The sequence below is a fragment of the Bubalus kerabau genome, chromosome 17 (genome assembly GCF_029407905.1).
Source record: "Bubalus kerabau isolate K-KA32 ecotype Philippines breed swamp buffalo chromosome 17, PCC_UOA_SB_1v2, whole genome shotgun sequence".
NCBI lineage: Eukaryota > Metazoa > Chordata > Mammalia > Artiodactyla > Bovidae > Bubalus > Bubalus kerabau.
The window spans coordinates 53,382,761-53,453,699 of NC_073640.1; the positions used below are offsets into that span (position 1 = coordinate 53,382,761).

The 70,939-nt window shown below is 42.2% G+C and overlaps 2 protein-coding genes and 1 pseudogene across 2 annotated transcripts; 1 reads left to right on the plus strand and 2 right to left on the minus strand.

The window, feature by feature from the left end:
- The first annotated feature begins 7,374 nt into the window (after window positions 1–7,374).
- Window positions 7,375–8,643, plus strand: LOC129630924 (cyclic AMP-dependent transcription factor ATF-4). The gene has a single exon (XM_055551530.1). It carries the CDS (start codon window positions 7,491–7,493, stop codon window positions 8,541–8,543), a length of 1,053 nt encoding a protein of 350 aa, XP_055407505.1. The 5' UTR covers window positions 7,375–7,490; the 3' UTR covers window positions 8,544–8,643.
- A 359-nt stretch (window positions 8,644–9,002) lies between these two features.
- On the minus strand, window positions 9,003–12,979 carry LOC129630657 (cytochrome P450 2B6-like; annotated as a pseudogene).
- Window positions 12,980–27,811: 14,832 nt separating this feature from the next.
- LOC129630658 (cytochrome P450 2B4-like) lies at window positions 27,812–60,456 on the minus strand. Its single transcript, XM_055551161.1, has 9 exons — window positions 60,292–60,456; window positions 42,794–42,956; window positions 42,555–42,704; window positions 41,700–41,860; window positions 41,094–41,270; window positions 39,736–39,877; window positions 38,374–38,561; window positions 32,620–32,761; window positions 27,812–28,020 (listed from the first exon to the last, which is right to left on the minus strand). The coding sequence occupies exons 1-9, from the start codon at window positions 60,454–60,456 to the stop codon at window positions 27,812–27,814; spliced, it is 1,497 nt and encodes a 498-aa protein (XP_055407136.1).
- Between the last annotated feature and the right edge of the window lie 10,483 nt (window positions 60,457–70,939).

Here is a 70,939-nt window from a genome sequence, read left to right on the forward strand (position 1 = left end):
GCTGCACTCAATATGGCAGCAAATTTGGAAAACTCAGCAGTGGCCTCAAGACTGGAAAAGGTCTGTTTTCATTCCAATCCCAAAGAAAGATAACGTCAAAGAATGCTCAAACTACCGCACAATTGCACTCATCTCACACGCTAGTAAAGTAATGCTTAAAATTCTCCAAGTCAGGCTTCAGCAATACATGAACCATGAACTTCCAGATGTTCAAGCTGGTTTTCGAAAAGGCAGAGGAACCAGAGATCAAATTGCCAACATCTGCTGGATCATTGAAAAAGCAAGAGAGTTCCAGAAAAACATCTATTTCTGCTTTCTTGACTATGCCAAAGCCTTTGACTGTGTGGATCACAATAAACTGGAAAATTCTTCAAGAGATAGGAATACCAGACCACCTGACCAGCCTCTTGAGAAACCTGTATGCAGCTCAGGAAGCAACAGTTAGAACTGGACATGGAACAACAGACTGGTTCCAAACAGGAAAAGGAGTACGTCAAGGCTGTATATTGTTACCCTGTTTATTTAACTTATATGCAGAGTACATCATGAGAAACGCTGGGCTGGAGGAAGCAGAAGCTGGAATCAAGATTGCCGGGAGAAATATCAATAACCTCAGATATGCAGATGACACCACCCTTATGGCAGAAAATGAAGAAGAACTAAAGAGCCTCTTGATAAAAGTGAAAGAGGAGAGTGAAAAAGTTGGCTCAAAGCTCAACATTCAGAAAACTAAGATCATGGTATCCAGTCCCATCACTTCATGGCAAATAGATGGGGAAACAGTGGCTGACTTTATTTTTCTGGGCTCCAAAATCACTGCAGATGGTGATTGCAGCCATGAAATTAAAAGACACTTGCTCCTTGGAAGGAAAGCTATGACCAACCTAGATAGCATATTCAAAAGCAGAGACATTCCTTTGCCAACAAATGTCTGTCTAGTCAAGGCTATGGTTTTTCCAGTGGTCATATATGGATTTGAGAGTTGGACTATAAAGAAAGCTGAGCTTCAAGGAATTGATGGTTTTGAACTGTGGTGTTGGAGAAGACTCTTGACAGTCCCTTGGACAGCAAGGAGATCCAACCAGTCCATCCTAAAGGAGATCAGTCCTGGGTGTTCATTGGAGGTACTGATGTTGAAGCTGAAACTCCAATATTTTGGCCACCTGATGTGAAGAGCTGACTCATTTGAAAAGACCCTGATGCTGGGAAAGATCGAGGGCAGGAGGAGAAGGGGACGACAGAAGATGAGATGGTTGGATGGCATCACTGACACAATGGACATGAGTTTGGGTGGACTCCGGGAGTTGGTGATGGACAGGGAGGCCTGGTGTGCTGTGGTTCATGGGGTTGCAAAGAGTCAGACACAACTGAGCGACTGAACTGAACTGAACTGAACTGATGGTGTTGCAGGACTCTTGAGACTCCCTTGGACAGCAAAGAGATCAAACCAGTCAATCCTAGGACATTCTGGGAGACCGCTGTAAGTAAATGATAGCCTCAAGAAAGCTTCCTAAGTGGCACAGGGTAAAGAATCTGCCTGCTAGTGCAGACACAAAAATACAGACCCAAAAGATGCAGTTTCAATCCTTGGGTTGGGAAGATCCCCTGGAGTAGGAAATGGCAACCTGCTCCAGTATTCTTGCCTGGAAAATTCCACGGACAGAGGAGCTTGGAGGGATACAGTCCATGGGGTTGCAAAGAGTTGGACATGACTAAGCGACAAAGCACACACACACACTAGAAAGCTATCAGAATGTCATGGCACGAAGCAGGCTTGCTTAACTATAAAGCCATAAATAAAAGCATGAGCTATGTCCCAGGCCATTAGGTGAAAGAAAAATATCATCAGCCTTCTACTGATTTGAATAAGTGCTATGATCATCCTAGTTTGACCTTGGAGGGTCAGACACTCTCCTGCCCAACATGAAGAAGGAGCTAGTGATGTAAGCCTGATGTCAATTCAAAGAAGGCAGTCCTTTCCCCTCCCCACTTTCCTTTGACTTTAAATTGTAGCCCACTTAATCTTTGGGGTAGAGCCGCCTCACCTGCCTGCTTGCATCTCTTACAGGTGTCCTATATTAATAAATCTACTTCTTGCCTATTCCCTTGCTTCTAGCTGAATTCCTTCTGTGCTGAGACACAAAGAACCTGAGCTTCATTAAGTCCTGAAATCAAATGCATGGAAAACCAGGTTTTGGCCAGGTTTAAGTTATTGCTGTGGGTGTTCAAGTCCCAACTGGATTTTGGCCGGGTTCAAGTCCCAATCTGAGGTGACTGGTTTCACTTCTCTGGATGAGGTAAGTCTCAAAAAACCTCAGTGACAAGAAGCAGCCTTCCAAGAAGCCCTTAGAAAAGCTAGTGAGTTGGAACATTTGTAGTAAAGAGTCATTTCTGGTTCTTCCCTGGTGGTCCACTTGTTAAGACTCCACACTTCCACTTGATTCCTAGCTGGGGAACTAAGATCCTGCATGCTAGGTGGCACAGCCAAAAAAACAAAAAAAAGTTGACTCATTTCTATGCCACAGGCTAATTAAATGGACCAAAAGTCATGTCCCAAATACCACTACTTAATGAGCATGAATACCCACTTCTTAGTGAGCACATTAAGTGTCATGGAAATAAAAGTCCTACGTGGACATTCCTTGGATGTTTAATTCTAGCTCATTTTGGTAAGGAATCTGAATCCAAAGCTCCAAATTGGTCTTCTTTAAGACATTAGATGCCCACCTCATGTCTTAGTTCTCAGTCTTCTGATGTATGAAATGGACTGGATAACATCTCCCAGAGTCAAGACTAGTTTATGATACCTGCTCACCTCCCAAAGTTATTTTAAGAGCCAAGCACGATGACTGTGTCAGCAGAAAGGTTATACGTGTCCAGTTGCTTGGGAAAGGAGTTTTTCAGCTCTTGGTCACTGAAAAGCTTTGCTCCAAATGAACTTCCCCCACTTATTTACTTCCTATCCTAGCCATTTGGGCTTCTTGTCATAGCTCACATCAGTGGCTGCCAGCATCTTATTTATTTCTTTTCTCCCCCAGTTGGTGTCAGTTCCAGTGGGGCAGGGACACCTCCCTACTGGCTTGCCTAACCCCAGCCTCAGCACCATGCCTGTTTAAGTGTTTCAGAAATTTTTGCTGTCATCAAGTTGTGTGTGTTAGTCACTCAGTCATATCCGTCTCTTTGCGACCGCACAGACTGTAGCTTGCCAGGCTTCTCTTATCTACGGGATTCTCCAAGGGAGTGGATTGCCATTCCCTTCTCCAGAGGACCTTCCTGACCCAGGGATCAAACCCTGGTCTCCTGCATTGTAGGCAGATTCTTTACCGTTTGAGTGAAAGGGAAGTCCTATTTATCATCAAGTTACTGTTCTTTTTTTTTTTTTTTAAACTTTACATAATTGTATTAGTTTTGCCAAATATCAAAATGAATCCGCCACAGGTATACATGTGTTCCCCATCCTGAACCCTCCTCCCTCCTCCCTCCCCATTCCATCCCTCTGGGTCATCTCAGTGCACCAGCCCCAAGCATCCAGTATCATGCATCAAACCTGGACTGGCAACTCTTTTCATACATGATATTTTACATGTTTCAATGCCATTCTCCCAAATCTTCCCACCCTCTCCCTCTCTCACAGAGTCCATAAGACTGTTCTATACATCAGTGTCTCTTTTGCTGTCTCGTACACAGGGTTATTGTTACCATCTTTCTAAATTCCGTATATATGCGTTAGTATACTGTATTGGTGTTTTTCTTTCTGGCTTACTTCACTCTGTATAATAGGCTCCAGTTTCATCCACCTCATTCTGTGTTCATGTGTCTGTAGGTAGAAATGTAACTGAAAGTGGGGTCTGGCTGCTCGCTGCTCAAAAGCCAATAAAGAAGTAAAGTTGGTTGGAAGGCAAGTTGGCTTTATTTTGCATGCTGGCAACTGGGAATAGGGGAAGGCTAAACTCCTGTCCCCTTCCCCCTCAACAATCTGCAGGCAAGAGCTTTTATAGATTGAAAGAGGGGGCTGCATGCAGAAAAACACAGTCAGCTCTGACAGTCTTTTTTTAAGGATTTTTAACACTACGTTTATTTATTTATTTTTGGTTGTGTGGGTCTCCATTGCTTTGCACGGGCTTTCTCTAGTTGCAGCGAGTGGGTGCTACTCTTCCTTGTGGTGGGCGGGCCCCTCCCTGGCGGCTTCTCTTAATTTGGAACACAGGGACTAGGCACACAGGCTCAGTAGTTGTGGCACACAGACTTGCTTGCTCCACAGCATGTGGGATCTTCAGCATTGGCAGGTGGATTCTTACCTACTGTACCACCAGAGAAGCCCTCTGATAGTCATCTTGAAATTGGTCATCAGTGATCAGACCAGCATCATCTTGATTCTTTCAAGAACAATTAATCTTCAGTTCCAGGGTCAGTTTGTTCCCATTTTCTTGAGGTCTGTTCTTGGAATCATGGCAGTTTAAGTCATGGCCACAGTCTGGTCATCGTGTAGTTAACTTCATCCACGTGGTGCGGGTTTTAATATATGTAAGACAGTTCACAGAATATGGCTTAGAATGTTATCTATAGCCCTTGAGTAGGAACTAAAAGTCCATGACTTTGCTTAATGACTAAACTATTATTGTTTTGTCCTGTTTGACTGCTTTTCTTTGCTTCTGCATTTTCTCACTTTCTGATTAAACTTATTCTTTGGTGAAAGTTTTTTTTCAGAGACAAAAGGCAGTCAGAGGACATCGTGGGGAATAACCATAGAGTCCCACTCCATTTCAGAAATAAAGCCCTTTGTGGATGGCAACTTCTTTGTGAGCAATACAAAAGAATTATTGACATATGTACTTCATAAAATGAAAAATCACTTTGCAGTAATGTACTCTGCTAGAGTATTTTGTAGACAGAAATATTGCTATGTTATGAAATACTTTGTAAACCACCCAGTGTTTGTCTATGCTGTATCCTATGTACAATCTTTATTATCCTATGTATAATCTTTGTAAATGTTAAAGTGCTTTGTAAGTTTAGAAGTACTTTAAAAAGTACAAAATGTTCTGTAAACAGCAAGAAGTTCTGTGTACTGCAATATACTCTGTAAACATTACATAGGTTTTCTAAAGGCAAATTTTTTTAAATGTGAAGTGATCCATACAAGTTGAATTGTTTTGTAATCATCAAGTGCTCTTAAAACTGTAAAATACTTTATAATTGGAAAGATGTAAATTGCTGTATGCTTTTGAATAATCAGATTATTTGTAAGAGGCAAAGTCTCTTGCATATTATAAAGTACTGAGCTCACTAAATAACAAAGTAATGTATAGACAGCAGTGTGTTTGTCAGTGATAACTGGTTTATTAATATAGGATTTGTTCTTTATAAAATAATTTGTGACTTCCCTGGCAGTCCAGTAGATAAAACTCTACACTTCCACTGCAGGGGGGCATGGGTTAAATTCCTGGTCAGGGAACAAATATCCCACTTGCCTCACAGGATGGCCAAAATTTTTTAAAAATTAAACAAATACTTAAAAAAATCAAATAATTTGAAATGGGATAGCTTTTGAAGGGCATGACCACCACAGAAATGGTCTTAACTACTTTGAAACATTTGACCCCAGGTGTCTAAAACATGCTTGGTATACACCAGAGGCTCAACAAGTGTTTCTGGGATGAATGAATATTTTGTAAACTTTAAAGTATTTTGCAAACACTAGAACGATTTTAAATATTACACCATAAATTACGTAGATTATAAAGTATGATGTTTCGATAATCAGCAAATTGATTGTAGATTGTAAAGCATTTGGTCATTTTTTAATGCAGTTGGATATCTACAAGGCAGTTCTTGTTGTTCGTTGTTCATTTTTCAGTTGATCAGTCGTGTCTGACTCTTTGTGACCCATGGTCTGTAGCATGCCAGGCTTCCCTGTCCTTCACCATCTCCCAGAGCTTGCTCAAACTCATGTCCATCGAGTTGGTGATGCCAGCCAACTATCTCATCCTCTGTCATCCCCTTCTCCTCTGCCTTCAATCTTTCCCAGCATCAGGGTCTTTTCCAATGAGTTGGCTGCTCTTTGCATTAGGTGGCCAAAGTATTGGAGCTTCAGCTTCAGCATCAGTCCTTCCAATGAATATTCAGGACTGATTTCCTATAAGATTGACTGGTTGGATCTCCTTGCTGTCCAAGGGACTCTCAAGAGTCTTCTCCAACACCACAGTTCAAAAGCATCAATTCTTAAGTGTTCAGCCTTCTTTATGGCCCAAGTCTCACATCCATACATGACTACTGGAGAAACCATAGCTTTGACTAGATGGACCTTTGCTGTAATGCTTGACATTTTAAGATACATGATATGCTGACATGTATTTGGAAAAGATAAACTTATTTTAATAATGCCTTCAAAATAATGAAGTATTTTGTACACGAAAAACTGTGATTTGAACTGCAAATTCCTGCATCCCTTTAAAGTATTTTTCATAATGTAATTAATTAATTATTTGGGGCTTCGATGGGTCTTCGTTGCTGCACGTGAGCTTTCTTTAGTTGCGGAGAGCTGGAGCTGCTCTCTAGATGTAGTTTCCGGGCTTCTCATTGTGGTGGCTTCTCTTGTTGTGGACAGGCTTTGGGCACTCGAACTTCAGTAGTTGTAGCACAGAGGCTCAGTAGTTGTGATGCACGGGCTTAGTTGCACCGAGGCATGTAGAAGTTTCCCAGACCAGGCATCAAACCCATGTCCCCTCTGTTGGCAGGCAGATTCTCATCCACTGTGCCATCAGGGAAGTCCTCTTATAAAGTATTTTATAACTGAACGTTTTGTAATACATGTGCAGTAGGATTCCATTTATAGGAAACTTCCAGAATAGACAAAAAAAAAAAAACATACCAGTGGCTAGAGGGAAGAAAGAGTGGTGAGTTACCTGATAAGGGGACGAAGTTTCCTTTTGGGGTGATTAAAATGTTTTGGAAGAAAAAGATGATGGTGCAGAGCATAGTGATTGTACTCAAGGCCATGGAACTGTTTAAAGTGGTTAAACATTAATTTTACAATACATGAATTTTACCTGAGAGAGAGAGAGCGAGCGAGCAAGGGAGCACAGATAGCCATTGGCCAGAAAGAACAGAACTTTATTTTGGTCTCACTGGTTTTGGAGGATAAAATCAGAGAGGGGGGGAAGATACACAGCATAGAAGTTGAGGGCTGGGCCATTTTTCCTTCCTCCCGTCCATAGATGTAGTTCCTCCGGGCAAGCTCAGTCTCTACTCCCGCTCCCCCAGGGTCCGCGGCCACCATGGCGCATTAGAGGCAGCAGTGCCTGCGGCAGCATCGGCCTTTGCAGCGGCGGCAGCAGCACCAGGCTCTGCAGCGGCAACCTCCCCCCCCCCCCCCCCAGCGGCTTAAGCCATGGCGCTTTTCACGGCATTCAGCAGCAGCCTTGCTGTAACCGACAAAGACATCTTCGAATTAAGCACATTCCTCGAATTAAGCACCAAAACCTCGCAACATGGCCGAGATGAGCTTTCTGAGCAGCGAGGTGTTAGGGGGGGACTTCGTGTCCCCCTTCGACCAGTTGGGTTTGGGGGCTGAAGAGAGCCTAGGTCTCCTAGATGACAACCTGGAGGTGGCCAAGCACTTCAAACATCATGGGTTCTCCTGCGACAAGGCTAAGACAGGCTCCTCCGAATGGCTGGCTGTGGATTGGTTGGTCTCAGACAACAGCAAGGAGGATGCTTTCTCCGGGACAGATTGGATGGTGGAGAAAATGGATTTGAAGGAGTTTGATTTTGATATCCTGTTCAGTAAAGAGGACCTGGAAACCATGCCAGATGAGCTCTTGGCCACGTTGGATGACACGTGTGATCTCTTTCAGCCCCTAGTCCAGGAGACTAACAAGGAGTCCCCCCAGATAGTAAACCCAATTGGCCATCTTCCAGAAAGTTTACCAACAATTGACCAGGGTGCCCCCTTCACTTTCTTTCAACCTCTTCCCCCTTCCCCAGGGGCCCTGTCTTCCACTCCAGATCATTCCTTTAGTTTAGAGCTATGCAGTGAAGTGGTTATCCCTGAAGGAGATAGCAAGCCGGACTCCACCACTTACAGTGCTGTGTTCCCTCAGTGCATAAAAGAGGAGGATGCCCCCTCAGATAATGATAGTGGCATCTGTATGAGCCCTGACTCCTCTCTGGGCTCTCCCCAGGATAGCCCCTCCACCTCCAGGGGCTCTCCAAATAGGAGCCTGCTATCTCCAGGTGCCCTCAGTGGCTCTTCCCGCCCCAAACCCTACGACCCTCCTGGAGAGAAGATGGTAGCAGCAAAAGTCAAGGGTGAGAAGCTAGACAAGAAGCTGAAGAAAATGGAGCAGAACAAGACAGCAGCTACTAGGTACCGCCAGAAGAAAAGGGCAGAACAGGAGGCCCTCACTGGCGAATGTAAAGAGCTAGAAAAAAAGAATGAGGCTCTGAAAGAGAAGGCAGATTCCTTGGCCAAGGAGATCCAGTATCTTAAAGATCTGCTAGAAGAGGTTCGCAAAGCAAGGGAGAAGAAAAGGGTCCCCTAGTTAGGGTAGTCAGGAGTATGTGCGCTTGTATATAGGAGGCTGAAGCTGTGTTTTAATAAATTATTTTGTAGTGAAAGTAAAAAAAAAAAAAAAAAAAGAAGTTGAGGGCTGAACTAGCCATGTCAATTCAAGGTAGGAGGAGGAGGGCAGGGGTGTGCGGAGCAGATGGAGACAAGGGTGGGAGGCAGGAGATCTGGTACTGATGCTGCTGTTCTGGGAAAGCTTGGGTCTAAATCTTTTTGTCCTCCTTTTGGGCCTCAGTTTTCCTAACTGTGCTGGGGGGTTTGGTGGTGACACTAAGATATTGCAGGTATTTCTTGACCCTGAAATATCCTCAGTTAACAGTGCAGGCCATCTGGGGATGAGGGTGACTACAGCAGGTTGGAGGTGATGGGGAGACCACAGAAGGGACTTTCCACAGGAGAGAGTGAGCAGGGAGGAGTCAGGAGCCTGCACGCCTTAATTCTGGACAGAGGGAGGGGCTGGAGGCAAAGACTCCAAGGGGATCTGAGCCTCTTCTTGCCTTCCTCCTCCCCTGCAGGGCAGAAAGTTGAGCTGGAACACAGTGGGTGGTCGCACTGCCCCTGTCTCTCTCAGCATGAGGTTGATGTCTTCCAGGCCTTGGGGGACCCCAAGGAGAAGTTCTGCAGCAGAGAGGTCAAGAAGAGGAAGAGCTCTGAGCGGGCCAAGCTCTCACCTAGACAGAGGCGTTTTCCTGCGGGTGTAAGGGAAAGGGTGTCAATGGAGGGGGATCCCTGGAAAACATGTGGCTGCCCCACCTCCACAGTCCTGAAATCTGTGCATGCTCATTTACATAGATTTGCAGGCAAAGTACTTGCGATCCTATCCTTGTCCTCAGTACCAACACCAGAGTGTGTTGCGGCGGGGGGAGTGGGGGTGTATGTGCCAGTGCATGCAGGGGTGTGTGTCTGTAAGTTCTATTTCAGTTCTGCCTCTTCTCAGCCTATCCCATACAGCCCTCCTATGTCCCTCCTGGCACCTAGTCTTTTCCTATCTAGAAAGTTGTGTGCCTCTAAATATTAATTATAATCTCAACTAAGCCAATTTATGAGAAAATGGGAAAACAGTGGAGAAATCTCTGACAGCGTGCCTGGCTATGAGGTACAGGGGAACTGAAATCTCTGGCCTGTCCTGAAATGGGTGGGCACTTGGCTGTACAAATGGTGACCTACTTCTAATCAGTGGATTAACTGCCTTTGCTCTAAGCTTCTGAGTGTCCGCACTCTTCTGGTCACTTCGACCCTCCTCCCAGCCCCCTGGTCCTGCCCACCATCAGCAGGCAACAGAGTCAGCCTCCCAGACCCAGTCCCCACCCATGGAGCTTCTGACTGCTCATGCCCACATCATGCTTGATAAGTACCCTTGAATAGTGCCCTGCTCACCCTTGAGCCTCATTTTCTATCATAACACCCACTCGTGTCTTCCTGGAAGGGGAAGTCGACCATCACAAAAGTGCCCATGTAGGTGGAGCCCTGAATATCCACAACTGACTTCAGCACAGGCTGTGTCCACTGGAATAACCAAGAGAGGGACCAGTGTGTGCTTGGGCTGGGCCCCAGTTTGGACTGCATCCTGTTGACCCACAGTCTCAGTGGGAAGGAAAGGATCCCAGAGAGCTGCCTTGTGTGTGTGGCAAAGTTCATTACAGCTCATAAGTAGTCACAGCACATCTCTGGGTGCATAAACGTCTCTGGCACATTGAACTTGGATGGGAGTTGCTTTGTCCAATGACCTGAGAGCTAAACAGGTGCATGTTATTCTGTTTTCCTTGTTTCTATGTGTGTCTGGATAGAATTCCCACTAGCTCCATTTCTACATGATGACCTGGGATGGGGAGCATATTGCCTGAGCAGAAAAATAAACTTTTGACTTTTAGTTCTTGAGATATTAAGCATATTTATCATAGCTTAGCTGTGCCCTGACCTACATAGACCATGACTTCCTACTGGGTCTTCAGCAAGCCCTCTGCCCTCCTGGGCTTCTCTGTTCCAATTCTATGAGAGAGAAAGATTCAACACTCAGACACTGACTGTTTCTTTAAGAGGTCAAAGGAGAAAAACAATTTGATCACTTGACAGGAGCTGAAAAAATTATCGAGAATACTCAATGCGAGTATTAAATTAAAATTTTAAGAAGAACTTGTAAAATAGGGAGAAGAAAGATATTTCCTTTGGTAGAGTAGTCATAAAATATCTGGAATAGGCAATAGCCAGCATTGAGCTTCATAGAGAAAATAAAAATACTCTCAAAGTTAGGACTTGGACAAGATTGCTCACTATCAGTGCTATTATATTACATGATTCCAGAAGTGCTAGTCCCTGATATTAGGGAAAACATGACATGACATATGGCTTTAGCATAAGAAATAATTAAGTCATAATATTATCATTTACAGATGCTAATACCAGTTATTAGGAAAACCCAAGAGAATAAAGGAAACACTGTTTGTTATGAAAGTAATACAAAGAGTTTGTTCAGTTATGACAGAAATATACACCCCAAAAGCTCAGTGGATTTCTGATATACTTATTAAAACAATTAAAATGTTCTTAGAAGAGTGTTTCTGGACTGAAGTGTGTGCTCCCAAAATTTATTTGTTATAGTCCTAACACCCACAGTGATATTTTCTGAAGGGACCTTGGAAGATAATTAAGTTTAAGTGAGCTGGTTAGGGTGGGACCTTCTTGAGGGGAGAGGAGTCTTTAAGAAGAGGAAGTGATACCAGAGCCCTCACTCTGCCATGTGAGGCCACAGCAAGATGGCGGCCGTGTGGAAGCCAGGAAGACCAGAACCTGACCATGCTGGCACTCTGATTGCAGACTTGTGGCTTCCAGAACCATGAGAAAATAATTTTTTTGTTAAACCATCCAGTCTATGGCATTTTGTTACAGCAGCCCATAGCCCAACCTGACAAAGAGGCTCTACAAACAATAGCCACAATCTCCTCCCCTGTTTCCTAGCAATAAATTTAGCAAGAAATACACAAAACCTAGCTAAAAAGTTCAAGATGCCTCCAATGATATGAGAAGGACTAAATGGACACACTATCTTTTGTCTAGGATATATTCAACATGTAGACTTGTCAAAGCTATGTGAATCAAATTACAAGTTTAGGTTAACCCTAATAAAATCCCAGTGGAATTTTTTTTTGAGACTTTGACAAAATGATTCTAAAGTATGCTTGGAAAAAAATAAAACATGTTACAGGAACAAAGAAGAGCAATGGTACCTGTAAAATATTAAAACACATTGTACAGATAGAATAATTCAAATAATATTGTATAGCTGGAAAAGGCAGATTAGACAGGCAATGTGAATATGCATCATCATAAAAAACAAACAGAAATAGACCTAAAGAGATTAAACATTTTAAATATAAATTTCAAATAGTGGCTAAAAATTGAATCATTTGATAGATGATGGATTGCGGGTAACTGCAAAATTCTGGGAGTAAATATTCCTTAATTCCTCCTGGATCTCATTCTAAACTGGCTTGTATTTTAAATATGAAACTAGCTAACAAGAAGTAAATCAATGAATTTTTCTTCTTTCTTTTCCTTTCTGTCCCTTTCTTTCTTTTTACTGTTCTTTCAGCTACTTACCCATTATCTATCTATCCATATCACATACCTTGAAAGTGAAAGTGAAAGTCACTCAGTGGTGTCTGACTGTTTGCAACCTCATGGACTATATAGCCCATATAATTCTCCAGGCCAGAATACTGGGGTGGGTAGCCGTTCCCTTCTCCAGGGGATCTTCCCAATCCAGGGATCAAACCCAGATCACCTACCTTGCATATATGTAAATATTGAAAATATTTTTAAAGGACATCCTCTGTAGTATTAATAGGTCTGATTTAGCAGTGACTTAAAGGTTATTTTTAATTCCAACTTTTTACTTTACATCCTTATTTGTGTAAGTTAGAAGAAAAACGGCGATTTTAATTTTGAAAGAAAAACTGTAAACACTTTTCCTCATTGTTGGGACATAGCAGGTGCTTGATAATGGATCATTTATTTCTGTGTGTTCAAGTATGTGTCTGTGTCTCTCACTTTATCTCTATCACTGAGTCTCCATCTTTCTCCCTCATCATACCTCATCCCTTCCTTCCCCCGCCTCCTCACCGCCCCCACTATCCTTGTCTCTGTAGATGTCTTGCTTTCTCTGTCCTTCAAAATCTCATCTTTTGCTGAAACGTGTTTGGGCCTGAACTGAGTCAGAAAGTCACACACAGAGTGGGAGTGAACAGGCATTCCCTTGGGGGAGAAAAAGCATGGCTTACCCATGGAGAATGGAATGAAGACTTCTAACTTTCTGAAGTTGCCCTGCGTATCCAGGAAATGGCCAGGGTAGAAGGCATCTGGCTTCTCAAAGTGGTGTGGGTCATGGAGGGCAGAACTCAGGATGAGATACATGGTAATGCCCTAAAAGGATGTTAAAGACAAGTGGACCCAAATGACCATCAACAAAGAGTGACTGAATCCATTGTGGTGCCTCCACAGCTGATAATGAGCTTCACTCACTGTGTGGCTCTATAGTTGGTGGCAGGAATGTTGAAATGACTCTCCCCTATTTGGTTGCTAGTGTCCTATCCCTCCAGGTATCCTCACCAACCACCCTGATCCCTCATCCCCAGGACCCCTTGGTCTTCTTTATGATCCATCAACTAAAAGGCTCACATCTGACTCAACAGAGCCCTATAAGAAGCTGACTCCAGGACTAGGGCCAGAAAATAATCTGATGGGTGCTGGTATCAATCAACCACTGGGTGATCGACACTGTGAATATCACCCCTAGGTGCACCTATACTCAGCAACATAAGTACCATGAAAAAAATGTTAGAACCATAGGCATCAGCCTGAATAATATATCTATACGTTATGCTGCTATCTGTGCTCAGTCGTGTCTGACTCTTTGTAACCCATGGACTGTAGCCTGGCAGGCTCCTCTGTCCATAGGGATTCTCCAGGCAAGAATACTGGAGTTGGTTGCCATTTCTTTCTCCAGGGGATCTTCCCAACCCAGGGATTGAACCTGCAGCCCCGGCACCTCCTGCATTGGCAGGTGGATTCTTTACTACTGGGCCACCTGGGAAGTCACCAGGGAAGCCCCTATCTATACAGTGTACTGTTATATTAAAAAAGGAAAGCCATACTCATGCACACATACCAGACACACACCAACAAGTTGAAAATTGTACTGATATGGACTTAAAGACCAGAGGGGAAGGTGACATGCATACTGAACACAAGTTGCAGAGTGACAGACAAGGTACCAGTCAGTTGTTGTGTATGTGGAAAATCGCTGCAGACAGTAACTTCAACCAAGAAATTAAAAGATGCTCCTGGAAGGAAAGCTACGACAAACCTAGACAGGTAGGTTTTAAAAAGCAGAGACACCACTTTGCTGACAAAGGTCCATATATTCAAAGCGATGTTTTTTTCTAGTGTCAGTCAGTTCAGTCACTCAGTCGTGTCTGACTCTTTGTGACCCCATGAATTGCAGCACACCAGGCCTCCCTGTCCATCACCAACTCCTGGAGTTTACCCAAACTCACGTCCATCGAGTCGGTGATGCCATCCAGCCATCTCATCCTCTGTTGTCCCCTTCTCCTCCTGCCCTCAATCCCTCCCAGCATCAGGGTCTTTTCCAATGAGTCAACTCTTCGCATGAGGTGGCCAAAGTACTGGAGTTTCACCTTCAGCATCAGTCCTTCCAATGAACTCCCAGGACTGATCTCCTTTAGGATGGACTGGTTGGATCTCCTTGCAGTCCAAGGGACTCTCAAGAGTCTTCTCCAACATCACAGTTCAAAAGCATCAATTCTTCAGCGCTCAGCCTTCTTCACAGTCCAACTCTCACATCCATACATGACCACTGGAAAAACCATAGCCTTGACTAGACAGACTTTTGTTGGCAAAGTAATGTCTCTGCTTTTTAATATGCTATCTAGGTTGGTCATAACTTTCCTTCCAAGGAGTAAGCGCCTTTTAATTTCATGGCTGCAATCACCATCTGCAGTGATTTTGGAGCGCAGAAAAATAAAGTCAGCGACTGTTTCCACTGTTTTCCCATCCATTTCCCATGAAGTGATGGGACCAGACGCCATGAACTTAGTTTTCTGAATGTTGAGCTTTTAAGCCAACTTTTTCACTCTCCTCTTTCACTTTTATCAACAGGCTTTTTAGTTCTTCTTCACTTTCTGCCATAAGGGTGGTGTCATCTGCATATCTGAGGTTATTGATGTTTCTCCCAGCAATCTTGATTCCAGCTTGTGCTTCTTCCAGCCCAACGTTTCTCATGATGTACTCTGTATATAAGTTAAATAAGCAGGGTGATAATATACAATCTTGACATACCCCTTTCCCAATTTGGAACCAGTCCATTGTTCCATGTCCAGTTCTAATGTTGGTTCTTGACCTGCCTACAGATTTCTCAAGAGGCAGGTCAGGTGGTCTGGTATCCCCATCTCTTTCAGAATTTTCCACAGTTTGTTGTGATCCACACAGTCAAAGGCTGTGGTGTAACCAATAAAGCAGAAGTAGGTGTTTTTCTGCAACTCTCTTGTTTTTTTGATGATCCAATCCAATGGACATTGGTAGTTTGATTTCTGGTTCCTCTGCCTTTTCTAAATCCAACCTGAACATCAGGAAGTTCACAGTTCACATATTGCTGAAGCCTGGCTTGGAGAATTTTGAGCATTACTTTGCTAGCGTGTGAGATGAGTGCAATTGTGCGGTAGTTTGAACATTCTTTTGTACTGCCTTTCTTTGAGACTGGAATGAAAACTGACTTTTTACAGTCCTGTGGCCACTGCTGAGTTTTCCAAATTTGCTGGCATATTGAGTACAGAATTCTAACAGCATCATCTTTTAGGATTTAAAATAGCCCAGCTGGAATTCCATCACCTCCACTAGCTTTGTTCATAGTGATGCTTTCTAAGGCCCACTTGACTTTGCACTTCAGGATGTCTGCTCTAGGTGAGTTATCACACCATGGTCATTATCTGGGTCATGAAGATATTTTTTGTATAGTTTTCTGTGTATTCTTGCTACCTCTTCTTAATATCTTCTGCTTCTGTTAGGTCCATACTATTTCTGTCCTTTATTGAGCCCATCTTTGCATGAAATGTTCCCTTGGTATCTCTAATTTTCTTGAAGAGATCGCTTGTCTTTCCCATTCTATTGTTTTCCTCTATTTCTTTGCTTTGTTCTCATAAGAAGGCTTTCTCATCTTTCCTTTCTATTCTTTGGAACTCTGCATTCAAATGGGTATATCTTTCCTTTTCTCCTTTGCCTTTTGCCTCTCTTCTTTTCTCAGCTATATATAAGGCTTCCTCAGACAACCATTTTGCCTTTTTGCATTCTTTTTCTTGGGGATGGTTTTGATCACCAACTCCTGTACAATGTTACAAACCTCCATCCATATTTCTTCAGGCACTCTATCTATCAGATCTAATCCCTTGAATCTATTTGTCACTTCCACTGTATAATTGTAAGGAATTTGATTTAGGTCATACCTGAATGGCCTTTCCTTACTTTCTTCAATTTAAGTCTGAAAGTTGCAGTAAGGAGTTCATGATCTGAGCCACAGTCAGCTCCCGGTCTTGTTTTTGCTGACTGTAGTAGACTTTTTAATAACCATTCTGACTTGTGTGAGGTGATACCTCATTAGAGTTTTGATTTGTATGTTTCTAATACCTGTCAATGCTCAGGATCTTTTCATGTGCTTGTTCACCATCTGTATATCCTTTTGGAGAAGTGTTTACTCAAGTCTTCTGCCCAGTTTTTGATTTGGTTGTTTGCTTTTTGGTTATTGAGTTATATAAGCTGTTCATATACTTTGGAAATGAAGCCCTTGTTGGTCACATCATTTGTAAATATTTTCTCCTGGTCTGTAGGTTGTTTTTTTATTCTGTTTAAGGTTTCCTTTGCTGTGCCAAAGCTTACAAATTTGACTAGGTCTTGTTTGTTTACTTTTATTTTTATTTCTGTTGCCTTCGGAGACTGACCTAAGAAAACATTGGTACAATTTATGTCAGAGAATCTTTTGCCTATTTTATCTTCTAGGAAGTTTATGGTATCATGTGTTGTCTTTTAGGCCATTTTAAGGTATTTTTGTACAGGGTGTGAGGGAGTGTTCTAACTTCATTGATTTATCAACAGCTGCAAATGTTCAGCTTTCCCACCACCACCTGCTGAAGAGACTATCTTCTCTCCAATGTGGATTCTTGTCTCCTTTGTCAAAGATTAATTGACTGTAGGTGTGTGGGTTGGGCAAAGTGTTTTCTATTGTGCAAGTCACTGCTGGAGACCTTGCTATCTTTAGAGCCAATGGGAATAACTTTCACCTTTTCATTCACCCTATGTCCTGGCATGGTGCCACAACTAGAGATAAAGCCCACGTGCAGCAATGAAGATCCAAGTGCAGCCAAAAATAAATAAATATTAAAAAAAAAAGAAATACCTTCAATAACTTAGTGTTACAACCATCCCTAGAACAGTTAGGGAAACTGAGGCCCCAAAGGAGGGCAAGATTTAGATCCTGTTTCTCAATGACCCTGCCCACTGTGACATGTGAATGAGTATATAGGGAGAGTAACACTGATGGTCTCTGTGCCCACAAAAGGAGTGAAAAAAGAGTAGTCAGGAGGTTCTGATGCTGACACTTGTTTCTTGAGATCAGTTTCTAGAAACAGGGCAGAGTTTGTGCTACTCACATAGATTATTAACCAATATTTTGTTCTCTTTTCCCAAGAAATAGACAGAAAATGCATTTTCCTACTCACTTTGAAGTTAGACATAACCATGTGACTTGCCTTGAAAGTGGAATATGAGTTAATGTTATCATTATCATTATTACTGAAACAACACACTGTTGAAAAACTCTCTTCTCACTACTGAGAAAAACTCAGAATAAGATGGCCTCAAAGTTAGAGACAGAGACACAGATATTAACATTCAAGAGAAATAAAAATACAGAGAAACAATAATCAAAAATTATCTCAAGAATAGTGAGAGGGACAGACAGAGAAAAAGAGCAAAGTGAGATAAGAATTGAATCTCATCCAGTGGGGTAAGGGCTCACATAGATCCTATTTTCTTCTTTTACTGAATCACTTACAGCATTATTGTTTCAGTCAGTGTATGATTAAATATGCTGTTCAGTTCAGTTCAGTTCAGTTGCTCAGTTGTGTCCGACTCTTTGCGACCCCATGAACTGCAGCACACCAGGCCTCCCTGTCCATCACCAACTCCTGGAGTTCACTCAAACTCACATCCATCGAGTCGGTGATGCCATCCAGCCATCTCATCCTCTGTCGTCCCCTTCTCCTCCTGCCCCCAATCCCTCCCAGCATCAGAGTCTTTTCCAATGAGTCAACTCTTTGCATGAGGTGGCCAAAGTACTGGAGTTTCAGCTTTAGCATCATTCCCTCCAAAGAAATCCCAGGGCTGCTCTCCTTCAGAATGGACTGGTTGGATCTCCTTGCAGTCCAAGGGACTCTCAAGAGTCTTCTCCAACACCACATTTCAAAAGCATCAATTCTTCAGCGCTCAGCTTTCTTCACAGTCCAACTCTCACATCCATACATGACCACTGGAAAAACCATAGCCTTGACTAGACAGACCTTTGTTGGCAAAGTAATGTCTCTGCTTTTCAATATGCTATCTAGGTTGGTCATTACTTTCCTTCCAAAGAGTAAGCATCTTTTAATTTCATGGCTGCAGTCACCATCTGCAGTGATTTTGGAGCCCAAAAAAATAAAGTCTGACACTGTTTCCACTGTTTCCCCATCTATTTCCCATGAAGTGATGGGACCAAATGCCATGATCTTTGTTTTCTGAATGTTGAGCTTTAAGCCAACTTTTTCACTCTCCTCTTTCACTTTCATCAAGAGGCTTTTGAGTTCCTCTTCACTTTCTGCCATAAGGGTGGTGTCATCTGCATATCTGAAGTTATTGATATTTCTCCTGGCCTAATTATGCTGTAGTAACAAACAATCCCCTCGTCCAAGGTAAGGAGCAACAGCTGTGCTTTGCTGAAGCAGCCATGAAGAGATACCCCACATCCAAAGTAAGAGAAACCCAAGTAGGATGGTAGGTGTTGCGAGAGGGCATCAGAGGGCAGACACACTGACACCATAATCACAGAAAACTAGCCAATCTGATCACATGGACCACAGCCTGTCTAACTCAATGAAACTGAGCCATGTGGGGCCACCCAAGACAGACGGGTCATGGTGGAGAGGTCTGACAGAATGTGGTCCACTGGAGAAGGGAATGGCAAACCACTTCAGTATTCTTGCCTTGAGAACCCCATGAACAGTATGAAAAGGCAAAATGATAGGATACTGAAAGAGGAACTCCCCAGGTTGTAGGTGCCCAATATGCCACTGGAGATCAGTGGAGAAATAACTCCAGAAAGAATGAAGGGATGGAGCCAAAGCAAAAACAATACCCAGTTTTGGATGTGACTGGTGATAGAAACAAGGTCTGATGCTGCAATACAATATTATAAAGTAATTAGCCTCCAATTAAATACATTTAAATTAAAAAAAAAAAAAGAGCAGTATTGCATAAGAACCTGGAATGTTAGGTCCATGATTCAAGGCAAATTGGAAGTGGTCAACAGGAGATGGCAAGAGTGAACATCGACATTCTAGGAATTGGAGAACTAAGATGGACTGGAATGGGTGAATTTAATTCAGATGACCATTGTATCTACTACTGTGGGCAGGAATCCCTTGGAAAATGGAGTAGCCATCATGGTCAACAAAAGAGTCCAAAATGCAGTACTTGGATGCAATCTCAAAAACGACAGAATGATCTCTGTTCGTTTCCAAGGCAAACCATTCAATATCACAGTAATCCAAGCCTATGCTCCAACCAGTAACACTGAAGAAGCTGAACTGTTCTATGAAGACCTACAAGAGCTTTTAGAACTAACACCCAAAAAAGATGTCCTTTTCATTATCAGATCAGATCAGATCAGTCGCTCAGTCGTGTCCGACTCTTTGCGACCCCATGAATCTCAGCATGCCAGGCCTCCCTGTCCATCACCAACTCCCGGAGTTCACTCAGACTCACGTCCATCGAGTCAGTGATGCCATCCAGCCATCTCATCCTCTGTCGTCCCCTTCTCCTCCTGCCCCCAATCCCTCCCAGCATCAGATCTTTTCCAATGAGTCAACTCTTGGCATGAGGTGGCCAAAGTACTGGAGTTTCAGCTTTAGCATAATTCCTTCCAAAGAAATCCCAGGGCTGATCTCCTTCAGAATGGACTGGATGGATGTCCTTGCCGTCCAAGCGACTCTCAAGAGTCTTCTCCAACACCACAGTTCAAAAGCATCAATTCTTCAGCGCTCAGCCTTCTTCACAGTCCAACTCTCACATCCATACATGACCACTGGAAAAACCATAGCCTTGACTAGACGAACCCTTGTTGGCAAAGTAATGTCTCTGCTTTTGAATATGCTATCTAGGTTGGTCATAACTTTCCTTCCAAGGAGTAAGCGTCTTTTAATTTCATGGCTGCAGTCACCATCTGCAGTGATTTTGGAGCCCAGAAAAATAAAGTCTGACACTGTTTCCACTGTTTCCCCATCTATTTCCCATGAAGTGATGGGACCGGATGCCATGATCTTCGTTTTCTGAATGTTGAGCTTTAAGCCAACTTTTTCACTCTCTACTTTCACTTTCATCAAGAGGCTTTTGAGTTCCTCTTCACTTTCTGCCATAAGGGTGGTGTCATCTGCATATCTGAGGTTATTGATATTTCTCCCGGAAATCTTGATTCCAGCTTGTGTTTCTTCCAGTCCAGCGTTTCTCATGATGTACTCTGCATATAAGTGAAATAAACAGGGTGACAATATACAGCCTTGACGCATACTCCTTTTCCTATTTGGAACCAGTCTGTTGTTCCATGTCCAGTTCTAACTGTTGCTTCCTGACCTGCATACAAATTTCTCAAGAGGCAGATCAGGTGGTCTGGTATTCCCATCTCTTTCAGAATTTTCCACAGTTTATTGTGATCCACACAGTCAAAGGACTGGGATGCAAAAGTAGGAAGTCAAGAAACACCTGGAGTGACAGGCAAATTTGGCCTTGGAATATGGAATGAAGCAGGGCAAAGGCTCATAGCATTTTGCCAAGAGAACGCACTGGTCATAGCAAACACCCTCTTCCAACAACACAAGAGAAGACTCTACACATGGACATCACCAGATGGTCAACACCAAAATCAGAGTGATTATAGTCTTTGCAGCCAAAGATGGAGAAGCTCTATACAGTCAACAAAAACAAGACCAGGAGCTGACTGTGGCTCAGATCATGAACTCCTTATTGCCAAATTCAGACTGAAATTGAAGAAAGTAGGGAAAACCACTAGACCATTCAGGTATGACTTAAATCAAATCCCTAATGATTACACAGTGGAAGTGAGAAATAGATTTAAGTGACTGGACCTGATAGACAGAGTGCCTGATGAACTATGGATGGAGGTTCGTGACATTGTACAGGAGACAGGGATCAAGACCATCCCCATGGAAAAGAAATGCAAAAAAGCAAAATGACTGTCTGGGGAGGCCTTACTAATAGCTGTGAAAAGAAGAGAAGTGAAAAGCAAAGGAGAAAAGGAAAGATATTCCCATTTGAATGCAGAGTTTCAAAGAATAGCAAGGACAGATAAGAAAGCCTTCCTCAGCAATCAATGCAAAGAAATAGAGGAAAACAATAGAATGGGAAAGACTAGAGATTTCTTCAAGAAAATCAGAGATACCAAGGGAATATTTCATGCAAAGATGGGCTCGATAAAGGACAGAAATGGTATGGACCTAACAGAAGCAGAAGATATTAAGAAGAGGTGGCAAGAATACACAGAAGAACTGTACAAAAAAGAGCTTCACGACCCAGATAATCACAATGGTGTGATCACTGACCTAGAGCCAGACATCCTGGAATGTGAAGTCAAGTGGGCCTTAGGAAGCATCACTACGAACAAAGCTAGTGGAGGTGATGGAATTCCAGCTAAGCTATTTCAAATCCTGAAAGATGATGCTATGAAAGTGCTGCACTCAATATGCCAGCAAATTTGGAAAACTCAGCAGTGGCCTCAGGACTGGAAAAGTCAGTTTTCATTCCAATCCCAAAGAATGCTCAAACTACTGCACAATTGCACTAATCTCACACACTAGTAAAGTCATGCTCAAAATTCCCCAAGCCAGGCTTCAGCAATACATGAACAGTGAACTTCCAGATGTTCAAGCTGGTTTTAGAAAAGGCAGAGGAATGAGAGATCAAATTGCCAACATCTGCTGGATCATTGGAAAAGCAAGAGAGTTCCAGAAAAATATCTATTTCTGCTTTGTTGACTATGCCAAAGCCTTTGACTGTGTGGATCACAATAAACTGTGGAAAATTCTAAAAGAGATGGGAATACCAGACCATCTGACCTGCCTCTTGAGAAACCTATATGCAGGTCAGGAAGCAACAGTTAGAACTGGACACAGAACAACAGACTGGTTCCAAATAGGAAAAGGAGTACATCAAGGCTGTATGTTGTCACCATGCTTATTTAACTTATACGCAGAGTACATCATGAGAAATGCTGGGCTGGAAGAAGCACAAGCTGGAATCAAGATTGCGGGGAGAAATATCAATAACCTCAGATATGCAGATGACACCACCCTTATGGCAGAAAGTGAAGAGGAGCTAAAGAGCCTCTTGATGAAAGTGAAAGAGGAGAGTGAAAAAGTTGGCTTAAAGCTCAACATTCAGAAAACCAAGATCATGGCATCTGGTCCCATCACTTCATGGGAAATTGTCGGGGTCCAGCCCTGGCTGATCCAGGGTATTCGAAGCGGGGATGGCGTCGGCAACCTATTTAATTATTTATTCATCAAAGATATAAAGAGTAATAGAATGAGGATAGCTCAGTAGGAAAATTCAGTGTAGAAAAGAGGCTGAGTAGCTTGGTTTACGCGAGGGACCAATAAAACTTCAAGACAAGAAGCTTGCACCACTTACGTAGGCCACAGGCGTCCTTCCGTTCTCCCGAAGGAGAGGAGACACTGAGGCCTCCCCGATCCGATCTTAGAAGCCCAGGCATAATTAGTAAGCATGGTGGGTTCCGCGCTCCAGATGGAGACTCAGCCAGAGTTTGAGAGAGAGAGAGAGAGACATGGGGAGACCAGTCTTTCGAGGAACTGATCCCAATTCTTTATTTTCCATGGTCTACTTTTATACACTGAGATGTTATGCAAAAGTCATGCGGGGTCAGCAGTCCTGACTTTTATCAAAGTCAGGTGCTTCATACAAATGTATACAGAGGTCTTAGGGGTGTGACATCATCTTCTGGCCAGGGGGCCTGCTGACGATTTATGACCCTCTCCTTGTGACACCGGTCAGTCAACCAGGACACTTATTTCTCCAGGGGTGATTATTCTTAAAACAGATGCCACCCAAATAAAGTTACATTCCTATAGGGTGAGGGTGTAGTGGGTTTTAGTTAAGGAAAGAATTTATTTAGCCTAAGGTCTAACGTGATTTATATCAAAGGTTAATACTTATTTCTTCTATATATTCATTAATGTGTGTAAGGGCAGGGGATATGGAGACTTAGCAACAAACATTGGCTCAACAAATGAAAAACCCTTCACCAATACAATTTCTAATCAGCCCACTATACTTATACTAATGGTTTTCTAACTTCTCTAAAGAACCTGTTTATAGAAGGTTTAAAGCATCTCGTGCCTCTCACAGTTGGGAGGCTGTGAGCAATCACATGTGGCCGGACAAGCCTGTCAGGCAGGCTAAAGAACCTTCAGAGGAGTTTGTAGGTTGAAACACTCCTATCACGCCCAGGAATTATTATTAACTGGAGCTCTAAGTTAACTCCTTCTCCGAAAGAGGTGGTGGGGGACAGCCCCCGTAAAGCCAGAGGTGTAGGTGAGAGCACAAAGTAGTAAAGTAGGCAGGCTCTGGTTATGGGGGTAGATGCTCGAGGATTTCCAGGGGGACTCCTGAGGCTCGATCCCGCCTTTGTGTATGTCGAGCCTCCTTCCTCATGACCTTTGCCATGGGCGGAGTGCCTCACGCCGGCCCCCAACAGGAAATGGATGTGGAAACAGTGGAAACAGTGGAAACAGTGTCAGACTTTATTTTTCTGGGCTCCAAAATCACTGCAGATGGTGACTGCAGTCATGAAATTAAAAGGCCCTTACTCCTTGGAAGGAAAGTTATGACCAACCTAGATAGCATATTCAAAAGCAGAGACATTACTTTGCCAACAAAAGTCTGTCTAGTCAAGGCTATGGTTTTTCCAGTGGTCATGTATGGATGTGAGAGTTAGACTATAAAGAAAGCTGAGTGCCAAAGAATTGATGCTTTTGAACTGTGGTGTTGGAGAAGACTCTTGAGAGTACTCTGGACTGCAAGGAGATCCAACCAGTCCATCCTAAAGGAGATCAGTCCTGGGTGTTCATTGAAAGGACTGATGCTAAAGCTGAAACTCCAATACTTTGGCCACCTCATGCGAAGAGTTGACTCATTGGAAAAGAACCTGATGCTGGGAGGGATTGGGGGCAGGAGGAGAAGGGGACAACAGAGGATGAAATGGCTGGATGGCATCACCGACTCTATGGACATGAGTCTGAGTGAACTCTGGGAGTTGGTGATGGACAGGGAGGCCAGGCATGCTGCAATTCATGGGGTCGCAAAGAGTTGGACACGACTGAGCAACTGAACTGACTGAACAAAGAATGCCAGAATCTCAATTGCTTACAAGAGCTAAGCATATTTCTTGGTCACATTTATTTTTATGGGAAGTCAACAAGAGATTCTACTGCACGTCTTCTTCATTTGGGGACTCAGCTGAAGAGACAGGCTCCATTGGGGATTTTGCTTGTCTAGCAACAGAGTTAAAAGAGGGATGATGGCAGACTATGCAATGGCTCTTACAGCTTTCACTGTGATAACACTCAACACTTCTCCTTGTATTCCATTGGCCAAAGTAAGTCATCTGTCCTAGCTGGACATCTGTAGCATGTGAAATATAGTCTATCTGTAGTGGGAGTAAGGGCAGCCTAGCCCTGGGGTCCAACACAGGGAAGGCAAGTCCCCTTAGCTGGTTTGAAAACCAGCAGGGCTCACCAGAGGGCTATAAGACTTTGCTCTTAAAGAGCGTGCTTGGTTGGATTGCTTACTCCTAATCACAGCACTAGGTGATATGGAAGAATGCAGAAGCTATCTGGAAGATAGAATAATGGAAAGCATCCAATCAGGACAGCAATAAGAAAAACAAAATTTTTTTAAAAGAGGATAGTTTAAGATAGCTCTGGGACATCAAGCATGCTAATATTCACATAATAGAGGTCCCATAAGGAGAAGAGAGAGAGAAAGGGGTAGAATGTCTTTGATAGCATTGTAGTGGAAAAATTCCAGAAGTTGAAGAAGGAAACAGATTTCCAAGTACAGGAAGCATGGAGAGTCCCAAAGAAGATGAACCCAAAGAGATCCACACCAAGATGTATCATAGTTAAAACGGCAAAATTAAAGAATTTTCAAGGCAGCAAGAGAAGAACAAAAAGTCACAAGAGACTTTAAGACTATCAGTTGATTTTTCTGCAGATTCTTTACAGGCCAGAAGGAAGTGACGTGATATGGTCAAAGTGCTGAAAGGGAAAACACTGCAACCTAGGATATTCTGCCCAGTAAGGTTATCATTCAGAGTTGAAGGAGAAATAAAGAGTGTTGCAGACAAGCAAAAAAGTAAGAGTTCATCAATACCAAACTGAACTTACAAGAAGTTTAAAGGGTCTTAAGTGAAAAAGAAAAGGTTACAACAGAGTAAATTTTTAAGTGACTTAGCAGCAGCAGCAGCAGAAGCAAGAATTTAAAAGGAAGGAAAAAATCTGACTAGTAAGAGCTGTGGATCAACCACTTAAGTAAGCTAGTATTATAAAAAGGTTAGAAGACAAAATCTGTAAAATTAACTCTAACTACAATAAACACTTAAGAGATAGATATCAAGATGTAAAAAATATGGCATGAAAAATGTAAAATGTGAAGGAAGGGAGTAAAAAAGGTAGATTTTTTTTTTAGACTGCAAAGGGACTTAAATGACTTAAATATAAATATATAAGTCATTTTTAAAATGTAAATATAAATAAACTTAATTATCAGTTTGAAATAAGTATATATAGATATAAGTCAACATATAGGAACTCCATGATAACAATATATTAAAAGTCTATATTACTACTACTACTAAATTGCTTCAGTCGTGTCCGACTCTGTGTGACCCGGGAGACGGCAGCCCACCAGGCTCCCCCTTCCCTGGGATTCTCCAGGCAAGAACACTGGAGTGGGTTGCCATTTCCTCCTCCAATGCATGAAAGTGAAAAGTGAAAGTGAAGTCACTCAGTCGTGTCCAACTCCTAGCGACCCCATGGACTGTAGCCTACCAGGGTCCTCTGTCCATGGGATTTTCCAGGCAAGAGTATTGGAGTGGGTTGCCATTGCCTTCTCCAAAAGTCTATATTAGATACAAAACAAAAAAAAAAACCCTAGAAAGAAAGGAATATAAGCACAACCCGAAAGAAAATCATTAAACCAAAAGGGAAGAGACTGAAAGGTGAAGAACACCTTCCTTCCATTACCCTGATAGAGAGTAAAACAAAAATAGGGCATCCCTGTTCTCGAATGTTCCTAGCAGCTCCATTCACAACATCCAAAAGGTGGAAGCAACCCACATGTCAATCAACGGATGAATGAATACACAAAATACACATTGTGTGGTATTTCCACACAATGGAATATTATTTGGCCATAAAACGAATGATGTACTGATACCTGCTACAATATGATTCAATCCTGATAGTTCAGTTCAGTTCAGTTCAGTCGCTCAGTCGTGTCCGACTCTTTGCGACCCCATGAATCGCAGCACGCCAGGCCTCCCTATCCATCACCAACTCCCGGAGTTCACCCAGACTCATGTCCATCGAGTCAGTGATGCCATCCAGCCGTCTCATCCTCTGTCATCCCCTTCTCCTCCCGCCCCCAATCCCTCCCAGCATCAGAGTCTTTTCCAATGAGTCAACTCTTCTCATGAAGTGGCAAGCTAAATGAAAGACCCAGAGAAAATCACTTACTGTATGATGCTATTTATATGAAATTTCCAGAATTGGTAAATTCACGTGAAAAAAAAGCACACTAATGGTTGTTGGGGGTCAGTGGGAGGAGAGAACTGGAGACTGACATATTTTAGCAGGATGGAGTTTTGTTATGGGATGATGAAAATGTTTTGAAATAGATGGAATTGATCCTTACACAACATTATGATTGGACTAAGTGCCATTGAAATGTACACCTTAAAATAGCTGTGGCTAATGTTACAATATGCAAATTTTACCTGAAAAGAGAGAGAGACATGGAGCACAGATAGCCATTGTCCAGAAAGAACAGAACTTTATTTTGGTTTCAATGATATTGGAGGATAAGATCAGAGAGGTAAAAGAGCTATTTTGGAGTCATGCAGCGCAGAAGTTGAGGGCTGAATGAGCCCTTTCAATTCAACGGAGGAGGGGGGCAGGGGTATGCAGAGTAGATGGAGACAAGGGGAGGCAGGCAGGAGATCTGGTGCTGATGCTGCTGTTCTGGGTAAGCTTGGCTCTAAATCTTGCCCTCCTCTGGGGCCTTAGTTACCCTAACTGTTCTAGGGATGGTGGTAACACTAAGTTATTGAAGGTAATTCTTTTTTTTTTTTTTTAATTTTTATTTATTTGTTTGTTTTTGGCTGCACTTGGATCTTTGTTGCAGCACGTGGGCTTTCTCTTTAGTTGTGGCAATTGGAGACTACTCTCTAATTGCGCTGCTCGAGTTTCTCATTGAGGTGGCCTCTCTTGTTGCGGAGCACAGGCTCTAGAGCAAGGGCTTCAGCAGTTGTGACACACAGACCCAGTTGCCTCGTGGCATGTGGAATCTTTCCAAATCAGGAACTGAATCTATGTCCTCTGCACTGCTAGGCTAATTCTTTACCAATGGACCACCAGGGAAGTCCAGCCCGTATTTCTTGACCCTGAAATATCCTCAGTCAACAGTACAGGCCATCTAGGAATAAGTAGTGATTACAGCAGGATGGATGGAGAGACCACAAAAGGGACTTTCCACAGGAGAAAGTGAGCAGGGTGGAGCCTGCACATGTTAATTCTGGACAGAGGCAGGGGCTGGATGCAAGGACTCAGAGGACATCTATGCTTCTTCTTGCCCTCCCCCTCCTCTGCGGGGCAGGAAGCGGACCTGGAAAAAAGGAGGTGGTCTCCCCAGCCCATTCTCCCTTGGCGTGAGGTCGATGTCTTCAGGGGCCTTGGGAGACCCCAAAGAGAAGTTCTGCAGCAGAGTGGTCAAGAAGAGGAAGAGCTCTGAGCGGGCCAAGCTCTCACCCAAACAGAGGCGTTTTCCTGCGGGTATAAGGGAGAGAGTATCATTGGAGGATAAGATCAGAGAGGTTAAGGAAACTATTTTGGAGTCACACATCATAGAAGTTGAGGGCTGAATTAGCTATTTCAACTTGAAGAAGGAGGAGGGCAGGGGTGTGCAGAGTAGATGGTGACAAGCAAAAAGTAAAAGTTTATCAACATGAAGCTGAACTTGAGAACATTTGGTTGCCCCATTCCCCAAAACCCCAGGATATTTGCATGTTCATTTACATAGATTTACATGCGAGGTGTTCTGATCCTATTCTTGTCCTCAGTACCAACACCACCAACAACGTTAGTAGGGGCTGAGAGTGGGGGCGGGCATAGGGTGAGCAGTGCTCATACATTTCTATCTCAGTTATATTTCAGTTCTGCCTCCTCTGGGATTATCCAGTACAGTGCCCTCCTCTGTCCCTCCTGGTACCAAGTCCTTTTGTGTCTCATTTTTTTGTGTGTCTCTGGTTAAGTATACTGTCAACTAAGCCAATTTATGAGAAAAAAAATGTGAAAATGCTGGAGAAATCTGTGGCAATATGCTCTAGGTATGAAGACCATGAGAGATGAGTTCAGGGGAGCTGAAACTTTTGGCCTACCCTGGAGTAGGCGGGCACCTGGCTGATCAAATATCGACCTACATCTGATCATTTGGTCTAAACTTCTCAGTGTCCCCACTCTTCTGGCCACCTTGACCTTCCTCTCAGCTCCTTGGTCCTACCCACAATCAGCAGCCAACAAAGTCAGCCTCCCAGACCCAATCCCCACACCCCAACCTGTGGAGGTTCTGACTGGCCATGCCCACTTCATGCTTATAAAGACTTGAATAGCACTCTGTTCACCTTTGCCCCCATTTTTCTGACTCTCATAACACCTACTCATGTCTCCCTGCACGATGAGTTTGACCACCACAAATTGTCCCATCGAGATGGAGCCCTAAGTATCCACTGACTTCAGCACAGGCTGTGTCCACTGGAATAACCAAGGGTGAGGTCAGCATGTCCCTGGGCTGGGCTAGAGTTTCCACTATATCCTGTTGACCCGCAGTCTCATGGGAAGGAAAGGAGCCCAGAGAGCTGCCTTGTGTGTGTGGCTAAGTTCACTATGCTTCATAAGTATTCATAGATCATCTCTGGGTGTATAACATCTCAGCCACATTGAACTTGGATGGGATTTTCTTAGTCCCATGAAGTGAAGGCTAAACTTATACATGTCACACTGTTTTCCCTGTGTCTTCATGTTTCAGGATAGAGCCTCTGTTAACTCCCTTTTCTACATGACTGTCATGGTTTGGGATGGGCATGTTGCATGATCAGGAAAACAATCTTTTGGCTCTCAGTTGCTGAGATATTCAGAGAGTTTATCACAGCTTAGCCCTGCCCTGACCTCCATAGATCATGACTTTCTACAGGGGCTTGGCCAAGTCCCCTGAACCCTGAGCCTCTCTTTTTCCAATTCTACAAGAGAGAGAATGAGTCAACACTCAGACGTCAAAGGAGCAAAGCAATTTGATCATCTTGACAGGAGCTGAAAAGATTACTACTCAATATAACATCCTGATCAAATTTTTCAAAAAATAAAATCTTGTTGTAAAATAGACATTAAAAAGATCTTTCCTTAATTTCATTTAGAGTTGAGAAAAATTGGGACCTTCTCTGGCAGTCCAGTGGTTAGTATTTTGCATTTTCACTGCAGGGGACACATGTTCAATTCCCAGTCAGAGATCTCAGAGCCCACAAAATGTGCACCGTGTCCAAAAAAAGAGAATAGAATTGAGAAAAATATATGGTAGGATCACTGACTCAATGGACATGAGTTTGAGCAAACTCTGGGAGATAGTGAAGGACAGGGAAGCCTGGCATGATGCAGTTCACGGGGTCACAAAAAGTCGGACATGACTTATTGACTGAACAACAAAATATGTTAGAATAGCCATAAAATATCTGGAATAGATCATAGCCATCATTAAGCTTAAGAGAGAAAAGAAAAATATTCTCCTTAAAATTAGAAGTCACTACTTTTACTGTCATTACTATTACTTCCCATGTTTCCAGAGGTGCTAGCTCATATTAGGGAAAACATATGACTTTAACAGAAGAAACAAAAAAGTCAAAATATCATCTTTTGCAGATGCAAACGCCAATTATTTGGAAAACCCAAGAGAATGAAAAATGGTTAGTTGTAAAAGTAATATAAGGAAATTGTCTGTTATGACAGAAATATACATTTCAAAATACCAGTGGATTTCTGATATACCTATTCTAAAAATTTTAAATACTACATCAAAAGATTGCTGTGAACTTAATCGTGTCCTTTCAGAATTTATATGTTGCAGCCCTACCTCCCAATGCAATGGTATTTGGAGAAAGGATCTTAGAAAGTAATTGGGTTGATCTTTTCTTTTTGGCCGCCCCTCATGGCATGTGAGATCTTAGCTCCCTGACCAGGGATGGAACCCATACCCACTGCAGTGGGAGTCCAGGGTCTTAACCACTCGACCACCAGCAAAGTCTGGTTATTAGGTTTGCATGCATGCTTGCTAAGTCACTTCAGTTGTGTTGGACTGTTTGCGACCTATGGACTGTAGCCTACCAGGCTCCTCTGTCCATTGGATTCACCAGGCAAGAATACTGGAGTGGGTTGCCATGCCCTCCTCCTAGGGATCTTCCCAACCCAAGGATTGAATCTATCTGTGTCTTTTACTTCTCCTGCATTGGCAGGCAAGTTCTTTACCACAAGCACCACCTGAGAAGCCCTTAAGGTTTAGATAAGCTCATTAGAAAAGCTCCTTAGGCCTCCATGAGGGAATAGTGTTCTTTTTTGTTTGTTTGTTTAAAAATTATACCGTTTTCTATTCTCTAAACTTTCAACAATACATTAGCTTTATAATCAGAAGAAAAAGCTACTAATAGCAACAATCTCTTCTCATGTTTCTTAGGAATAAATCTATCTAGAAGTATTCAAAACCTAGTTAAAAAAAATTCAACTGATATAGAGGTGATTCAAAGGAAATGCTATCTTCTTGACTGTGTGTGTGCTCAGTCCTGTCCAACTCTGTGCGAGCCCACAGACGGTAGCCTGCCAGGCTCTTCTGTCCATGGAGTTTCCCTGGCAAGAATACTGGAGTGGGTTACCATCTTTTCCTCCAGGGGATCTTCCCAACCAAGGAATCGAACTCATGTCTCCTGCATTGGAAGGCATATTCTTTACTACTGAGCCACCTGGGAAGCCCTTCTTCTAGACTGGGCTGTCAAAGTTATTTGAATTTGTAAAGCTGTCAAAGTTATTCAATGTAAACTACAAATTCAGGTTAATCTTAATAAAATTTCAGGGGGAGTTTTTGAGACTTTGACAAAATAATTCCAAAGTATACTTGGAAGGAAAACAAAATATGTTTAAAAAAAAGAAAACCCATAGAACTATCTATAGAAGAAGAGTAATACAGAGAGACTAGCAACTGTAAAATAATAAAACATATTTCTTGGGTAGAAATAGTCAAGCAGTATTATATAGCTAGAAAGACAGATGAGTAAATGAACCAGATTTAGATCTACTCAGATTGAAATTTTTTAAATATGATAAATTTCAAGTCAGTGACTAAAAGTTGAATTATTTTATAGATGGTTGAATTAGGTTGTTGTATAGTTGCTCAGTCGTGTCTGACTCTTTGGCGACCCCATGGCCTGTAGCCCACCAGGCTCCTCTGTCCTTGGGATTTCCCAGGCAAGAATACTGGAGTGAGTTGCCCTTTCCTTCTCCAGGGGATATTCCTGACCCAGGGATCTAATCTGTGTCTCCTGCATTGGCAGGTGGATTTCTTACCACTGAACCACATGGGAAATCTGATTGAATCAGGGCACACATGCAAATCCAAGAATGAATATTCCTTAAATCTCTGTTCTTTAAGTGCCTTCTGAACCTCACACTAGTCCATGGCTTGGATTAACAATTGACAAACAAGAAATAAATCACCGAATCTCCCTTCTTTTCTCTTCCTTCATTTTTACTATTCTTTCATTTTCTTACCTATTGTCTGTGTATCTATCTGTGTATCCATGTATGTAGCTATTTATCTACCTATCTATCCATCTATCCATCTAAACCTTTGTGTTCGTATACATACTAATAAAAGGACATCCTCTGTTATTAATAAGTGTGGTTGAGTGGTAAGTTACAGGTGATTTTCAAATTGAATTTTATTATTTCTTGCTTTGTATAAATTAGAAAAATAATGGTTATTTTCATTTTCAGAGAAAATGTGGAAAATGCCTTTCCTTGATTTCGGCACATAACAGGTGCTTGGTAATGGATCATTTATTTGTCTGTTATTTTGAGCGTGCATGTGTGTGTCTGTGCTGTCACTTTATCTCTATCACTGAGTCTCCATCTTCCTCCTCCATCGTACCTCATCCTTTCTTTTCCCCTTCACACTATCTTTGTCTCTGTAGATGTCTTTCTATATCCTTCAGAATTGTCATATTTTCCCAAAAACGTTCACCTAGTGTTTGGAGTTGGATCAAGAAAGAGAGTTACACACAGAGTGTGAGCAAGCAGGCATTTTCATGGGGAAGAAAGAGCATGACTTACCCATGGAGAATGGGATGAAGACTTCCGGCTTCCTGAAGTTGCCCTGCGCATCCAGGAAGTGGCCAGGATAGAAGGTATTTGGCTTCTCAAAGTGGCGTGGGTCTTGGAGGGCAGAGCTCAGGACGGGGTACACGGTAATGCCCTAAGAGATGTTAAAAACAAGTGGAACCATCAGTTCATCAGTTCAGTCGCTCTGTGGTGTCCGACTCTTTGCGACCCCATGGGCAATGGGGCCTCCTTGTGCATCACCAACTCCCAGAGTTTACTCAAACTCATCTCCACTGAGTTGGTGATGCTTTTCAACCATCTCATCTTCTGTCATCCCTTTCTCCTCCTGCCCTCACTCTTTCCCAGCATCATGGTCTTTTACAATGAGTCAGCTCTTCACATCAGGTGGCCAAATTATTGGAGTTTCAGCTTCAACATCAGTCCTTCCAATGAACACTCAGGACTGATTTCCGTTAGGATGGACTGGTTGAATCGCCTTGCAGTCCAAGTGACTCTCAAGAGTCTTCTCCAACACCACAGTTCAAAAGCATCATTCTTCGGCGCTCAGCTTTCTTTATAGTCCAACTCTCACAACCATACATGACTACTGCAAAAACTGTAGCTTTGACTAGACAGACCTTTGTTGACAAAGTAATGTCTCTGCTTTTTAATATGCTGTCTAGGTTGGTCATAGCTTTTCTTTCAAGGAGAAAGTGTCTTTTAATTTCATGGCTGCAATCACTATCTGCAGTAATTTTGGAGCCCAGAAAAATAAAGTCTGACACTGTTTCCACTGTTTCCCCATCTATTCGCCATGAAGTGATGGGACCGGATACCATGATCTTAGTTTTCTGAATGTTGAGCTTTAAGCCAACTTTTCCACTCTCCTCTTTCACTTTCATCAAGAAGCTTTTTAGTTCTTCTTCACTTTCTGCCATAAGGGTGGTGTCATCTGCATAACTGAAGTTATTGATATTTCTCCCAGCAATCTTGATTCCAGCTTGTGCTTCCTCCACCCCAGCATTTCTCATGATGTACTCTGCATATAAGTTAAATAAGCAGGGTGACAATATACAGCCTTGACATACTCCTTATCCTATTTGGAACCAGTCTGTTGTTCCATGTCCAGTTCTAACTGTTGCTTCCTAACCTGCATACGGATTTCTCAAAGAGGCAGGTCAGGTGGTCTGGTATTCCTATCTCTTGAAGAATTTTCCACAGTTTATTGTGATCCACACAGTCAAAGTCAATAAAGCAGAAATAGAAGTTTTTCTGGAACTCTCTTGCTTTTTTGATGATCCAATGGATGTTGGCAATTTGATCTCTGGTTCCTCTGCCTTTTCTAAAACCAGCTTGAACATCTGGAAGTTCACGGTTCACGTATTGCTGAAGCCTAGCTTGGAGAATTTTAAGCATTACTTTACTAGCATGTGAGATGAGTGCAATTGTGCAGTAGTTTGAGCCTTCTTTGGCATTGCCTTTCTTTAGGATTGGAATGAAAACTGACCTTTTCCAGTCCTGAGGCCACTGCTGAGTTTTCCAAATTTGCTGGCATATTGAGTGCAGCACTTTCACAACATCATCTTTCAGGATTTGAAATAGCTCAACTGGAATTCCATCACCTCCACTAGCTTTGTTCGTAGTGATGCTTTCTAAGGCCCACTTGACTTCACATTCCAGGATGTCTGGCTCTAGGTGAGTGATCACACCATCATGATTATCTGCATCGTGAAGATCTTTTTTGGACAGTTCTTCTGTGTATTCTTGCCACCTTTTCTTAATATCTTCTGCTTCTGTTAGGTCCATACCATTTCTGTCCTTTATTGAGCTCATATTTGCCTGAGTGTTCCCTTGGTATCTCTACTTTTCTTGAAGAGATCTCTAGTCTTTCCCATTCTGTTGTTTTCCTCTATTTCTTTGCACTGATCACTGAGGGAGGCTTTCTTATCTCTCCTTGCTATTCTTTGGAACTCTGCATTCAAATGGGAATATCTTTCCTTTTCTCCTTTGCTTTTCACTTCTCTTCTTTTCACAGCTATTTGTAAGGCCTCCTCAGACAGCCATTTTGCTTTTTTGCATTTCTTTTCCATGAGGTCTCCTGTACAATGTCACAAACCTCCATCCATAGTTCATCAGGCACTCTGTCTACCAGATCCAGTCACTTAAATCTATTTCTCACTTCCACTGTGTAATCATTAGGGACTTGATTTAGGTCATATCTGAATGTCTAGTGGTTTTCCCTACTTTCTTCAATTTCAGTCTGAATTTGGCAATAGAGTTCATGATCTGAGCTACAGTCAGCTCTCAGTTTTCTTTTTGCTGACTGTATAAAGCTTCTCCATCTTTGATGGCAAAGAATATAATCAATCTGATTTCAGTGTTGACAATCTGGCTATGTCCATGTATAGAGTCTTCTCTTGTGTTGTTGGAAGAAGGTATTTGCATTCTCTTGGCAAAACTCTATGAGCCTTTGCCCTGCTTCATTCTGTACTCCAAAGACAAATTTGCCTGTTACTCCAGGTGTTTCTTGATTTCCTGCTTTTGCATTCCAGTCCTCTATAATGAAAAGGACATCTTTTTTGGATGTTAGTTCTAGAAGGTCTTGTAGGTCTTCATAGAACCGTTCAACTTCCGCTTCTTCAGCATTGCTGGTTGGGGCATAGGCTTGGATTACTGTGATATTGAATGGTTTGCATTGGAAACGAACAGAGATCATTCTGTCTTTTTGAGACTGCATCCAAGTACTGCATTTCGGACCCTTTTGTTGACCATGATGGCTGCTCCATTTCTTCTAAAGGATTCTTGCCCACAGTAGTAGATATAATGGTCATCTGAGTCAAATTCACCAATTCCAGTCCATTTTAGTTTGCTGATTCCTAAAATGTCAACATTCACTCTTGCCATCTCCTGTTTGATCACTTGCAATTTGCCTTGATTCATGGACCTAACATTCCAGGTTCCTAGTGGAGGTGATGGAATTCCAGTTGAGCTATTTCAAATCCTGAAAGATGATGCTGTGAAAGCGTTGCACTCAATATGCCAGCAAATTTGGAAAACTCAGCAGTGGCCACAGGACTGGAAAAAGTCAGTTTTCATTCCAATCCTAAAGAAAGGCAATGCCAAAGAAGGCTCAAACTACCGCACAATTGCACTCATCTCACATGCTAGTAAAGTAATGCTTAAAATTCTCCAAGCCAGGCTTCAGCAATACGTGAACCATGAACTTCCAGATGTTCAAGCTGGTTTTAGAAAAGGCAGAGGAACTAGAGATCAAATTGCCAACATCTGCTGGATCATTCAAAAAGCAAGAGAGTTCCAGAAAAACTTCTATTTCTGCTTTATTGACTATGCCAAAGCCTTTGACTGTGTGGATCACAATAAACTGTGGAAAATTCTTCAAGAGATAGGAATACCAGACCACCTGACCTGCCTCTTGAGAAATCTGTATGCAGGTTAGGAAGCAACAGTTAGAACTGGACATGGAACAACAGACTGGTTCCAAACAGGAAAAGGAGTACGTCAAGGCTGTATATTGTCACCCTGCTTATTTAACTTATATGCAGAGTACATCATGAGAAATGCTGGGGTGGAGGAAGCACAAGCTGGAATCAAGATTGCTGGGAGAAATATCAATAACCTCAGATATGCAAATGACACCACCCTTATGGCAGAAAGTGAAGAAGAACTAAAAAGCTTCTTGATGAAAGTGAAAGAGGAGAGTGGAAAAGTTGGCTTAAAGCTCAACATTCAGAAAACTAAGATCATGGCATCCGGTCCCATCACTTCATGGCGAATAGATGGGGAAACAGTGGAAACAGTGTCAGACTTTATTTTTCTGGGCTCCAAAATTACTGCAGATGGTGATTGCAGCCATGAAATTAAAAGACACTTACTCCTTGGAAGGAAAGTTATGACCAACCTAGACAGCATATTAAAAAGCAGAGACATTACTTTGCCAACAAAGGTCTGTCTAGTCAAGGCTATGGTTTTTGCAGTAGTCATGTATGGATGTGAGAGTTGGACTATAAAGAAAGCTGAGTGCCAAAGAATTGATGCTTTTGAACTGTGGCGTTGGGAGAAGACTCTTGAGAGTCCCTTGGACTTCGAGGAGATCCAACCAGTCCATCCTAAAGAAGATCAGTCCTGGGAGTTCATTGGAAGGACTGATGCTGAAGGTGAAACTCCAATACTTTTGCCACCTGATGTGAAGAGCTGACTCATTGCAAAAGACCCTGATGCTGGCAAAGATTGAGAGCAGGAGTAGAAGGGGACAACAGAGGATGAGATGGTTGGATGGCATCACCGACTCAATGTACATGATTTGGGTGGACTCCAGGAGTTGGTGATGGACAGGGAGGCCTGGTGTGCTGCGGTTAATGGGGTCGCAAAGATTCGGACATGACTGAGCGAGTGTAGTGAACTGAACTTAACTGATGCAATATTGCTCTTTACAACATCGGACCTTGCTTCCATCACCAGTCACATCCACAACTGGTTGTTGTTTTTGCTTTGGTTCCGTCTCTTCATTCTTTTTGGGTTATTTCTCTACTGATCTTTAGTAGCATATTGGGCACCTATTGACCTGGGGAGTTCATCTTACAGTGTTCTATCTTTTTGCCTTTTCATACTGTTTATTGGGCTCTCAAGGCAAGAATAAGTGGTTTACCATTCCCTTCTCCAGTGGACTTCATTTTGTCAGAACTCTCCACCACGACCCATCCATCTAGTGTGGCCATAGATGGCATGGCTCATAGTTACATTGAGTTAGACAAGGCTGTGGTCCATGTGATTAGATTGGTTACTTTTCTGTGATTGTGGTTTCAGTCTGTCTGCCCTCTAATGCCCTTTCCCAGCACGTACCATCTTACTGGGGTTTCTCTGACCTTGGACCCAAATGACCATTAACAAAGAGTGGCTGAATCTATTAATGTGCCTCCGCAGCTGATAATGAGCTCTATAGTTGGTGGCAGGAATGTTTAAATGACTCTCCCCCATTTGGTTGCTAGTGTCCCATCCCTCCAGGTATCCTTACCAACCACCCTGATCCTTCATTCCCAAGACCCCTTGGTCTACTTTATGATCCATCAACTAAAAGGTTCATATCAGACAGCAGAGCCCTATAAAGAGCTGACTCCAAGACTGGAGCCAGAATATAACCTGATGGGTGCTGTTCATTGGGTGATTCAAAACTGTGGATATCACCTCTAGGTACACCTATGCTCAGCAAAGTAAGCTCCCACACACACAAAAATGAGTTATAACCATAGGCATTGACCTGAACAATATATCCACAGCAAACCGTTATATTAAAAAAAAGAAAGGCACACTCACATACACACACACACACACACACACACACACACACAAATTGCAAATTGTGCTAGATGCATAGGAAGACAAGGTCACTCAGTTGCAAAGTGACTGCCACAGTATGAGCCAATTGTTGTGTGTATGGATATATATAAACACATGGATTCATATAAACATTAAGAAGAAATTATTTTAAAAGATTTAAAAAAACCAACTCTACTGTATAACAAGCTTCAAAAGTATATTCTATTTTCTCCAGCAAACCTAATATCTTGTAAAGGTAATAAATATGACTGAACAAAAGAAAGAAGACTTCAGTATATTTGTAAAATCTCTTCTCTTCCATAGAAATCTGGAAATGAAAATTCTTATCATAGTCCAACAACCAGATAATGAGCCATAGGACTGGAGGCAAACAGCACCTACAGTCAAGATTTGTGACCCTGCTGGTCTCACCTTAGGGAGGTAACATCCTCGGAAGTGAGTGTCCTTGATGACAGAGTGGGGGACACCAACAGGGACTAGGTCACTGAATCTCTGAATCTCGTGGATGACGGCATCTGTATAAGGCATTTTTGCCCGATCTTCCAGAGCTGGGAGACGGTGTGCACCAATCACTCTGTCGATTTCTGCCTGGACTTTCTCTGAGAACAGTTCAGGTGGGAGGAGGGTATGTCAATAAATGCCCATAACAGTGGACTCAACCAAGTGACCTGAAAATGACCTGCAGACTGATGAGAGGGTCTTGTAAATTCTTTTCTAAGATATTGGGTTATCATTCCTCTCAATGAAAGCATCAAAAAAGAAAGTTAGAAACTTGTTTGTGAAGAAGTCTTACCTGTTATTTCTACTCTAGTTATGAATTATGACAGGGGGTAACTTGGGTAAGGATGGGTGGGTGGAAATTCATTCAACACTTAATGGTGTTTTTTGCTTTTCCAACTAAAAATGAGTTGTAGCTGAAACTGGTGTCATCTCCTTTTGTCACACTCATGCACTATGTGATTTTAGATAAGTCATTTCCTCAGGCTGGCCTTAAATTCATTCTTATGAAACAATGGAGTTTGATGAGGTGAGAGTTTCTCCAAGTCTGATCTGCAGACATCAACATGAGAACCAATGAAGGTGCTTTTTAATTAGTTGTAATTTGGCAATATATATTAAAAAGTCAAGTTCTTAGTCCACCTCAAAGAGTAGTTGGCAAGAATCCTGTACTTTAGTAGACAGCAAAATGCACTGTAAAAGGTAATGCTTTACGTCAGGAGCAGTCTTTGAAAACCAGAAGGCACCTTACCATCACTCAGGGCAGATTGCAAAACACTTCGTAAGTACAAACACCTTCTATACCAGACGGTGTTTGCCTGCATGAAAAATTCTTTGTAAAGTAAATCCTAAAGTGCTTTGTCAACTTTAAAGAGCTTTGTCTCTAGCAAACTTTTATTACAAGTTACAAATGCCTATGTGCTGTGCTTAGTTGCTCAGTCACGTATGACTCCTTGCAATCCCATGGACTATAGCCCACCAGACGCCTCTGTCCATGAGGATTCTCCAGGCAAGAATATTGGAGTGGGTTGCTATGTCCTCCTCCAGAGGATCTTCCCAACACAGGGATCCAACCCAGGTCTCCCCCATTGCAGGAGGATTCTTTACCAGCTGAGCTACCAGGGAAGCCCTTGGGGTGGTTTGTTCCCCCCCCCACCCCCATCCCCAGATCCTCAGGACAGAAGTTATCTGTCTTAGCCTATCAGCCTTCCAGCATGGCCTTACAGACAGACCCTCATTCCTCCCCTGCCCCCACCTCCCATAAGCCCAGCTCACCTAAGACATCAGGGTTCTTAAGAAGGAGTAGAAACCCAAAGCAGAGTGTGGAGCTGGAGGTCTCTGTACCAGCAAAGAACAGTGAGAGCACCGTGTGAACGAGATTCTTCTGGTGAAACTCACTCTCAGGATCTAAGCGCTCCTAGAGATGGAGATGGCTGATTCTTAACATTTCACCCTGCAGAAATTCCCAGTTTCTGAGTCTTATTATCTCCCTACCAACACCATGTTCCTCTGTGCCAGTTATTCTTTTTCTTGAAACTTTTTTTCTCTAATCAAGGCCAAAAAGGTACCAAAAGGGTGAGCTCCAGAGTGAAAGTGCCTGGACTTCAAATTCTGGCCCTAACATTTACCAGCTGTGTGTATTTGGGCAAGGAATATAACCTTTTGGTGCCTTAGCACATCCTTATGGAGTCACTTTGATAATGTATGATAAGCTCAATGAAAGTTAGAGGTTAATTTGTTGATGTCATTGCTGTTGTTGATTTTCTCTGTCCTTGGGTGTCATTGCACTCCCGATTGGCCTTTGCAGCTTACATTCCAGGGATATTGCTGAACATATTTAACAACTAGTAGGCACTTGCCAGAACAGACATTGGTCTCAATCAGTTAGAACAGATGTGGGCTTCTGACTAATCAGAACAGACTCAGTTCTGTGTCTCAGAATTGGGGGAACGAGTGAGATCCATCTCAGAGTAAGCTTACTGGGCCACATGTTAACTCCTTGGTCTTAATCTCTTTAAACGCATTCCAGAAGGAAGGCTTGGAGAGGATTAGGAAGGAATAGAGGGGAGGGATTGGACCATGGACTGCTTGCTAATCCTTAGGGAAGTATTTCAACATTTAAAGAACACATACCTCCCACACAAAGATACTAGCTCAATGTCAGTAGTGTGTCTATCACTCTCTTTCTGGCTCCCCCAGGGCAGACCTTGCCTTGTCCATATTTAACAACTGGTATGGCTCTTGCCAGACCAATCAGAACAGACATTGGCCTGCACCAATCAGAACAGACATTGGTCTTTATCAATCTGAATATACATGGAGCTTGACCAATCAGAACAGACTTGACTCTGTCACAGCTGGGGGAAGGCGTGAGCTGTGTCTCAGAGAAAGCTTACTGGACACATGTTAACTGCTTAGTTATCAGCTCTTTAAAGGCTGTTGGGAGGAAGGCTTGGAGAGGCATAGGGAAAAATGGTGGGGGATTATGGATCTTGGCTTTCTTGCTAATCCTTAGGGAACTACTTCAACGTTTAAAGAACACGTACATCGCACCCAAAGATATTAGTTCAATGTCAGTACAGTTTCCATCGCTCTGTTTCCCATCCCCAACGCATATCCTGCACAGGTCTTGCCTTGTCCATGCGAAGCAGGAAGGAATCAATGAAGTCCTTAGGGCCACTGGGATCCAGCATCTTCTGGTGCCTCTCCATGTTCTCAGTGATAAAATCTTTCACTTCTTCAATCATGCTGTACAAGCGGGTGTGTGTGCCAGAAAAGTGTTTCAAGATGCCCGGAAAGATTTCAAACACCTACAGGGCAGCAGACAAGGTGCAGAACCCATTGTATTCACTTGGCTGGTTCTGTGAGTGTTGATGCTCTGAGCTGCACATGTAGCAACATCTAAAGGGTATCGTTCACCCTGTGGACTTGGAGGGTGTGCCTCCCAACTGAATGTGCATGCACACACTCACACACACACACACACTCACACAAACACACACACAAACAGTGGTGCATGGACCTCTGCACCCAGCCCCAGTCACTCTCACATCTGCTGAGGTTCCTTCTCTCGAAGCCCGTCCTGTCCAAGGCCTGATTCAGACCCCCAAACTGACGGATGGTCTCACCTGGGAGGGCCACTAAACCTTCCATATTTAGTGTTCAGGACAGAAAGTATCTGATCTCTTCCTGGGGTCCACCACCCTAATTGCTGGCCCACTATGCAGTTGATGACTCACCTGGGTATAGAAGGAGCAGAGAATGATGAAGATTTCATTAAGTAAATGTAGCAGCTGTAATAGTCTAGGGTCCTGGTAATTAAAGCGCTCACCAAAGACAATGGAGCAGACTATGTTGGCGGTGATGGCGTTAAAGAGGAAATGAGGATCCAGGTAGGCCCCTGAGGAGAGAGGTCTGTCATGGGGGGAGGGGTCCCCTGCACAGTCCTTCTGGTTGGCTCTGACCTGACTGGTGCCATTTCATCCTAGCTTCTTTGATTAGTTTCTTTGTCTTTCTCTTGGCTGACTGGGTTTTCATTGGGTATCTAAGATTTTCTTTCTGAAAGTCTTCACCTCTGAGTCTCTTGTTGCTTTTCTTGTTCTATGTCTTGGGCTGACTTTCTCTGGTCTTTTCATTCACTCTTTCTTTCAGACTCACTCCTTCTCTGTTCTCTTGCCACATCTTTGTAGCCCCTCTCCTTAGCCTCATTGACATTCTGTGTTCCCCTGACTTTAATAACTCCCTACTCCCTTTACTTTTTGCTTTCACTTTTCCTTGCAGCTTCTGTTCCTAGATTTATTGTGTCACCTTCTCCATATCTCTCTGTCTTGCTTTTGCTGTGTTTCTCTCTGTCTGTGCTCTCTGTGCTTCTGTCTACTTTATCTGCCTCTCCCTCTCTCTTTGCTAGTCTCTGTCTCTCTCTGTTTTTCCTCATTCTCTTTCTCTTTTTCTGTCTCTATCTCCTTCTCCTCTCTTTATCTGAACCTGTTTCTGCCTCTCTCTGTCTTTGTCTCTGGATCTCTCTTTATCAGTCACATGCCCTCTCCCTCTCTCTCACCCCATCTCATCCCCACCTCCACCCAGCCTGCACTCACCCTGGGATTTCTGAAGCTCCTCCACCAGACACTGAGCCTCCTCCTTGATTCGTTCCTCAATACTCCGCTTCCCCATCCCAAAGTCCTTCATAGTGGTCACAGAGAATCGCTGTAGAACCTTCCATGACTTTCCGTTGGCAAAGACCACACCTGATGGTGGGGCGTGGAGGGAAGGTTGAGAAGACACATGGGATGTTCCCTCCTCCCCTCCCTAGTCCTCACCCTCATCCCCCACTCACCTGTTCCCTGGAAGACAGGGTCAATGATGGCGATGTGCCCTCGGCCAGAGAATGCCTCGGCCTGATCCACCAGAGCCTCCTTCATTGCTTCGTACCCCCACAGGATGACAGCAGGCCGAGACCCCAGATAGATGGTAAAGACATCCCCATATTTCTCCCGCAGCTGTGGGGGCAGAGTCCAGGTCTCACTCTCTGACTCAAGAGAAGGATCTCCACCTCACCCCTGGATCACACCTCCCAGTTAGTCTACCCTGCAGGCTGCAGCCCCATCAGGGAAGAGCAAAGACTGGAACTCTATGGTTTCCTTCCAACCTCACATATATCACCTGACCCCAAGCATCCACCTCTGTTGACTTTACCCTGAGCCCTCCCAGCTTTGCTTTTAAGAATTACAGAGGGCATGGTCCTAAGATGGTGGAGGAATAGGACAGGGAGACCACTTTCTCCCTGACAAATTCATTGAAAGAACATTTGAACGCTGAGAAAATTTCTGAACGCTGGCAGATGACATCAGGCACCCAGAAAGGCAGCCCATTGTCTTCAAAAGGAGGTAGGACAAAATATAAAAGATAAAAATAGAGGCAAAAGGGTTAGGGATGGAGACCTATCCCAGGAAGGGAGTCTTAAAAGAAGGGAAGTTTCCAAGCACCAGGAAACCCTCTCACCGGTGGGTCTGTGGGGAGTTTTGGAATCTCAGAGGGCAACATAACCAGGAGGAAAAATAAATAAATAAATAAAACCCACAGATTATTTGCCTAACGGCAACTCCCAGCAGAGAAGTAGCCCAGATGCTCGCATCCGCCATCAGCAAGCATGGGCTGAACAGGGAGGCACAGGCTGCAATTGCTTAGGGTAAGGACCAGGCCTGAATGTCCTGAGGGCAATCTGAGGGAGCTAATGTGAGATAGCAACCCAAATTGTGGGATAGCCAGAGAGAGAGTGAGGGAAAAAAGAGAGAGAGAGAACTATCCCACAAAAAAGCCCTAACATAAGGCACTGCAGGGCCCGCTCACAGAACAAAGGACTAAGCTAATACCAGAGAAGAGCTAGCCAGCTGTGGACCAGCCCATCCCCTGCCAGAGGCAGGGAGGCAGACAGGTGGCAGCCAGAGCCAGAAAGGGGCAATCTTGGCCCCAGAGATGGCATCCTCTACCAAACTGCAAGCAGGCTCCCAGTTGCTAACCAAGACTTCTGGGATTCTGGACAGTTGACATCCACTGGGAGGGTCACAGCCAGAGATCTGCCCCCCAGAAGAGACACACAGTACACCTGAGATGGCGTGCCTGCTGTGTACCCAGGAAACCGAGTGGCTGGGACAGGGGAGGCAATAAGACACACCCACTACCCGGGGAGAGTGTGCTCTCCAAGCACCTGGTCCCTGAGCTGCTCAGACCTGGGAAGTGCACACAACCCAGGGCCCACTTTAGACAGTTCCTCTGCAGAGCCTGAGCTCTTTAGCACTGTAGACTGGAGCCTGAGCAGTGTAGACTGGGAAAGCACACATGCCGTGAGCAGGGGCAAACACAGTGTGGCCGAGACACTGTGAGCACTCCCCACACACACCAGTGATATTTGTTTGCGGTGTTCCTCCCTCCCCACAGCACGATTGAACAAGTGAGCCTAAATAAGTGACCACCTTCACCCCCGTGTGTCAGGGCAGAAATTAGACACTGAAGAGACCTGCAAACAGAAGAAGCCAAAATAAACAGAGGGAACTGCTTTGGAAGTGACAGGTGCAACAGATTAAAGCCCTGTAGTTAGCACCGACTACATTGGAGGGGCCAATAGATCTTGAGAAGTATAAGCTGAAGCAAGAAACTATCTGAGACTGAACTTACCCCACACTGCCTGCAACAGCTCCAGAGAAATTCCTAGATATATTTTTACTATTATCATTTAAAAAAATTTTTTTAATTAAAAAAATTTAAAGTCCTCTATTACTCCTTTAATTTTCATTTTTATAACCTACTATTACCTTTAAAAAAAAGACCCTATTTTTGAAGCAAACTTCATATATATTTTTTATAATTTTTGTGATTTTTTTTTAATATTGTATTTTTGAGAGTCTAATCTCTACTCTGGATTTTTAATCTTTGCTTTTTGGTATTTGTTATCAATTTTGTACCTTTAAGAATCCAATCTTCAGCACCCATTTTTACTTAGGAATGTGATTAATGGCTTGATTACTCTCTTCCCCTTTTGACTCTCTTTTTTCTCCCCCAGGTTACCTCTATCTCCTCCCTCGCCCTTCTCTTCTCTACCCAACTCTGTGAATCTCTTTGTGTGTTCCGGGATGTGGAAAACACTTAGGGAACTGATTACTGCCTAGATCTGTCTCTCTCCTTTTGATTCCCCCTCTTCTCCTCCTGGCCACCTCTATCTCCTTCCTCCCTCTGCTCTTCTCTGTGTAACTCCGTGAACCTCTCTGAGGGTTCCAGACTGTGGAGAGCACATAGGAAATTGATTACTGGCTAGATTGCTCTCTCCCCTTTTGATTCCCCTCTTCTCCTCCTGGTCACCTCTATCTCCCTCCTCCCTCTTCTCTTCTCCATGTAAGTCTGTGAACCTCTCTGGGTGTTCCTCACTGTGGAGAATCTTTTCACCATTAACCTAGATGTTTTATCATCAGTGCTGTATGGATGGAGAAGTCTTGAGGCTACCGTAAGAATAAGACTGATACCAGAGGCAGGAGGCTTAAGCCTAAAACCCGAGAACACCAGAGAACTCCTGACTCAGGGAACATTAATCGGTAAGAGCTCATCCAAAAGCCTCCATACCTACACTGAACCAAGCACCACCTGAGAGCCAACAAGTTCCAGAGCAAGACATAACATGCAAATTCTACCACAATGCAGGAACATAGCCCTGAGTTTCAATATACAGGCTGCCCAAAGTCACACCAAACCCATAAACATCTCAAAACTCACTACTGGACACTTCATTGCACTCCAGAGAGAAGAAATCCATCTCCACCCACCACAACACTGACGCAAGCTTCCCTAACCAGGAAACCTTGACAAACCACTCGCCCAACCCCACCACAGGGAGGAATCTCCACAATAAAGAGGAACCACAAACTGCCAGAATACAGAAAGGCCACCCCAAACACAGCAATCTAAACAAGATGAAAAGGCAGAGAAATACTCAGCAGGTAAAGGAACAGGATAAATACCCACCAAACCAAACAAAAGAGTAGGAGAAAGGGAGTCTACCCGAAAAAGAATTCGGAATAATGATAGTAAAAATGATCCAAAATCTTGAAAACAAAATGGAGTTACAGATAAATAGCCTGGAGACAAGGATTGAGAAGATGCAAGAAATGTTTAACAAGGACCTAGAAGAAATAAAAGAGAGTCAATAATTAATGAATAATGCAATAAATGAGATAAAAAACACTCTGGAGGGAACCAACAGTAGAATAATGGAGGCAGAAGAGAAGATAAGTGAGGTAGAAGATACAATGGTAGAAATAAATGAAGCATAGAGGAAAAAAGGAAAAAAAGAATTAAAAGAAATGAGGACAACCTCAGGGACCTCTGGGACAATGTTAAATGCCCCAATATTCGAATCATAGGTGTCCCAGAAGAAGAAGACAAAAAGAAAGGTCATGAGAAAATACTTGAGGAGATAATAGTTGAAAACTTTCCTAAAATGGGAAAGGAAATAGTCACCCAAGCCCAAGAAACCCAGAGAGTCCGAAACAAGATAAACCCAAGGTGAACACCTCCAATACACATATTAATCAAATTAACAAAGATCAAACACAAAGAACAAATATTAAAGCAGCAAGGGAAAAACAACAAATAACACACAAGGGGATTCCCATAAGGATAACAGCTGATCTTTCAATAGAAACTCTTCAGACCAGAAGGGAATGGCAGGACATACTTAAAGTGATGAAAGAGAAAACCCTACAACCCAGATTACTGTACCCAGTAAAGATCTCATTCAAATATGAAGGAGAAATCAAAAGCATTACAGACAAGCAAAAGCTGAGAGAATTCTGCACCACCAAACCAGCTCTTCAACAAATGATAAAGGATCTTCTCTAGACAGGAAACACAGAAAGGGTGTATAAACTCAAACCCAAAACAACAAAGTAAATGGCAATGGGATCATACTTATCAAGAATTACCTTAAAAAAAAAAAAAAGAATTACCTTAAATGTAAATAGGTTGAATGCCCCAACCAAAAGACAAAGACTGGCTGAATGGATGCAAAAACAAGACCCCTATATATGCTGTCTACAAGAGACCTACCTCAAAACAAGGCACACATACAGGCTGAAAGTGAAGGGCTGGAAAAAGATATTTCACACAAATGGAGACCAAAAGAAAGCAGAAGTAGCAATACTCATATCAGATAAAATAGACTTTAAAATAAAGGCTGTGAAAAGAGACAAAGAAGGACACTACATAATGATAAAAGGATCAATCCAAGAAGAAGATATAACAATTGTAATATATAGGCACCCAACATAAGAGCACTGCAATATGTAAGGCAAATGCTAAGAAGTATGAAAGGGGACTAATTAAGAAAGTCACAGGGAGGAGCCAAGATGGCGGAGGAGTAGGACGGGGAGAACACTTTCTCCCCCACAAATTCATCAAAAGAGCATTTAAACATCGAGTAAATTCCACAAAACAACTTCTGAATGCCAGCAGAGGACATCAGGCACCCAGAAAAGCAGCCCAACTCTTCGAAAGGAGGTAGGAAAAAATATAAAAGACAAAAAAAGAGACAAAAGAGGGAGGGACAGAGTTCCGTCCCGGGAAGGGAGTCTTAAAAAGAGAGAAGTTTCCAAACACCAGGAAACCCTCTCACTGCCGAATCTGTGCCGAGCTTTGGAAGCACAGAGGGCAACATAAAAGAGAGGGGAAAAAAAAATAAACAATTAAAAATCGCGGATTGTGAGCCCTACGGTAACTCCCCCAGCGGAGAAGCAGCGCAGACGCCTGCACACGGCATTAGCAAGCGGGGGCTGGGCAGGGAAGTGCAGCGCGGGCTGTGTCCCTTAGAGTAAGAATCGGGCCGAATGTCCTGAGTGCTATCTGAGCAAAATAATTTGGGCTAGCAAACCAGACTGTGGGATATCTACCACGCGAAAAGCCAGCCCTAACCTAAGACACCGTCAGGCCTGTGCACAGAACAAAGGACTGAACAGAGATAGCCGGCTGCAGACCTTCCCCCTCCGGTGACAGGCAGCCAGAGCCGGAAGGGGGCAATCGCAGCCCCAGAGAGACACTATCTATAAAACTGTAAGCAGGCTTCTTTGCTAACTAAAACTTCTTGGGGGTCTGGATGGTCAACAGCTGCCTGAGAAGGTGCGCCGGTTTTACACCCAGATAACCGAGTGGCAGGGAGGCGATAAGTTGCAGCATTGGCGCCCGCCAAACACCTCATCACCTGAGCTGCTTGGATCTGGGAAGAACACAAAACGCAGGCCCAACCGAGTCTGCGCCTCTGAGGACTACCTGAGTGCCTGAACCTGAGCGGCTTGGACCTGGGAGCTCAGCCCAGGGCCGGCCTCTGATTGTTCCCGGCGGAACAACCTAGAGCCCAAGCAGTGTGGGCAGGGAGGCTACACGCACCGTGAGCGGGGGCAGACCCAGTGTGTCTGAGGCACTGCGAGCGCATGCCAGTGTTATCTGTTTGCAGCATCCCTCCCTCCCTCCCCACAGCGCGGCTGAACAAGTGAGCCTAAATTAAAAAAAAAAAAAAAAAAAATAGTGTCCTCAACCATCCCCTTTGTGTCAGGGCGGGAACCAGACACTGAAGAGACCAGCAAACAGAAGAAGCTATAACAGAGGGAAACGCCTTGGAAGCTACAGGCTATAGATTAAAACCCTGTGGTTACTACGGATTACATAGGAAGGGGCCTATAGATCTTGAGAAATATAAGTCGGACTAAGGAACTGCCAAAAATGAACTGAACCCACAATACTCACAACAAAACCAGAGAAAGACCTAGATATATTTTTACTATTTTTACGATCAATCTTTCTTTTTTTTTATTAAAAAAAAATGTTTTAAAGTCCTCTATTGTCCTTTAATTTTCACTTTTATAACTATTACTTTGCAAAAAAAAAAAAAGACCCTATTTTTTTTTCTTCTTCAGCAAACTTCATATATATATTTTATAATTTTTTGACCATGTTTTTTTTTTTCTTTTTTCTTTTTCTTCTTTTCTTTAACATTGTATTTTTGAAATTCCAAACTCTACTCTAGATTTTTAATTTTAGCCTTTTGGTATATGTTATCAATTTTGTACCTATAGTTTTTTTCATAATTTCTGTGACTTTTTTTTCCCTCTGTTTCTTTCTCTTCTTCTTTTATATAACATCGTATATCTGCAATTCCAAACTCTACTCAAGATTTTTAATTTATGCTTTTTGGTATTTGATATCAATTTTGTACCTGTATTTTCTTTATAATTTTTGTGACATTGTTTTTGTTGGTTTGTTTGTTTTCTCTCTTTATTTTTCTTCTTCTTCTTCTTTTTTTTTTTAATATTGTATTTTTGAAATTCCAAACTCTACTCTAGATTTTTAATTTTTGCTTTTTGGTATTAGTTATCAATTTTGTACCTGTAGTTTCTTTATAATTTTCACGACCTTGTTTGTTTTTCTTTGTTCATTTTTTCTCTCTTTCTTTTCCTTCTTCTTTTCATTAACATCGCATTTTTGAAATTCCAAACTCTACTCTAGATTTCTAATTTTTGCTTTTATGTATTTGTTACCAATTTTGTACCTTTAAGAACCCAATCTTAAGGACCCATTTTTCACTAGTGTACGAGATTACTGGCTTGACTGCTCTCTCTCCCTTTGGACTCTCCATTTTCTCCACCAGGTCACCTGTATCTCCTCCCTAACCCCTCTCTACTCTACCCAACTCTGAATTTCTGTGTGTTCCAGACGGTGGAGAACACTTAAGGAACTGATTACTGGCTGGATCTGTCTCCCTTCTTTTCATTTCCCCCTTTTATCCTTCTGGCCACCTCTGTCTCCTGCCTCCTTCTTCTCTTCTCTGTATAACTCCGTGAACATCTCTGAGCGGTCCAGTTGTGGAGTGCACATAAGGAAGTGACTACTGGCTAGCCCACTCTCTCCACTATTGATTCCACCTCATCTCATTTGGGTCACCTCTAACTCCCTCCTCCCTCTTCTCTTCTCCATGTAACGCTGTGAACCTCTCTGAGTGACCCTCACAGTAGAGAAACTTTTCATCTTTAACATAGATGTTTTATCAGTGGTGCTGTATAGAAGGAGAAGTTTTGAAACTACTGTAAAATTAAGACCGATAACTGGAAGTAGGAGGCTTAAGTCCAAACCCTGACTCCAGGGAACTCCTGACTCCAAGGAACATTAATTGACAGGAGCTCATCAAACGCCTCCATACCGACACTGAAACCAAGCACCACACAAGGGCCAACAAGTTCCAGGGAAAGACATAACAAGCAAATTCTCCAGCAACAAAGGAACACAGCCCTGAGCTTCAAGATACAGGCTGTCCAAAGTCACCCCAAAACCATAGACATCTCATAACTCATTACTGGACATTTCATTACACTCCAGAGAGAAGAAATACAGCTCCATCCACCAGAACATCGACACAAGCTTCCCTAACCAGGAAACCTTGACAAGCCACCTGTACAAACCCACACACAGCGAGGAAATGCCACAATAAAGAGAACTCCACAAACTGCCAGAATACAGAAAGGACACCCCAAACTCAGCAATTTAAACAAGATGAAGAGACAGAGGGATACCCAGCAGATAAAGGAACAGGATAAATGCCCACCAAACCAAACAAAAGAGGAAGAGATAGGGAATCTACCTGATAAAGAATTCCGAATAATGATAGTGAAATTGATCCAAAATCTTGAAATTAAAATGGAATCACAGATAAATAGCCTGGAGGCAAGGATTGAGAAGATGCAAGAAATGTTTAACAAGGACTTAGAAGAAATAAAAAAGAGTCAATATATAATGAATAATGCAATAAGTGAAATTAAAAACACTCTGGAGGCAACAAATAGTAGAATAACAGAGGCAGAAGATAGGATTAGTGAATTAGAAGATAGAATGGTAGAAATAAATGAATCAGAGAGGATAAAAGAAAAACGAATTAAAAGAAATGAGGACAATCTCAGAGACCTCCAGGACAATATTAAACGCTACAACATTCGAATCATAGGGGTCCCAGAAGAAGAAGACAAAAAGAAAGACCATGAGAAAATACTTGAGGAGATAATAGTTGAAAACTTCCCTAAAATGGGGAAGGAAATAATCACCCAAGTCCAAGAAACCCAGAGAGTCCCAAACAGGATAAACCCAAGGCGAAACACCCCAAGACACATAGTAATCAAATTAACAAAGATCAAACACAAAGAACAAATATTAAAAGCAGCAAGGGAAAAACAACAAATAACACACAAGGGAATACCCATAAGGATAACAGCTGATCTTTCAATAGAAACTCTTCAAGCCAGGAGGGAATGGCAAGACATACTTAAAATGATGAAAGAAATTAACCTACAGCCCAGATTATTGTACCCAGCAAGGATCTCATTCAAGTATGAAGGAGAAATCAAAAGCTTTTCAGACAAGCAAAAGCTGAGAGAATTCTGCACCACCAAACCAGCTCTCCAACAAATACTAAAGGATATTCTCTAGACAGGAAACACAAAAACTGTGTATAAATTCAAACCCAAAACAATAAAGCAAATGGCAACGGGGTCAAACTTATCAGTAATTACCTTAAACGTAAATGGGTTGAATGCCCCAACCAAAAGACAAAGACTGGCTGAATGGATACAAAAACAAGACCCCTACATATGTTGTCTACAAGAGACCCACCTCAAAACAGGGGACACATACAGACTGAAAGTGAAGGGCTGGAAAAAGATTTTCCATTCAAACAGGGACCAAAAGAAAGCAGGAGTAGCAATACTCATATCAGATAAAATAGACTTTAAAACAAAGACTGTGAAAAGAGACAAAGATGGTCACTACATAATGATCAAAGGATCAATCCAAGAAGAAGATATAACAATTATAAATATATATGCACCCAACATGGGAGCACCGCAGTATGTAAGACAAATGCTAACAAGTATGAAAGAAGAAATTAACAATAACACAATAATAGTGGGAGACTTTAATACCCCACTCACACCTATGGATAGATCAACTAAACAGAAAATTAACAAGGAAACACAAACTTTAAACGATACAATAGACCAGGTAGACCTAATTGATATCTATAGGACATTTCATCCCAAAACAATGAATTTCACCTTCTTCTCAAGTGCACATGGAACCTTCTCCAGGATAGATCACATCCTGGGCCATAAAGCTAGCCTTGGTAAATTCAAAAAAATAGAAATCATTCCAAGCATCTTTTCTGACCACAATGAAGTAAGATTAGATCTCAATTACAGGAGAAAAACTATTAAAAAATCCAACATATGGAGGCTGAACAACACGCTGCTGAATAACCAACAAATCACAGAAGAAATCAAAAAAGAAATCAAAATTTGCATAGAAACGAATGAAAATGAAAACACAACAACCCAAAACCTGTGGGACACGGTAAAAGCAGTCCTAAGGGGAAAGTTCATAGCAATACAGGCACACCTCAAGAAACAAGAAAAAAGTCAAATAAATAACCTAACTCTACACCCAAAGCAACTAGAAAAGGAAGAAATGAAGAACCCCAGGGTTAGTAGAAGGAAAGAAATCTTAAAAATTAGAGCAGAAATAAATGCAAAAGAAACAAAAGAGACCATAGCAAAAATCAACAAAACCAAAAGCTGGTTCTTTGAAAGGATAAATAAAATTGACAAACCATTAGCCAGACTCATCAAGAAACAAAGGGAGAAAAATCAAATCAATAAAATTAGAAATGAAAATGGAGAGATCACAACAGACAACACAGAAATACAAAGGATCATAAGAGACTACTATCAACAATTATATGCCAATAAAATGGACAACGAGGAAGAAATGGACAAATTCTTAGAAAAGTACAACTTTCCAAAACTCGACAAGGAAGAAATAGAAAATCTTAACAGACCCATCACAAGCACAGAAATTGAAACTGTAATCAAAAATCTTCCAGCAAACAAAAGCCCAGGTCCAGACGGCTTCACAGCTGAATTCTACCAAAAATTTAGAGAAGAGGTGACACCTATCCTGCTCAAACTCTTCCAGAAAATTGCAGAGGATGGTAAACTTCCAAACTCATTCTATGAGGCCACCATCACCCTAATACCAAAACCTGACAAAGATCCCACAAAAAAAGAAAACTACAGGCCAATATCACTGATGAACATAGATGCAAAAATCCTTAACAAAATTCTAGCAATCAGAATCCAACAACACATTAAAAAGATCATACACCATGACCAAGTGGGCTTTATCCCAGGGATGCAAGGATTCTTCAATATCCGCAAATCAATCGATGTAATACACCACATTAACAAATTGAAAGATAAAAACCATATGATTATCTCAATAGATGCAGAGAAAGCCTTTGACAAAATTCAACATCCATTTATGATAAAAACTCTCCAGAAAGCAGGAATAGAAGGAACATACCTCAACATAATCAAAGCTATATATGACAAACCCACAGCAAACATTATCCTCAATGGTGAAAAATTGAAAGCATTTCCTCTAAAGTCAGGAACAAGACAAGGGTGCCCACTTTCACCATTACTATTCAACATAGTTTTGGAAGTTTTGGCCACAGCAATCAGAACAGAAAAAGAAATAAAAGGAATCCAAATTGGAAAAGAAGAAGTAAAGCTCTCACTGTTTGCAGATGACATGATCCTCTACATAGAAAACCCTAAAGACTCCACCAGAAAATTACTAGAACTAATCAATGACTATAGTTAAGTTGCAGGATATAAAATCAACACACAGAAATCCCCTGCATTCCTATACACTAATAATGAGAAAACAGAAAGAGAAATTAAGGAAACAATTCCATTCACCATTGCAATGGAAAGAATAAAATACTTAGGAATATATCTACCTAAAGAATCTAAAGACCTATATATAGAAAACTATAAAACACTGGTGAAAGAAATCAAAGAGGACACTAACAGATGGAGAAATATACCATGTTCATGGATTGGAAGAATCAATATAGTGAAAATGAGTATACTACCCAAAGCAATCTATAGATTCAATGCAATCCCTATCAAGCTACCAACAGCATTCTTCACAGAGCTAGAACAAATAATTTCACAATTTGTATGGAAAAACAAAAAACCTCGAATAGCCAAAGCGATCTTGAGAAAGAAGAATGGAACTGGAGGAATCAACCTACCTGACTTCAGGCTCTACTACAAAGCCACAGTTATCAAGACAGTATAGTACTGGCACAAAGACAGAAATATAGATCAATGGAACAAAATAGAAAGCCCAGAGATAAATCCACGCACATATGGACACCTTATCTTTGACAAAGGAGGCAAGAATATACAATGGATTAAAGACAATCTCTTTAACAAGTGGTGCTGGGAACTCTGGTCAACCACTTGTAAAAGAATGAAACTAGAACACTTTCTAACACCATACACAAAAATAAACTCAAAATGGATTAAAGATCTAAACTTAAGACCAGAAACTATAAAACTCCTAGAGGAGAACATAGGCAAAACACTCTCTGACATACATCACAGCAGGATCCTCTATGACCCACCTCCCAGAATATTGGAAATAAAAGCAAAAATAAACAAATGGGACCTAATTAACCTTAAAAGCTTCTGCACATCAAAGGAAACTATTAGCAAGGTGAAAAGACAGCCTTCAGAATGGGAGAAGATAATAGCAAATGAAGCAACTGACAAACAACTAATCTCAAAAATATACAAGCAACTCCTACAGCTCAACTCCAGAAAAATAAATGACCTAATCAAAAAATGGGCCAAAGAACTAAATAGACATTTGTCCAAAGAAGACATACAGATGGCTAACAAACACATGAAAAGATGCTCAACATCACTCATTATCAGAGAAATGCAAATCAAAACCACTATGAGGTACCATTTCACACCAGTCAGAATGGCTGCGATCCAAAAGTCTACAAGCAATAAATGCTGGAGAGGGTGTGGAGAAAAGGGAACCCTCTTACACTGTTGGTGGGAATGCAAACTAGTACAGCCACTATGGAGAACAGTGTGGAGATTCCTTAAAAAACTGGAAATAGACTTGCCTTATGATCCAGCAATCCCACTGCTGGGCATACACACTGAGGAAACCAGAAGGGAAAGAGACATGAGTACCCCAATGTTCATCGCAGCACTGTTTATAATAGCCAGAACATGGAAGCAACCTAGATGTCCATCAGCAGATGAATGGATAAGCAAGCTGTGGTACATATACACAATGGAGTATTACTCAGCCATTAAAAAGAATACATTTGAAGCAGTTCTAATGAGGTGGATGAAACTGGAGCCTATTATACAGAGTGAAGTAAGCCAGAAAGAAAAACACCAATACAGTATACTAACGCATATATATGGAATTTAGAAAGATGGTAACAATAACCCTGTGTACGAGACAGCAAAAGAGACACTGATGTATAGAACAGTCTTATGGACTCTGTGGGAGAGGGAGAGGGTGGGAAGATTTGGGAGAATGGCATTGAAACATGTAAAATATCATGTATGAAATGAGTTGCCAGTCCAGGTTTGAGGCACGATACTGGATGCTTGGGGCTGGTGCACTGGGACGACCCAGAGGGATGGAATGGGGAGGGAGGAGGGAGGAGGGTTCAGGATGGGGAACACATGTATACCTGTGGCGGATTCATTTTGATATTTGGCAAAACTAATACAGTTATGTAATGTTTAAAAATAAAAAAAAAAAAAGAAGAAGTATGAAAGGGGAAATTAACAATAACCCAATAATAGTGGGAGACTTTAATACCCCACTCACACCTATGGATAGACCAACTAAACAGAAAATTAACAAGGAAACACAAACTTTAAACGATACAATGGACCAGTTAGACCTAATTGATATCTATAGGACATTTCACCACAAAACAATGAATTTCACCTTTTTCTCAACTGCACACGGAACCTTCTCCAGGATAGATCACATCCTGGGCCATAAATCTAGGCTTGGTAAATTCAAAAAAATTGAAATCATTCCAAGAATCTTTTCTGACCACAATGCAGTAAGATTAGATATCAATTACAGGAAAAAACTATTAAAAATTCCAACATATGGAGGTTAAACAACACACTTCTGAATAACCAATAAATCACAGAAGAAATCGAAAAAGAAATAAAAATATGCATAGAAATGAATGAAAATGAAAACACAACAACCCAAAACCTATGGGACACTGTAAAAGCAGTGCTAAGGCAAAGGTTTATAGCAGTACAGACTTACCTCAAGAAACAAGAAAAAAGTCAAATAAATAACCTAACTCTACACCTAAAGCAACTAGAAAAGGGAGAAATGAAGAACCCCAGGGTTAGTAGAAGAAAAGAAATCTTTAAAATTAGGGCAGAAATAAATGCAAAAGAAACAAAAGAGGCCATAGCAAAAATCAACAAAGCTAAAAGCTGGTTCTTCGAGAAGATAAATAAAATTGACAAACCATTAGCCAGACTCATCAAGAAACAAAGGGAGAAGAATCAAATCAACAAAATTAGAAATGAAAATGGAGATATCACAACAGACAACACAGAAATACAAAGGATCATAAGAGACTACTATCAGCAACTATATGCCAATAAAATGGACAACTTGGAAGAAATGGACAAATTCTAAGAAAAATATTAACTTTCCAAAACTGAACCAGGAAAAAATAGAAGATCGTAACAGACCCATCACAAGCATGGAAACCAAAACTAGTCAGAAATATTCCAGTAAAAAAAAAAGCCCAGGACCAGACAGCTTCACAGCTGAATTTTACCAAAAATTTAGAGAAGAGCTAACACCTATCCTACTCAAACTCTTCTGGAAAATTGCAGAGGAAGGTAAACTTCCAAACTCATTCTATGAGGCCACCATCACCCTAATACCAAAACCTGTCAAAGATGCCACAAAAAATGAAAACTACAGGCAATATCACTGATGAACATAGATGCAAAAATCCTTAACAAAATTCTAGCAAACAGAATCCAACAACATATTAAAAAGATCATACATCATGACCAAGTGGGCTTTATCCCAGGGATGCAAGGATTCTTTAATATCTTCAAATCAATCAATGTAATACACCACAATAACAAATCGAAAGATAAAAACCATATGACCATCTCAATAGATGCAGAGAATGCCTTTGACAAAATTCAACATCCATTTATGATAAAAAAAAAAACCTCCAGAAAGCAAAAATAGAAGGAACATACCTCAACATAATAAAAGCTATATATGATAAACCCACAGCAAACATTATCCTCAATGGTGAAAAATTGAAAGCATTTCCCCTAAAGTCAGGAACAAGAAAAGGGTGCCCACTCTCACCACTATTATTCAACATAGTTTTGGAAGTTTTGGCCACAGCAGTCAGAGAAGAAAAAGAAACAAAAGGAATCCAGATTGGAAAAGAAGAAGTAAAACTCTCACTGTTTGCAGATGACATGATCCTCTACAGAGAAAACCCTAAAGACTCCACCAGAAAATTACTAGAGCTAATCAATGAATATAGTAAAGTTGCAAGAATAAAATTAACACACAGAAACCCCTTGCATTCCTATACACTAACAATGAAAAAACAGAGAGAGAAATTAAGGAAACAATTCCATTCACCATTGCAATGAAAAGAATAAAATACTTACTAATATATCTACCTAAAGAAACAAAAGACCTATATATAGAAAACTGTAAAACACTGATGAAAGAAATCAAAGAGGACACTAATAGATGGAGAAATATACCATGTCCATAGATTGGAAGAATCAATATAGTGAAAATGAGTATACTACCCAAAGCAATCTATAGATTCAATGCAATCCCTATCAAGCTACCAATGGTATTTTTCACAGAACTAGAACAAATAATTTCACAATTTGTATGGAAATACAAAAAACCTCGAATAGCCAAAGCAATCCTGAGAAAGAAGAATGGAACTGGAGGAATCAGCCTATACTGTAAAGCTACAGTCATCAAGACAGTATGGTACTGGCACAAAGACAGAAATAGAGATCAATGGAACAAAATAGAAAGCCCAGAGATAAGTCCACGCACCTATGGACACCTTACCTTTGACAAAGGAAGCAAGAATATACAATAGAGAAAAGACAATCTCTTTAACAAGTGGTGCTGGGAAAACTGGTCAACCACGTGTAAAAGAATGAAACTAGAACACTTTCTAACACCATACACAAAAATAAACTCATAATGGATTAAAGGTCTAAATGTAAGACCAGAAACTATAAAAGTGCTAGAGGAAAACATGGGCAAAACACTCTCTGACATAAATCGCAGCAGGGTCCTCTATGATCCACCTCCCAGAGTAATGGAAATAAAAGCAAAAATAAACAAATGGGACCTAATTAAACTTAAAAGCTTTTGCACAACAAAAGAAACTATAAGCAAGGTGAAAAGACACCCTTAAGAATGGGAGAAAATAATAGCAAATGAAGCAACTGATAAAGAATTAATCTCAAAAATATACAAGCAGCTCGTGCAGCTCAATTCCACAAAAATAAACCACCTGATCAAAAAATGGGCCAAAGAACTAAACAGACATTTCTCCAAGAACTAAACAGACTAAAACATACAGATGGCTAACAAGCACATGAAAAGATGCTCAACATCACTCATTATCAGAGAAATGCAAATCAAAACCACAATGAGGTGCCATATCACACCACTCAGAATGGCTGCTATCCAAAAATCTACAAACAATAAATGCTGGAGAGGGTGTGGAGATAAGGGAACCCTCTTATACTGTTGGTGGGAATGGAAACTAGTACAGCAACTATGGAGAACAGTGTGGAGATTCCTTAAAAAACTGGAAATAGAACTGCCATATGACCCAGCAATCCCACTGCTGGGCATACACACCAAGGAAACCAGACTTGAAAGAGACACGTGTACCCTGATGTTCATTGCAGAACTATTTATAATAGCCAGGACATGGAAGTAGCCTAGATGTCCATCAGCAGATGAATGGATAAGAAAGCTGTGGTACCTATACACAATGGAATATTATTCAGCTATTAAAAAGAATGCGTTTGAATCAGTTCCAATGAGGTAGATGAAGCTGGAGCCTATTATACAGAGTGAAGTAAGTCAGAAAGAAAAACACCAATACAGTATACTAACACATATATATGGAATTTAGGAAGATGGTAACGATAACCCTATATGCGAGACAGCAAAAGAGACACAGATGTATATAACAGTCTTTTGGACTCTGTGGGAGAAGGCGAGGCTGGGATGATCTGAGAGAATAGCACTGAAATGTGTATAATATCATATGTGAAACAGATCACCAGTCCAGGTTCGATGCATGAGACAGGGTGCTCAGGGCTGGTGCACTGGGATGACCCAGAGGGATGGGATGGGGAGGGATGTGGGAGGGGGTTCATGATGGGGAACACAGGTACACCCATGGCTGATTCATGTCAATGTATGGCAAAACCCACTACAATATTGTAAAGTAATTAGCCTCCAATTAAGATAAATTAATTAAAAAAAAAAAGAATTACAGAGACTCCCTACATCCAAGCTATAGAATCTCTCCCTCCCAACCCACACGGTGTCACAGCTCAAAGTCTCATGTCTATTCAAATGTCCCTCTCCAAAGGGAACCCTCCTACACTGTTGGTAAGAATGTAAATTGGTCTAGTCAGTATGGGGAACAGTATGGATGTTGTTCCGAAAACTAAAAATATAGTTGCCTTATGACCCAGGAATCCCAGTCTTGGGCATACATCCAAAGAAAACCATAAGTTGAAAAGATACATGCCCCCCAGTGTTTACTGCAGCACTGTCTACAATAGCCAGGACATGGAGACAACCTAAATGCCCATAGATAGAGGAGTGGGTAAAAAAGATGTGGTACATATATACAGTGGTATATTACTCAGCCATAAAAAACAATGAAGTAATGTCACTTTCAGCAACATAGATGGACCTCAAAATTGTCATCCTGAGCAAAGTAAGTAAGACACAGAAAAACAAATATATGGTGTCACATATACATTGAATCTTTAAAATAATGGTACAACGGACCTGTTTACAAAACAGAAATTGAGTTACAGATACAGAAAACAAACTTACAGTTACCTAGTGGGGAAAGGGAGTGTGATAAATTGGGGAATTTGGATTAACATATATACACTACTGTATATAAAAAGAAAGTGTTAGTCATTCTGTTGTGTCCAGCTCTCTGTGATCTCAGGGAGTGTAGCCAGCCAGGCTCCTCTGTCCCTGGAAATCTCCAGACAAGAATACTGGAGTGGGTAGCCAATCCCTTCTTTAATGATTCCACCCCCTTTGCCCTTTCCATCTCACCGCCTGGAAAGACTTGAGGAGACCCTTCTGGTCCATTTGCAAGACATTCCCCAGGAAGGGCAGAGGCCAGGGTCCAGGAGGGAGGCAGCCCCGGGAGGCAGGGCAGCCCCAGAGGAGCAGGAGGCCAATGAAGAGAATGAGGAACAGGATGGTGGAGAGAGCCATGGTCTGTGCCTGCCTTTGATCCTGCTGTCCCTCTTAAAGGCAGCTTACTCTGTTGTTTGTTATTTTGCCCTATGGGTGGGGAAGGTGTGCCAGGATCCTCCCTTGGCAGAGCTCCTGCTAACTCTCCAGAGACAAGAGGGAGCATAAAGGACCAGGTGCTGCAGAGGCCACAATGTTTATCATCTCAGTGGATCCCAAGCAGCTTCCGATAAGCCCTTGTGGGTTGGAGTTGTCTTGGTGGGTGATTCCCTTGAACAGAGAGAATGTCCTCCAAGGAAGAGGAGTGGTGTCAGCTCCAGGAACTTGTAGAGGCTGTGTTTAGAGTGTTGGCACCACAAGGGCAGCTCTCAGACAGTTTTATCAGTGAGTGGCATTGCATCATGAGGGACTGAGGTTAGCTGGCCAGCAGAAATGGGCCAACACCACAGTTCAAAAGCATCAATTCTTTGGTGCTCAGCTTTCTTTATAGGCCAACTCTCACATCCATACATGACTACTGGAAAAACCATAGCTTTGAGTAGATGGACATTTGTTGGCAAAGTAATGTCTCTGCTTTTTAATATACTGTCTAGGTTAGTCATAGCTTTTCTTCCAAGGAGCAAGCATCTTTTAATTTCATGGCTGCAGTCACCATCTGCAGTGATTTTGGAGCCCCCCAAAATAAAGTCTCTCACTGTTTCCATTGTTTCCCCATCTATTTGCCATGAAGTGATGGAACCAGATGCCATGATGTTAGTTTTGTGAATGTTGAATTTTAAGCCAGTTTTTTCACTTTTCTCTTTTACTTTCATCAAGAGGCTCTTTAGTTCCTGTTCGCTTTCTGCCAAAAGGGTGGTGTTATCTGCATATCTGAGGTTACTGATATCTCTCCTGGCAATCTTGATTCCAGCTTGTGCTTCATCCAGCCTGGCATTTTGCATGATGTACTCTGCATTATATAAGTTAAATAAGCAGGGTGATAATATACAGCCTTGACATACTCCTTTCCCAGTTTGGAACCAGTCTGTTGTTCCATGTCCAGTTTTAATGTTGCTTCTTGACCTTCATACTGATTTCTCAGGAAGCAGGTAAGGTGGTCTGGTATTTCCATCTCTTGAAGAGTTTTCCACAGTTTGTTGTGATCTACACAGTCAAAGACTTGGCATAGTCAGTAAAATAGAAGTAGATGTTTTTCTGGCATTCTCTTGCTTTTTTTGATGATCCAACAGATGTTGGCAATTTGATCTCTGATTCCTCTGCCTTTTCTAAATCCAGCTTGAACATCTGAAAGATCACAGTTCATGTACTGTTGAAGCCTGGCTTGGAGCATTACTTTGCTAGGGCGTGAGATGAGTGCAAGGGCAAAGCAGAAAGCTTTGAAAGAAAGGCAAAAGAGAAGCTAAAGGCAAAGGAGAAAAGGAAAAGTATACCCATTTGAATGCAGAGTTCCAAAGTAAAGCAAGGAGAGATAAGAAAGCCTTCCTAAGTGAACAACGTAAAGAAATATAGAAAAACAATAGAATGGGAAAGACTAGAGATCTCTTCAGGAAAATTACAGATACCAAGGGAACATTTCATGCAAAAATGGGAGGAGAATTCTCACCTCTCAAAAGATCTCTAGTGATTAGACAATAAATGAGTCATATGTAATCTGCTAGGATCACCTGCCCCAGGGATGCCAGATATAGGATGTTTATTTGTGGCTCAGGGTACTGGAAGGGGACTATCAGGGAATCCAAGACCCCATTATAGAACCACACAGCTCAGGGGCCATGGGCTGATGGGCTCCTTCATGAAGGGAAGGAGGAGGGAGAGGCAAGAAGATGAAGATGAGGGAGGACCACTCTGCAACTATGATCTCCAACATGGAAGTAACTGGATAACACCACATTAAGTAAAAAAAAGCCAGACATGAAAGACCAAGATTGTATAATTCATTTATATGAAATGTGCTGAACTGGTAAATCCATGGAGACAGCAAGAATTTGGTGTTACCAGGGGCCGAGGGGAAGGGTAAATGGGGAATGACTACTAATGGGTACCAGGTTTTCCTCTGGGTGATGAAAATGTTTGGAACTAGAGAGAGTAGTGGTGATGGTCAGGTTTGTGAATGAACTAAATGCCACCAAATTATACACTTTAAACTAGTTAGTTACATGATGTGAACTTCAGCCTCATTTTAAACTATCTCGTGGGCAGAAAGGAGCTGAGTGAAAAGTTTGAGCTCAAGAGCCAGGGACCCAGAGTGTGAATCTCGCTTCTCCACTCACTAACCAGGTGACCTTGGAGCACTCTGGCCGTTGCCTAGCTCCTGTTTACTCATCTGTAAGGTGTGCAAAATCAATTGAACGCACTTCAAGGGGTTACTGGAAGGAGGACTCAAGAGAGCTCATGGATGCACAGATTAAGGAGCACAAGGTGATGAGAAAAGGAAGCTGTGGTTGTGCTGAAGAGGGGAGAAGTCACTTGGGGTGAGTTGTGGTCTCAGAGGCAGGAGTGGAGAGAGATACTGAGCCATGTTTTCCCATTTAGCCCTATTTTCTACACATAGAACATGGCTGAAATTCTATAAATGGGGGAAGAAAAACACCTCCTTGAGTTTAGAAGAGCTGTGGAAGGATGGAAGGAGGTGAGACTGCAGATGGGACTTTCCCATGGAGGTGGCATCCATGGAGGGGAGAGATGCTGGCTCACAACACAGCCTGATCAGAGGCAGGAAGACAGGGAGAGAGTCCAGGGGCAGTTCTCTGCAGAAGTGGGGACACACGTGACCCTGGCATCCTTGATCACCTTCCCTCAGCCTCTTTGATGGGCAGGAAGTGGATCTGGAACATCAAGGAAACTTTGCCCACCCCACTGTCCTGGGGAGTAAGGTCAATGTCTTCAGAGGTTTAGGGGCTGGCCATGGAGAAGTTCTGGAGGATGGCGGTGAAGAAGAGGAGTAATTTTTTGTGGGAGATGCCTTTGCTGAGACAAATAGGCTTTCCTGTGAGCTCAGAGGTTCACAATGTGGACAACAGGTGCTTGCACATTCTTTGCCCTGTCACCTCCCAAAGCCCAGACACCTGAGTCCATTGCAATATATTTGTGTGAGATTGACTGTTAACCTGCCATTCAAGGTTGACTCCTATAGAAGTCCCAGATTCTGTGAAAGTAGGTGTGTTTTTTTGGGTGGGTGTAACTTTCTCATCTTTCCATGTCACTGTTTGTAGCATTTGTTTGATTTCCAAAGAGTTCAGTGGTTCCACAGAATGTAAGGAGATATTTCTGTTCGGATGTGTGTGTGAGTGTGTGTGTGCTTCCACATGGAGGTATGGGCATATTTCTGACTTGACAGTTTTACTGTCTTTCATGTCTGATATGGGAAGGACAGTACCTATCTTGTAGGGCTATAATGAAGTAAAAGAAGTTAATGTTTGTTAAAATTCTTAGAATAACAAGTGACCCACATCTAGGCCCATTTAGAAATTAGGACACATGAACTTAGCAATACTCAGGGAAGAGCTCCCATGTGATTATTCTGAAACTGGTTCTGCAACCAGGCTCTTCCAAAAGAACCTGATTTCTGCTCCCTCCCACCCGGTCCTCCCCATCCCTTGGGCTCTGCAACCAGACACCCTTGGGTTCTCTCTGCCCGTGGTCATCTGCCTCAATCCTTTTTCCTGTCTATACCTCCTGTCGGGCACTGTTTCTTTCTATACTCTTTTCCTCTTCCTTGTTCTGCCTTCTTCAATCTTATTTAACTCACCTTCTCTGTTTATGCCAGTTTGATTCTGTCTGCAATGCTTTCTCATTTTGCAGTCTCCCTATTGAGTTCCCTTTTCTCTGCTTCAGTGTTTCTTCTTTGCTATTTATGTCAACCTCTCTTTTCCTCTCTCTGTCTTGCCCTGTTTCTCTCCTTCTTCTTCCTCCTCTTCCTCTTCATCCTTCTCCTCCATCTACTTGTGTTACCTCACATCTCTCTCAATCTTTCTGCCAGTATTTCTCCTGTCTTTCTCTGTCTCTGTCTTGTCTATCTGTCTTTCTCTCACTGTATCCTTATCTGTCTGTCTCTCTCTTTACTTGCCACATCTTTGCCTCTCTCTAAGCTTAGAAGAGGACTGTTGAATGGATAAACTGACTCTCATGCATCAACCCACATGTGCCCCCAGCTGAAGATAAATTGAAGGAGGAGGCCACTGCACTGGGCAGAGCTAGGGTTTCTGGGTCAGTGAAGTCATTGGTACAATTCAAGACTAGGGACTTGATGATAATGAAAACCACAATCACAGAAAACTAAACAAAATGAAAAGGCAGAGGATTATGCCTCAGATGAATGAACAAGATAAAACCTCAGAAATATATGGTATATATATATATATATATATACAATAGAATATTACTTAGCCTTTAAAAAGAATGAAATAATGCCATTTGCAGTAACATGGGTGGATCTAGAGATTGTCAGAGAGTTAGTCAGAGAAGGATAAATATCAGATGACACCCCTCATATGTGGAATCTAAAAAGAAATGATACAAATGAACTTACAAAACAAAAAGAGACTCACAGGCTTAGAGAATGAATTTATGGTTGAGGAGAAGGATGCGGGGAAGGGATACTTAGGGAGTTTGGGACCGATATGTACACACTGCTATACTTAAAATGGATAACCAACAAGGACCTGCTGTATAGCACAAGGAACCCTGCTCAATGTTATATGGCAGCCTGGATGGCACAGAAATTTGGACGAGAATGGGTACATGTACATATATGGCTGAATCACTTCACTGTTCACCTGAAACAATCACAATCTTGTTTGTTTGTTAATTGGCTATTTGAAATTGAAAGTGTTAGTCACTCAGTCATGTCCGAGTCTTTGCAACTCTGTGGACTGTAGCTCTCCAGGCTCCTCTGCCCGTGGAATTCTCCAGGCAAGAATACTGGAGTGAGTGGCCATTCCCTTCTCCAGGGGATCTTCCCAACTCAGGGATTGAACTTGGGTCTCCCACACTGCAGGAATATTCTTCATCTTGTGAGTCACCAGGGATACCCCAATACAAAGTAAAAAGTTTTAAAAAAGAGTAAGGGTGGAAAGTGTTTCAGTAAGGAAATGAAACAGATGTGGAACCTGGGACCCTTCACTGCAGTGCTACAACGCTTGCATATGGACATACCTCTCCACAGTAGACAAAAGGTGGAACAATCAACATGTCAATCAACTGATGAAAGAAGACACAAAATGTATTTCCACACAATGGAATACTAGTCAACCATTAAACAAATTACATACTAATATCTGCTACCGCCGAGGTCCAGCCCCGGCTGATCCAGGGAGTTCGAAGTGGGGACAGCGTCGGCGAGGATCAGGAAACAATAGTTTCAATTAGATATTAATTAGAGATATAAAGAGTAATAGAATGAGGATATCTCAGTAGGAAAATTCAGTGGAGAAAAGAGGCTGAGTAGCTTGGTTTACGTGGGAGACCAATAAAACTTCAAGACAAGAAGCTTGCACCACTTACGTAGGCTGCAGGCGTCTTTCCATTCCCACTTATGTAGGCTGAGGCCTCCTTGGTCGGATCTTAGAAGCCCAGGCATAATTAGTAAGCATGGCGGGTTCTGTGCTCCAGATGGAGACTCAGCCAGAGTTTGAGAGAGAGAGAGAGACATGGGGAGACCAGTCTTTCGAGGAACTGATCCCAATTCTTTATTTTCCATGGTCTACTTTTATACACTGAGATGTTATGCAAAAGTCACATGGGGTCAGCAGTCCTGACTTTTATCAAAGTCAGGTGCTTCATACAAATGTATACAGAGGTCTTAGGGCTGTGACATCATCTTCTGGCCAGGGGGCCTGCTGACAATTTATGACCCTCTCCTTGTGACACCGGTCAGTCAACCAGGACACTTATTTCTCCAGGGGTGATTATTCTTAAAACAGACGCCACCTTCCGAAGGTACCAGATAAAGTTACATTCCTATAGGGTGAGGGTGTAGTCGGTTTTAATTAAGGAAAGAATTTACTTAGCCTAAGATCTAACGTGATTAATATCAAAGGTTAATACTTATTTCTTCTATATATTCATTAATGTGTGTAAGGGCAGGGGATGTGGAGATTTAGCAACAAACATTGGCTCAACAAATGAAAAACCCTTCACCAATACAATTTCTAATCAGCCCACTATACTTATACTAATGGTTTTCTAACTTTTCTAAGGAACTTGTTTTTAGAGGGTTTAAAGCATCTCGTGCCTCTCACGGTTGGGAGGCTGTGAGCAATCACATGTGGCCGGACAAGCCTGTCAGGCAGGCTAGAGAACCTTCAGAGGAGTTTGTAGGTTAAAACACTCTTGTCACGCCCAGGAGTTTTTTATTAACTGGAGCTCTAAGTTAACTCCTTCTCCGAAAGAGGTGGTGGGGGACAGCCCCCCATAAAGTCAGAGGTGTAGGTGAGAGCACAAAGTAGTAAAGTAGGCAGGCTCTGGTTATGGGGGTAGATGCTCGAGGATTTCCAGGGGGACTCCTGAGGCTCGATCCCGCCTTTGCGTATGTCGAGCCTTCTTCCTCATGACCTTTGCCACGGGTGGAGTGCCTCCTACTGGCTCCCTGCATGCTACAATGTGGATGAACCTTAAAAACATTATGGTAAAGGAAAGAGCCAGAGATAGTCACTTATTGTATAATGCCATTTATATGAAATTTCCAGAATAGGTAAATTCATACCAAAAAAAAAAAAGCATTCTGATGGTTGTCAGGGGCCTATGGGAAAAAAGAATCAGGACCTGACATCTTAATGGGATGGAGTTTTTTAAAAAAATTATTTATTTATTTTAACTGGAGGATAATTACTTTATTGTGATGGCTGATTTATATTGATGTGTGGGATGGAGTTTTTTAAAGAGGTTATGAAAATATTTTGGAATAGATAAAATTGATGGTTACACAACATTATGATTGTACAAAATGCCATGGAAATGGACACCTTAAAATGCTTATGGTTAATTTTACAATATGTGTATTTTACCTAAATAAGAGACAGGGAAACTAGGCAGCAGACATAACCATTGTCCATAAAGACAATGGTTCACTGGTTGTCATGTGTCAAGTCAGAGAAATAATGGAAGTATTAAGTCACGTAGCACAGCAGTTGAGGGCTGAACAAGACAATTCAATTCAAGGAGGGAGGAGAAGGGCAGGGATGTGCAGAGTAGAAGGAGACAAGGGAGTGAAGTACAGGACCTGGTGCTGATGCTGCTGTTCTGGGTAAAGTGAAGTAGTTCAGTTGTGTCTGACTCTTTGCGGCCCCATGGACTATAGCATACCAAGCCCCTCTGTCCATGGGATTCTCCCAGCAAGAGTACTGGGAGTGGGTTGCCATTTCCTTCTCCAGTAAGCTTGGATCTAAATCTTGCCCTCCTTTGGTGCCTCAGTTACCCTAACTGTGCTAGGGGCGGTAGTGCTTGCATGCTGAGTTGCTTCAGCATGTCTAACTCTTTGCAACCCTAAGTACTGTAGCCCACCAGGCTCCTCTGTCCATGGGATTCTCCAGGCAAGAAAACTGCCATGGAATGCCATGACTTCCTTCAGGGGATCTTCTCAACCCAGGGATCAAACTCAGTATCTTATGTCTTCTGCATTGGCAGGTGGGTTCTTTACCACTTGTGCCACCTGGGAAGCCCAGGGGTAGTGGTAACACTAAGTTTTTGAAGATATTTCTTGACCCTGAATTATTGTCAGTCAACAGAGTGGGCCATCTGGGGATGAGTGGTGACTATAGCAGGCTGGATGAAGGAGAGACCAGAGAAAAGACTTCCACCAAGAGAGGGAGCAGAGAGGAGTCAGGAACCTGCACATGTTAATTTTGGACAGAGACAGGGGCTGGATGGAAGGACTCCGAGGGCAACTGCTCCGCTTCTCACCATCCCCCTCCCCTGCAGGTCAGGAAGCAGACCTGGAACACAGCGGGTGGCCTCCCTGCCACATTTGCTCACAGCATGAGATCGTTGTCTTCTGGGGTCTTGGGAGAATCCAAGGAGAAGTTCTACAGAAGAGACGGTGGAGCAGAGGAAGAGCTCTGAGTGGGCCAAGCTCTCACCCAGACAGAGGGTGGGAGAGAGGGAGAGATGTAATGCAGGGAGAGTCAGTGGGTGGAGTCCTGCAGAGAACTTGGTTGCTCCACCCCCACAATTTCCTGAGGGTGTGAGGGAGAGTCAGTGGGCGGAGTCCTGCAGAGCACTTGGTTGCTCCACCCCCACAATGGCACCCCACCCCAGTACTCTTGCCTGGAAAATCCCATGGATGGAGGAGCCTGGTAGTCCATGGGGTCGCTAAGAGTCGGACACGACTGAGCGACTTCACTTTCACTTTTCACTTTCATGCATTGGAGAAGGAAATGGCAACCCACTCTAGTGTTCTTGCCTGGAGAATCCCAGGGACGGGGGAGCCTGGTAGGCTACCGTCTATGGGGTCACACAGAGTCAGACACGACTGAAGTGACTTCGCATAGCATAGCATAACAGGTGAGGTACTTCTGATCCTGTTCTTGTTCTCAGTACTAACAAACCTCTGTGTGTGTGTGTTTGCCTCCGTGCTGGAGGGGTATCTATATGTTCTAAGTCCTTCCTCTTCTCAGCCTATCTCATATGGTGCCCTCCTCTGTTCCTCCTGGAACCTAGTTTTTTCCTGTCTGAAGTTCTCGTGTGCCTTTATGTGTTAACTATAATCTCAACTAAGCCAATTTATGAGAAAATGGGAAAACAATGGAGAAATCTGTGGCAGCGTGCCCTGGGTATGAGGACAATGGGAGAGAGGTAGAGGAGAGATGAAACCTCTGGTCTGTCCTGGTGACCTATTTCTGATCAGTGGATGCACAGCCTTGCTCTAAGTTTCTGAGTGTCCACACTCTTCTGGTCACCTTGACCCTCCTCTCAGCCCCCTGATCCTGCCCACAATCAGCAATCAACCAAATAAGCCTCCCAGACCCATGCCCACACCCCAACCTGTGGAGAGTCTGAGTGCTCATGCCCACATCATGCTTTAAAAACTTTGACTAGGACCACATCCATTCTTGCCCCCATTTTTCTTTCTTTTTTTAATAAATTGATTTATTTTAATTGGAGGCTAATTACTTTACAATATTGTAGTGGTTTTTGCCATACATTGACATGAATCTGCCACAGTTCTGACTGTCAAAACCACCTCTCATATCTCCCTATAAGATAGGTTCAACTTCCACAAAAGCATCCATGCAGGTGGAGCCCTTAGTATCTCAGTTGACTTCAGCACAGGCTATGTCCACTGGAGTAACCAAGGGTGAGAGCAATGTGTCCTTGGGCTGGGCTAAAATTTTGACTGCATCTTGTTGACCTACAGTCTCATGGGAAGGAAGGGAGCCCAAAGAGTTGCCTTGTGTGTGTGTGTGTGGCAAAGTTAATTACTGCTCATTAGTATTCATAGCTCATCTCTGAGTGCATAAACATCTCTGCCACATTGAATTTGGATGGTATTTGCTTTGTCCAGTGAAGTGAGGGCTCAGTTTTGCATGTCATGCTGTTTTCTCTGTGTCTAATATGTAAGATAGAGCCTTCATTAGCTCCCATTCTACAAGACTCTCATGGCCTGGGATGAGCATGCTGCATGTGCAGGAAAATAACCTTTTGATTTTAAGTCACTGAGATGTTCAGAGTATTTATCACACCTTAGCCCTGCCCTGACCTCCATAGACCATGGCTTCCTATGGGGCTTTAAGCCAGTCCCCTGTCCCCTGAGGTCTCTCTTGTTCCAGTTCTACAAGAAAGAGAATGATTCAACATGAAGACATTGACTATTTATTTAAGTGGTCAAAGGAAAATATAATTTGATCATTTGATAGGAGCTGAGAAAATCATTGGTAATACTCAATATAACATCCTGGTAAAAAAAAATTTAAAAGGAAGAACTTGTTGTAAAATAGAAACAAGATATTTCCTTAATTTGATTTACAATTGATAAAAACATATGATAGAATAGCTATAAAATATTTAGAATACATCATAGCCAGCATTAAACTTAATAGAGAAAATAAAAACATTCTCCTTAAAGTTAGGAATTAGAGGAGATTGCTCACTATCAGTACTATTTCTTCACATGATCCAGAAGTGTTAGGAAAGCATGACATGTGACTTTAGCCTAAGAAACATTTAAGTCAAAATATCATCATTTACAGATGTTAACACCATTTATTAGGAAAAGAAAAGAGAATAAATGAAAAACTGTTAATTATAAAAATAATATAAGGAATTTGTTCAGTTAAGACAGAAATATGGAATGGGGAGGGAGGAGGGAGGAGGGTTCAGGATGGGGAACACATGTATACCTGTGGCGGATTCATTTTGATATTTGGCAAAACTAATACAATTATGTAAAGTTTAAAAATAAAATAAAATAAAAAAAGACAGAAATATGTACCCCAAAACTTCAGTGGATTTCTGATATACATATTAAAACAATTTAAAATACATTAGAAGAGTGCTCTGTACTGAAATG

Excerpts from the sequence above, each read along its gene's own strand:
- LOC129630658 (XM_055551161.1), bottom strand. The coding sequence starts at position 60,456 with ATGGCTCTCTCCACCATCCTGTTCCTCATTCTCTTCATTGGCCTCCTG. Across the intron at positions 41,861-42,554 it reads GGAGCTTCAGAAATCCCAGG|GGGCCTACCTGGATCCTCAT; the intron begins GTGAGTGCAGGC and ends CTCTCTCCTCAG. Across the intron at positions 28,021-32,619 it reads CTTCATCCCATTCTCCATGG|GAAAACGCCTCTGTTTGGGT; the intron begins GTAAGTCATGCT and ends TTATACCCGCAG.
- LOC129630924 (XM_055551530.1), top strand. The coding sequence starts at position 7,491 with ATGGCCGAGATGAGCTTTCTGAGCAGCGAGGTGTTAGGGGGGGACTTC.